General features: G+C 36.3%; 4 non-coding genes and 5 gene segments (V, D, J or C); 1 reads left to right on the forward strand and 8 right to left on the reverse strand.

Annotated features, from left to right (window-relative positions):
• Positions 1–5708: 5708 nt before the first annotated feature.
• trnac-gca (transfer RNA cysteine (anticodon GCA)) lies at positions 5709–5780 on the reverse strand. Its single transcript has one exon. It is a non-coding gene; the product is annotated as a tRNA-Cys (tRNA).
• A 4043-nt stretch (positions 5781–9823) lies between these two features.
• LOC131350195 (T cell receptor alpha variable 26-2-like) lies at positions 9824–10575 on the reverse strand. The segment is given in 2 exon segments: positions 9824–10394; positions 10538–10575. Coding segments are annotated over 2 exon segments (369 nt in total).
• Positions 10576–23360: 12785 nt separating this feature from the next.
• On the reverse strand, positions 23361–23432 carry trnap-agg (transfer RNA proline (anticodon AGG)). Its single transcript has one exon. It is a non-coding gene; the product is annotated as a tRNA-Pro (tRNA).
• Positions 23433–38963: 15531 nt separating this feature from the next.
• On the reverse strand, positions 38964–39441 carry LOC131350201 (T cell receptor alpha variable 5-like; the record flags this gene model as incomplete). The annotated part of the segment is given in 2 exon segments: positions 38964–39265; positions 39402–39441. Coding segments are annotated over 2 exon segments (342 nt in total), but the record flags the coding sequence as incomplete, so codon positions are not given.
• A 3612-nt stretch (positions 39442–43053) lies between these two features.
• LOC131350197 (T cell receptor alpha variable 12-3-like) lies at positions 43054–43598 on the reverse strand. The segment is given in 2 exon segments: positions 43054–43415; positions 43551–43598. Coding segments are annotated over 2 exon segments (402 nt in total).
• A 9872-nt stretch (positions 43599–53470) lies between these two features.
• On the forward strand, positions 53471–53552 carry trnal-aag (transfer RNA leucine (anticodon AAG)). The gene has a single exon. It is a non-coding gene; the product is annotated as a tRNA-Leu (tRNA).
• Positions 53553–55618: 2066 nt separating this feature from the next.
• Positions 55619–57460, reverse strand: LOC131350198 (T cell receptor alpha variable 26-2-like). The segment is given in 3 exon segments: positions 55619–55729; positions 56973–57262; positions 57421–57460. Coding segments are annotated over 3 exon segments (441 nt in total).
• A 7109-nt stretch (positions 57461–64569) lies between these two features.
• LOC131350199 (T cell receptor alpha variable 12-2-like) lies at positions 64570–65113 on the reverse strand. The segment is given in 2 exon segments: positions 64570–64931; positions 65074–65113. Coding segments are annotated over 2 exon segments (402 nt in total).
• Positions 65114–68800: 3687 nt separating this feature from the next.
• On the reverse strand, positions 68801–68872 carry trnap-agg (transfer RNA proline (anticodon AGG)). The gene has a single exon. It is a non-coding gene; the product is annotated as a tRNA-Pro (tRNA).
• Between the last annotated feature and the right edge of the window lie 3217 nt (positions 68873–72089).

Here is a 72089-nt window from a genome sequence, read left to right on the forward strand (position 1 = left end):
ACATTTAAACTGTATTGGATTTAAAAAATCTATCAATTCACATGATGTACTTTCTGTCATATCAGGGGATTAAATAAAGAAAACTGAATTGAATTGAACTTTCTCCCACTGAACACTGTGCACAAGAGCAGAAAACAAATGATGCACTGATAAATAAGGCAGTTCTAGTGACTGGACTGTTGTGGTTATACCATCTGTAGAGATAATGTTATGTGGAGAGCAGGTTTCCTGTGTAAAGCTTTAATACAAACAAATGAAAGTGTACATGGCATATAAAATGAAGCGACAAAACAATGCAGTGTTAAATTACACAGATATACTCCATCACAACAGAAGTGACAAAGCATGTGAGTCTAATTCTTATATACTGCAAAGCCTAAAAGTCAATCCTTAGTTCTGGAGATTTCCTCATTGTTACTGAGCCCTCAGTAGTCTTTTTATTGCAATATACACTGAAGATGGCATGTACCAACATGACATTAAAATCCAGCCTGGTTCGCCTGTGAAACAGCAACCGCATTGAATGGCATTTGAAAAACAGCAAAGTGAAGATGAGCAGATCCAACAGAGTCTAGATGCTGGTTTAGCCTCCCAAAGTAATAGCCGCTGGGCTTCACCCATTGTAATGGTACGAAAGAAAGATCAAACATACCGACTATGTGTAGACTACAGGGCACTAAACGAGCGCACTCTAAAAGACGTCTATCCGCTCCCAAGAATCCAAGACACACTAGACACACTGTCCACGGCAAAATGGTTTAGCACATTGGACCTTGCTTCCGGGTACTGGCAAGTGGAGTTGACCCCACAGGTGAGACAGGCAGCTGCGTTCTACAGCAGGAAGGAGCTGTTTGAGTGGAACATCACGCCGTTTGGCCTTTGCAATGCTCCTGCGACGTTCCAGCGATTAATGGACCGTGTCTTGGCTGGAATGCAGTGGGAAATCTGCCTGGTATACGTAGACGACATCATCGTCCTGGGCAGGAATGTAAAGGAAATGCTCCAGCGGCTGGCACAGGTCTTCAAAAGGCTGTGCCAAGCGAACCTGAAGCTGAAACCCGCCAAATTTTGTCTCTTCTGCCGCCAGGTAGTCTACCTTGGCCACGTCGTCTCAGAGCATGGTATAGCCGCCGACCCAGAGAAGGTGCAGAAAATTCAAGAATGGCCACAGTTTGTGGGTCTCGCATCCTACTACAGGCGGTTTGTCAAAGATTTTGCTGCACTTGCAAAGCCCCTTCACAACCTGTTGAGGAAACATGCCCGATTTCACTGGACCCCTGAGAGCCAACAGGCATTTGATGAGTTAAAGAAGCTGCTCACTACCACCCCCATCCTTGGCTACCCTATGGACAGTGGTGATCTTGTTCTGGACACAGATGCTAGCAATTTCGGAATCAGAACTGTGCTTTCTCAATTACAGCAAGGGGAAGAACATGTACTAGCATATGGGAGTCGGAGTCTGACGCCAACTGAGCAGAATTAGTGCACCACGCATAGAGAACTTTTAGCTGTGGTGGCGTTCACAGCACATTTTCATCAGTACCTGCTGGGCAGATCCTTCACTGTACACACAGACCATAGTAGCTTACACTGGCTCCTGAGGATGAGAGAACCAGAGGGACATTTGGCCAGATGGCTCGAGAAGCTTGGGTAGTATGACTTCAAAGTTGTTCATCGCCCGGGGCACTGTCACGAAAATGCTGATGTGCTTTCTCTGAGGCCATGCTGTTCAACTTGCCCATGTAACCTTAAGAATCCCAGCTTGAGTAGCCCTCAGCTCTGTCACCAAGCGGTCCAGTGTGACCTTGATGGCAAACCTATACATGATGAACCTGCAGCCATTACCCCGGAGTCTTGTCCAGTGGGGGTAGTACAACCTGCCATTACTGCCAGTACCCTTCCATTCTCTGGGTGGACTACCGACGAACTGCGTTCTGCTCAGACAGCCAATCCAGAAATTACTCCCATCAAGAGGTGGATGGAGGAAGCCAATGAATGACCTTCCTGGGAGAATGTGTCCCCCTATGGCCCAGCAAGAAAAGCCTACTGAAGCCAATGGCAAAGACTGTACCTGAATGAGGGCCCTGAGTTTTATCCCCAGATAATCCTGCCGCGAGTTTTCTGGGAAGATGTAATGCGCCAGATGCACGAGGAGCCAGTGGGTGGACATTTCGGTGTGGAGCGAACACTGTCTCAGTTGCGGACCAGATATTGTTGGTACCAAATGCAAGAAGATGTTTCACTTTGGTGTCGCACATGCACATGGGTCTGCCATTATGGGGCACCACTTACACTCCATAGTGACCAAGGCACCAATTTTGAATCAGAGGTCTTCCAGAGCATGTTTGAGTTGCTAGACATTGACAAAACACCTTTCTGACCTCAGTCAGACGGACAGGTCGAGCGATTTAACCCTCTGGGGTCGACGGCATTGAAGACGATGCCAATCACTTTTTTTCTCTTTGAAAGTGTTTTTGTAAATGAAATTATATTGTAGCAACCCAGAAAAAATATGCACACAAACGGTAGACGGTTGTCTTTCCAAAAAGGTTATTGCCAAATAAATGTTTGTTATTAAATTAATGTTAAAAATAAAAAGCAAAGGTATGTCAAATTCTCGTCTCCACACTCACCGGAGCCCGCCCCCGCACTTAGCGCTCCAATCACATGCAGGATTTATGTAAACGATTCTATTCAGATGGAAGTAAATGCTAATTGCTGTGTTGTTTGGGGGGAGTGATGTGCTAATGCATGCCCATGTCTAACAGAAAAAAAGGGCTTGAATGAAGAAACAAACCAAAAAAAAATCTTCCATATCGTTGTTTGTGTCCAGCATCGAATAATTATTTGACCGTGAATATCTGGAATGTGGTTGTGAATTTATGACTGAAATAAAGCTGCTCACATTTGTGCGTGTTTTCACTTTGCAAAAGGCAGAGTTTATTTAGCGAGTATGTATTTGTGCTATGTTGTTTTTCTAGAGTAGGGGAAAGCGGGGACGATTGAAACACTTTTTGTATTTTCTTCAGTTTCTCAGTGACCGTTTTTAGTAGAAAGCCAAAATTTTAATATATTACACTTAAATCTGTCAGATACTCACCCACATTGTTGTAACATCCGTACGTGTAATAATATATGAACAATATAAACTTTAACAGACAAAGTGAAATTTTGCAACTGACCCCCTAACAGGGGACGGTTGCAACAGTCCACAGGGACAGTTGCAACATTCATTAAAATGTAATTAAAAATACATTATATAACATCATACTGCAATTTCTTTATTTTATTTGTGAACAGACAGGGTTAAATTGGTTAAACTGATAAAGACAAAGAGTAATAAAATAACAGAGGTCATAGGTTGAGGTCATAGGGTCTCAGGTGAGAAATCGATACGGGAAGGTGTCTCTTGCTCAGTTCCAGCAGGTGGCAGTGGTTGAGCAACAGCAGCTGGAGACAGGATCTGCAGGAGGTGTAGGCAGGGCAGATGGAACTGGTGTAGCTGCAGTGGGTGGAGGAGGATGGTCTGTCACCAAAGATGGTGAAAAGTCAACATCTTGGAAGACCTCCCGATTAAATGGCCAAATGCCAGTGCACCTAAAACCTGACTGCACATTTGCTGGTGTTGCTGCCAAAGGGAGGGCCAACCTAACAATCCCATTAATGTCATAAATTGACATTGTCAGCCCTGGGTGGCTCTTCATCCATGAGTCACAGAAGGAGTTCACAGCTCATTTTAGAGGACCATAAGCAGTACGATCCAGTGGCTGTAGTTTGTGAGAGCAGTGAGGTGGAAAGGAAAGCAAGAAAATTCCATTGTCTCTACATTAATTTATTCCTGTCAGAGACAAATGGGATGAGTGGTTGTCCAGTATAAGCAGGACTTCAGCATCCACTGAGGACTTAGTGTGGTGTTGGAAATGCTTCAGAAACATGAAAAAGTCTTCTTCCAGCATCCACCCAGGTGGGCCATCACGGATAAAATGTTCTTTGAAATGGACACGAGGGAATACAAAGTGAGGTGGGATCATATTCCCCAGTGCAAGCAAGGGTCACAAGTGTCCCTCTTTCTGCTGATGTGGATGACCCAAACTGTCTACCGCCACGCCTGGCAACAATATTTTCTGGGTTTTGTACAGTTGTTACCCCTGTTTCATCCATGTTCCACACATCTTTTGCATGAAATTGGTTGCAACAGCAAGCTGGGACGGTTGCAACACCTTGTTGCAACTGTCCCTACTCTGACAGTCATGATAAAACTTGCTATGCTAGCTAGACACAACAACTTTGACACTTCCTAGCTATGCCTATTAGAAGCTAAGAAAACACTGATTTAAATTATATGAATGAATAATGCTTCACAAAAACAGTTTAGACAGTATGAGAAAAATTCTGAGCATTAAAAAAAAATACTTTTTTACCTTGAATTTTGCTTTTTCTAGAAGGAATGGTCACACATGGCTGATTTCTTGCAGATGGGGGGAGGGGCTCACTGAGCATGTGCAGTATGAGTATTGTCACTCTAGCTCATTCCTGATTGGAGAAATAAGCCTTGTTGCAACTGCCCCATGTTGCAACCGTCCCCGCTCTCCCCTACCATGATTTTATTATGATGTTACATTTCGTCTGCTTTGCAAAAGTTTCCACTCTTTGTGATCTGAGTATATAATGACTGAAATAAAGCTGTCAGAAAGTCAGAAAGCGTGCACCGATGTGAACAGCTTTATTTCAGTCAACTTTTGCTAAGCAGACGAAATGTAAAATCAATAATAGTACCACAGAAAAACAACATAGCACAAATATATACTTGCTAAATAAATGCTAAATAAAAGTGAAAGCATGCGCCGATGTGAGCAGCTGTATTCCAGTCATCATATACTCAGATCACCCAAAAAAATAGCACGATATAAACAGCTTTATTTCAGTCATAAACAGTGGCAACTTTTGCTAAGCAGACAAAATGTAAAACAAATAATATAATAGTATCCCAGAAAAACCAACATAGTTGTCTGTGAATGGCTTCAATGTGGTTGTGAATATGCCTTTTAGCAAACGTTCTAAAAGAATTGCATTTCAATGAAAATTTCAGAAACCATGCTTTATTTTTTGTTTCTCTCAACAAAACCTGGCCTCAGTGTACCCTGTTTTTGTAGGAGGAATCTGAATGTATAGGTGCAAACATCAATAGGAGTCCTGGGGAAACCTGGTGTCACCTGAGCCAGGTATCAATAGGTGTTACATATTCATAAATAGTCATTGATTATTCAGTGAAACAGAGGCTCTGTTGAAAAAAGTTAGGCACATCAGTCACTTTACTCCAAATAAAAGGTCTTTCTGAGTGTTATAATTTAGCTGTTTTTCTATGGGCCCACACCCAAGACTTTCATGAACTCAGTCCTGTGTTCAAAACAATCTGCAAGGTTTGTTTATTCTCCATTTTGACTGTTTTTTCTGCTAGAGTTCAAAATTCTATTTTCGTGTATATGTAATTTGACATAAGCTTAAAAGTCACATATGAATCTAACATACTTACATCCGCCATATTATGAAAGCCCAGTTTGTGCTCTATGTAAAGTTGAAATGTATTAGATACTACATTGGTAAAGATTTGAAATTTACACAAATTTAAGAAGAGCCCAGATTCACTGCAGGTCTTCAAAAAGGCCTCAAACCCCAGAGGGTTAAAGGTACTGCAAAGCAAGCCCAACAGGGGGCACCCGGATTTGAACCAGGGACCTCTTGATCTGCAGTCAAATGCTCTACCACTGAGCTATACCCCCACAAGTAAGTGCTAGCAACTGACAACAGGTGTGTTCTAAATGGATGTCATTTTAATATTGGACCAAGGATTCATAGATTAAAAGTTTCCCATGGCAGTTTCCTACAGCCATGGGATTATCTACACATGATATCATTTGTAGACTTGGTCATTTCCAGACGACTTTTAATGTTGTAAACTGTTAACCAGTTAAGGATACCTGAATCAGCGGAGTCAGGCAGGGGTACACGGATTCATCCAGGGGGCCTTCTGATCCACAATAAAATTCTATAACATGCACTCTGCTTGGTCCCAATGAAAAGAGTGTCAACTGGTCGTGGCATAATGATCAGGGCAATATATTGCGAAGACAGTCCTTGTTGGTGCAGGGTGTGTGGAATTTGTTCATAGCAGACTCTAGGCACCTTAACACAAATCAATTGCCCCTTGAAATCCAAAGCCTATTTGAGCATCTTTGCTATCCAAGAGCATCCCTTCAAGGACACAATTTACCCATCTTTGTAAATTCACCATGTTGAGGTGAGGGGCTGAGTGTTGTCAGAAGGAGCTCTTTCTCCCCGCAGGGCACGGTAACCATAGTAACCAGTGATTTCCGGATTGGACCTAAGATTTCCAGCCCAGCTACAGCTTAAAACCCGTCCAATTAAAAATGAAATAAAATAAAATAGCAGCCCCAAATGCATACTGTGATAACTAATACATTAACAAACAGAAAACCCAAAACAAATGGGTTAGTGCAAAGGGCACTATTTAGACACACACACACACACACACACACACACTGACAGACCCGCAGCACAAGTCCTGCAGAAATCCGCGGAACCGAATCGGAGCAACGTAGGCCAGCTGTACGCCAACTGCATCTTGTTAAAACGTAAAGAAAACAAAAAAAATCTCTCACTTATGGTGTTCTAGATGGCTACTTAATTTACACCTTAACACGAAGCAGGATGTAAGCCTAAACATGTCCTGTTCTCCAAAAAAGATGATGTACTGTACATTTCCTCCCGCCGCCCCATCATAAGTGCTTCTTCTCATCACAGTTTCATAATAACACATCTAACATTCTGTCACGTTCCTTACAGTAAAAACAGCTTGAGTAAAATAAAGGAAAGGTTTGTTTACTGGTTAAAAGGTTTGCATTACTCATTACGATATTTATCTTAAACGTCAGAGAGACCCTGATGTTTCTAGTGTTTTTTTTGTTCTGCTGTAGGTACTTGTGCTCTGAGACTCTGGGACTCAGAGACTGAGGGAGATGTCTGTTGTTCTGTCTCTGCAGGAAATTGAATCGCTTTTGGGATTTTCTGGCCCAGAAAAGATCCTAGGTGATTTGCCCCATACCTCAGACCAGCAGAGGAGTAATTTCTCAAAATGCCATGGTAATGCAAAATTATTAGTAGATCTACTTTCAATATAACAAAACTGTGTCAGTGTTTTTGTACAGTTCAGCTGGATTTCCTGTCACTGTGGCCCTCAGAGCACAGTAGTATAGAGCAGAGTCTGATACAGCAGCAGAGGAGACGATCAGATCCACTTGTTTATCATCAACTTTAACAGACATTCTTGATGGATTGTTGGGACTGATTGGTGTTCCTCTTTGGTGAATTTACAGAAGGAACTCAGGTTTAGATTTTGAATATTGCCTGTTCCAGTGGAGGTAGTTGTTTGCTGAACTTGTGCTGGGTTTGTGTGTGCAGGACAGAGTAACATCATCACCTTCATCTACAGCTTTGTGAGTGAAACGTGGTTCTATTGAATCTGCCATGGAGTCACCTGTCATAGAGAAGAGAACATAAAGCATTTAACCTTTAAATAATCAACAGGAAATACTTAAGTCAGACACACACTCTGCATTTTCACACTGCATCACCACACAGACTAATATTTAATATAATATAGTTAATATTTCTGTAATAACAAAAAGTCAATGTTAACTCACCTAGTGAAAGCCACAGATACATGAATATAACAGTGAACATGATGACTGGTCTTAGCTCAGTGAAAATAGTGGAGATCTTTCTGTAATCTAATATGTTAACACCATAAAGCTTCAAAATTGCTCCACCCCACAGCATCACATGACAGTGTCACCAATGTTGTTGTCAGATTGTTGATTCTTACTGAAACATCCTGGCTTTACATTCAGCCATAATCCCACAGTCATGTTTTAGTATATATACAGTAAAAGACACATTAAGCTTTATTAATCAAATGTACATGCAGTTAATGTGACAATGAACTTTCTACTGAACTTTCTATTCTCTATAGGAGTTTCTTTATTTATCCATTTCATTTGTACAACTGTATCTGTACAATGAATCTCATTGTTCTACAATCAAACTCACATCTGTTCTGAGGGGTTTGTAAAAGGTCATTGCTCTAGCTCACATCCAACAAAGTAACAGTGATCTGTACAAACATAAAACACACAAGACTGAAGGAATAAATTAATCTACCATTTTATTTATTTATTTGTTTGTTTGTTTGTTTCAGATGACTATTAATTACAGTGAATCATGGACAAAACTGGCAAGAAAAGATCAATAAACTTAATTTCATGTCATATGCACCCAAACATCCAAAACAATGGATCTGTGTCTATAAAATACTGTTTGTTCATAACAATGTAGATTTGTGACTTTAATGTGATGAATGTGCAGCTTATGTGGTTTTTAAACACATTTTATTTTTATTTATTAGTTTGCTTGCTTGCTTATTTTTTTATTTATTCAGTTATTCCACAGAATTACCACAAACATTGTTTGTGTCTGTGGTTATCTGATAACAGGTTGGTAAAGGAAGGATCTTTGATGTGGTTTTAGAATCTTCATTTATACTGGTTTATACGTTTTTGTAAAGCCTTTCAGTGACTCTGTATCACTGTGCTCCAACTCTTAGAGCACAATGATAGAGTGCAGAATCTGAGAGCTTTAGTCCTCTGATAGTAAGTTCAGTAGAGTCTCTGCTTGTTTTTGACTCTAATCGATGGTCATCAGGAGTGCTCCCATCAGCACTATCTGACCTTGCACCTTTATACAGTAAAAACTGTGGTGCTCTGTTAGGATATTGTTTGTACCAGTAAAGCCAAATACGCTCACTGCTTGACTCATATGAACATTTCATAGTAACAGTCTCTGTTTCCTTCCTAATGATGGTATCTTCATTTGTTGGCTCAATTTTATCAGCAAAAATGCCTGTTGAAAAGAACATTAAGAAATAAAACTGTAAAGCATTTTTTTAAAACCAAATATTGACCTGAAAATGAGAAAATTACTATATACTCGAAAAACGTAATTATTACTTAATACAGTGAATTAACTAATGAAAATGAATGACCTGTAACTAGAGTGAGAATCAGTGGTATGTATCTCACTATGTACAGTAAGTTGTATAGTTGATCCATTTCTGAACACAGCTCTGTGAGGATTCTGTATAATAGTGCTGTATGTGCTGAACTTTACACGTCTCTAGAAGGACACACCCAGGAAGTGATGCTGTTGTAGTGTAATTTTGTACAGATCATTACATCACAGTATCAATGACAGAAAACTAAAGCCATTAATTTGGCTGGTGTTGTATTTCAAAATTTATAATCTGTACAATACTATAAGTCTTTACCTGTTTGTCTGGTGTTTAAATTATTTGTACATTTATAAATTATTATGATATTTTGCTGTGGAACTGCATATGTGATGAATAAGCTCACTGGCTGCTACATCAAGCTTTTATATGAAAAATGAATGCAAAATTTCCATAGTGATCATCATAGGAAACTAGATCCAGATTTAAACAAACTCCCTCATGAGTAAATTTGCTGTGTCTATTTCCAAAAGGAATTAAATTCAGTTCACTCCATTTTTGTTTGTACATCACTTTTAACAATAGACATTGTCTCAAAGCAGCTTTACAGAAATACAGAAATTCAGAATAGAAATTACAAAGTTGATAATTAACTTTAACCCTAATGAGTAAGTCTGAGGCAACAGGGGCAAGAAAAAACTCCCTGAGACGATTTGAGGAAGACTCAAAAGGAAACCCATCCTCCTCTGGGTGACACCACAGAGTGTGATTATAAATACATTAACTTCTACAAGTGTAAATAGTCAAACATTAAACATGCAAATCACATGCATATATCAATTCATTGATGTGGATATGTAAGATACACAGAGAGAGTCCAGCATCTAGGATCAGTATGGAACCAACCCAGCCACTGGAATCAGCTAAAAGAGGAAAAAACAGTAGTATATTTGCCTTCAGTGTAGTTAAACAGTGTGAAAGTTTTTGTACAGTGCAGCTGGATTTCCTGTCACTGTGGGCTGCAGAGCACAGTAGTATAGTGCAGAGTCTGATACAGCAGCAGAGGAGATGATCAGATCCACTTGTTTATCATCGATTTTAGCAGACATTCTAGGGTCAGTGTTGGAAATTACATCTCCACTTTGAAGAATATTAAGAAGGAACTCAGGTTCAGATGTTGGATATTGCCTGTACCAGTGCAGGTAGTTTGTTGTACCAATTTTTTTGTATCTGCAGGACAGAGTAACATTGTCACCTTCATCTACAAACTTTTGGGTGAAAAATGCCTCTATTGAATCTTCCATGGAGTCACCTGTCACAAAGAAAAGAACATTAATTCATAAAACTTTATTTGATAAAGTCAGAATTACATAAATCAGGCTTTAACTCTACACAGACTAATTAATCACATATTCAAAATATTTCTGAAATAACAAAATGTCAGTGTTAACTCACCTACTGAAAACCACAGACACATGAATATAGCAGTGAACATGATGACTGGTTTTAACTGAATGAAAATATTCTTTATTTACTCTATGTCAACATCATGACGGTTCATGAAGCTCCACCCCACAGCATGACAGTGTCACTAAAAGAACAAAATGTTCACTTGCTGCCTAATATATCCCACCCACTAACAGGTGCCATGATGAGGAGATCATCAGTGTTATGTCACTGGTCATAATGTTATGCCTGGTCGGTGTATACACTCAATAAATGTAGAGCTGTGAGGCTATTTTGTTTAACATCAGTTCATTAGAACAGTATGTAGTTTTTCTTGGTCATGTACTATACAAAATGCACAGCACTAACACATTAATGAGTAAGAAAATGGAAAGGAGAATCTTTTTCTCTGTTAGCTTTGCTATCACTCTGTCCCTCTTCTCTCTCAGCTCTTTTTCCTGCTTTCACCAAAAGAGCCTGAGCTGCATCTACCAACATAATATAAAGAAAGCATTTCCACAGAATGAATGAATCATGTGTAGTACATTGTCTACAGTCTAGTTGGGTTTCCTGTCACTGTGTGCACCAGAGTAGTACAGTTTAGAGTCTGTCACTGCTGCAGAGGAGATGAACAGATCCACTTTTGTCAAACTTAATGAACAATCATGGATGATGTTGTATGGCTGGTGTTACATGTTCACTAGCTTCATTAATTAGCATCAGAGGCTTTGGTCATAATGCAGGTTTTTGTTAATAGGTTTGCTAGGATTTACTAGGTTTTTGTTTGCTATGAGACACATTGCATGATCACACCAACTATATCTTATAAATAATATAAACAGCTGCTTACTGTCCTAATAAATGATCAGTAACTCAGAAATTGGAATAGAAAAGCTATACTTGTATTCAGGCTGTATATGTAACAAGAGGTTTTGTGTTTTTGTTAGCTGATAATTCTGAACTACTGTATGAGTGCAGCATTTGGCTCTGCAAGCTATCCTGAAATAAATGAATACATAACATTTACCGTTACAAATGTGATATTAAATAGCAGTTGCAATATATGCCTTGAGGAATACAAGCTATCTACAGTAGCAAAAATAACTGGAAAATGCTAACTGGAAGCCTTACATAGAAACATTTTGGTTGTTTGTAAAAAGCACAATTTTTTAATGGCTTTAAAGGCCTCAAAGTTTTAAGAACATTTGAAAACAAGAATATAAGATAATGTTACATTTACGAAATTTCTAAGTTTTAACGTTTTTGTAGACCAACATTAACCTGCTCTGGCTAGTCAGCATTATCATCTCAGCTAGTATAATTGTCTCCTCATGGTAACTAGCTAACATTAGCTAAACAATGGTTTCAGTTATACTTAGCATGAAAAGCTAACAGAACATTACTCTTGAAAACAGCAATAGCAAGAAAATATGATATGCTAATATTCATAATGTTAGCAGAAAGAACTGAATAAACATCATCTAATTAACGTGGTGAGCTAACATTAGAGATAATCTTAAAGGTTAAGTTTAGTCTTCTTTCCATTTTAATTAACTTTAGAAGAGTCCCCCATTATAGACTGTAATAATGTCATAGATAATTACAGTGGAAATGTGTTCCTGTAGTCAAACTGGTAGATGAAGGTGCTAGCAGTGCCAGTAGTCATGGGTGTGAAAGTTCAGATTGAGCCAGCCTCTGAACTTTCAAACCCATGACCACCTAATGAAATGGACCTAATGAAAATTCAATTGTTTATGATTATTGATCACTTCATTTATTAAATATGTTCATGATTTCTTAACTATAAACAGCCTGACAGTAGTTACAGGGTCATTTACATGTTTCAGTGTCTGAAAATCCAGCCTTGTCCAGTCCAGTGGAGTGTACCTCTGAGCAGGGAAATGTTCACATCCAGTGAGTATTCATCACATTAAACCAGCCACCTTTTCATTTATCAATCAAACATTAAATCTAAGTACATTCTTTGTGTGTTTTTGAGACTCTCTACATGCAAAACCTAAGAAAGCTAGAGGTCTAAAATCCAGTGACAGATCCAGGCTCAGTGTCAGGTCAGGGTATAGTGATGGTTCCAGACACAGTGACATGGTCAGGGCACACAGTCAGGCACAGTGTTAGGTCATGATAATATGACACTTTATTAATCTCCTAAAGGGAACTTGTTACAGCAGCAGCATGTAAAATAGACAAAAGTAGACATGAGACATAATAATGCCATAATAAAGATGAACAGAATACGACAATAAGACTAATAGTAGACATAATATAACAGTAAACATGCAGCAAACAAACACATACACTTAACATGAGGTATTTAAGAGTATAGTTTAAAGCAAAGGAAAATGTACATTTTTTAATTGCCCATACTATGCCCCAGTAACATCTGATAAAACAATTCTGTTATTGTCATTAAAATAGCATGATGTTTGTGAATATACTATGATTCTTGTGTAGGTGTTATTTTAATCTCTTTTCATTTTTTCCCCACCAGCTGCATGTGTTACCACAAATGTTGTTTGTCTGTGGTTAACTGATATGTTGGTAAAGGGGCTTCTGTGGCTTTATAAATTTAGATATTCCATTGTTATGTTTTTGTAAAGCGTTTCAGTGACTCTGTATCACTGTGCTGCTACTCTAAGAGCACAAAGATAGAGTGCAGAATCTGAGAGCTTTAGACCTCTGATAGTAAGTTCAGTAGAGTCTCTGCTGGTTTTCGACTCTAATCGACGATCATCAGGAGTGCTCTGGTCAGATCTTGACCTTGCGCCTTTATACAGTAAAAACTGTGGTGCGCTGTTAGGATATTGTTTGTACCAGTGAATATAGATGACGTCACTGCTTGACTCATATGAACATTTCAGAATAACAGTCTCTGTTTCTTTCCTGACAATGTTGGCATCTTCATCCTTTGGTCCAATTTTATCTGCAAAACTGCCTGGTGTAAAAAAATATATATATATAAAAATATATCAGTGAAATAATTTTCTTAAACCAAATATTGACTTAAGAAATCAACAAATGACTGGATGAATAATAAAAAAAACATCGTTATTAATTAATGCAACTAATTGAATATGATTGTAAGAATTAAAACTTTTGATAAACTGATGAAAATGAATTACCTGTAACTAGAGTGAGAATCAGTGGTATGTATCTCACTATGTACAGTAAGTTGTATAGTTGATCCATTTCTGAACACAGCTCTGTGAGGATTCTGTATAATAGTGCTGTATGTGCTGAACTTTACACGTCTCTAGAAGGACACACCCAGGAAGTGATGCTGTTGGAGCATAATTTTACACAGATCATCACTTCACAGTATCAGTGACAGTGAACTGAGTCACTAATACAACACAGAACTATTCCACTGTTGCTGATCAACTTTCTGTGTGATTTGGTTTGGATATTTTTGGATGTTTTATTTACCTTTTGCTCTCTTTTTGATCTTTTGTCTATTTCTGCACCTTAGTTTATTAGTTATTCCTCTTACAGTAAATAAAGTAATTAAAGTTATTTAATTACACATTAAATTAGTGGTGTCTGCATCTACATCTGGAACCAATATTCCATTTAACTCCAAACTAGTTTCTAAAGTAAGCCAACATTTAAAACTAATCCATTTGACAGTCATGCATGTATTTTTCAGATTCCATCTAAAATAAACCAAATAAATCAAATTTATCATTAATATTCTAACTTTAATGGTACAAGAATGTCCAGAACAGAGCGTTTACTGGGTTTCTGATCCACAGTGTCCACTGGGTCCATGCAATAATAACCAGTTACACAACAAACTAGCTGTATGAGGAGTTGTTAGTGAAGTGCAGTTTGGGCTTTATTCTACAAACAATACAACATTAGTTAACCTCTAATATTGTGTCCATTAAAATATTACATTTGATGGTTAAATGATGGTTAATGTGAAAGGATGATGATGATGTGAATATAAAAGTGTAAATATCTCCATCTTGTGAGAAAAGCATGGCTCTTAAGTTGGTAAAAGGAAAAGAAGAGTAAAGCTCAGTGTAATCACTGCTTGACTCGTATGAACATTTTAGAATAACAGAGTCTGTTTCTTTTCTGACAATGTTGGCATCTTCATCGGTCAGCCCAATTTAATCTGCTAAACTGCCCATTATAAAGAAGAATATAAATAAACTATTTAGTAGAATAACAAGTAAACTCTGTCACAATTGTTTACTGTGAAAAGTAGCAACATCATCTCAGAGAATGTGAGCAGGTTGTGTGGTGCTCTAGTTCTAGACCCACAATAAGATAAGTGACTGCGCCATCTTGTGTTCACTGAAGAGAAAAACATAACACATTAATAAATAGTTTTATAATTTAGCAATTTAAAATTTCTCTCTCTCTCTCTCTCTCTCTCTCTCTCTTTCACACACACACACACACACACACACACACACCTTTTCATGAAAAAGTTAAGGGTGAGACACACTTCAGCAGGTAAAAGATAGTGTAGTGTGTGAACATTATCTGTGAATGAGCATGTAGTGAACACACCCCTATTACACCAATAAACGTATCACATTTATCGCAATTACAATTTTGTAGTATGAAAGGTTCAGTGACAACAGACTATGCAAGATTATAAAGTAAATAAAAGATTTAAACATTGCTTGGTGAAATATGTTCATGGCTTGTTAAAGTTTGGCTGTCAAAATACATAATACTTAAAATAAGTAATTGTTCTTTATTATAACAATGACACAACACCACACTACAAGAAAACACTTTAAGCAGAAGGATTTTAACAGTGTGATAGCACAGTGACACAGCAGGTAGTGTTGCTGCATCACAGCTTCAGGATCCCCAGTTTGATGATGTGTTCAGGTTACTGTCAGTTTGTGTGCAATTTTGCATCACCTCCAAAATACATGACAGTAGTAAATTTACTAATAAATTCACTATGTGTAAATAAGTATGTGAAAGGGTTTGTGTATGGAGCTCTGCAAAGGACTGACATCCCATTCAGGGTGTTTCCTACCTCATGTGTGGGACAGACTCCATATCAACCATGACCCTGATCAGTAGAGAGAAAGAGAGAATCCCCCAAAAGGACATGTAACTTTCTCTAAAGCATTGGCAAAACTTCTTTCAATTTAACAAAACTGTGTGAATGTTTTTGTACAGTGCAGCTGGATTTCCTGTCACTGTGGGCGTCAGAGCACAGTAGTATAGAGCAGAGTCTGATACAGCAGTAGAGGAGATGATCAGATCCACTTTCTTACTCGTTTTATCTGGTTTTATGGACAATCGTGGATGAGGTGGTTGAGCCTCAGTGACATAACTACCACTTTCATCAGTTAGCAGCAGAAACTCAGGTCTTGATCCAGGTTTTTGTCGATACCAGTGAAGTCTGTCAACTGATCCAGTATATGTGCAGGACAGTGAGATGTTGCTGCCTTCCATTGAAAATACATTGGTTTGATCTGGTTTAATGTTATTGTCAGCAGCCTCTGCTATAAAAACATTACAACAATATTGTGATATTTTAATCATAAATGACACATTTCACATGGAAAATTGTGTCTTCTTATTTAGAAAAAATAATATTTTGTGTGCAGTGTATATGACTTACCAACATCAGCAAGAGTGAAAAACACCACGAAGAGGAACAACATTGTTTTCCTGAGTGTTTAGTTCAAACCTCTAGCTTTAGAAATGAATGTCAGTGTTACTATTTGATGTACATCTCCACCTCTAGCTCCACCTACTTGTATTTATGTATATTCATGATAACTGTACTATACTCAATATTTGGACATTATGAGTTTGGATCTCTCTCCCTCTCTCTCTCCCTCTCTCTCTCTCTCTCTCTCTCTCTTTCTCATTAATAAAATAAGAATATTTTAATGGAGATTGCCACAGATTGCCTTGTTTTTTTTTCCCACAATGATGTTGAAAGCAGTCATAAAACTCAACTCTACTGAATTGGTCATAAAGAAAGTCCTACATCATGTCCTATCAGGGGAGTAAACACACAAAATGACCTTAAATTTACTTAAATACTTGATTATTAATCACAAGATAATATTTGAAACCAAAATACTTTTATGAAATGATTCTATGACAAAACAGTAGAAAAAATCAGTGCACTAATGAATGAGTTCTAGTCAACCTTGAATGAGGAACCTGTCCTAAGCACATAGTAAACAAATACTGACAACATATCATTTTTAATAATGAAAACAATCAATCTATTCTATAAACATTAAATCATCATTAAATTACTATATATTGTGGTTGAAAAAAATAATATACACACATTGGGGCATTGTTTGTTTGCTTATTTGTTTGTTGTGATTATAAATAGGACAGTTTGGAGGGTATTTCACTGAGGTAATGAACAAACCAGCCTCTTTTCTGTCTTTGTCTATTTTACTATTTTACCCATTTGATTTTAATATAATTGATAAAGCCATCTGCTTAATAAAGCCACTGTGAAAACATTAGGCATCATCAAAAACACTTTGCAGTTTACAGATTAGTATTGATTCACCCCTAATTATTAACAGTAGTACAGATTTATTATCAAATATAATTAGGATCATCTGTGACTTGGGGCCCGAAACAAAAATCTAAACAATCTTGCTTTCTTTTACAGGTTCTGCAGATGCAGGGTCTCAGAGGGTAACAGACATATTCCCAAAACCCCCAACAATTAAGTGCTGAAATAATTCAATCAATGTCAAAAACACACTGGGAAATCAAACTAGTGGACATTCTTATTATTCAAGACTCAAGACCAAAGTAAACCTGCACAGAAACATATGTTAAACACGTCAGATCTCAAGCACAATAAACAAAGAAATAACTGTTCATCAAAGAATTAGCATTTATTATCATTATTCCTGTAATAGTATAGCATTTTGTGGTATTTCTAACATGTGAACTTTACACTGTCATTTACTAAGCTAGCTAAAGTCAGTGGGCTAAAAGCTGCCACCACTGGCTATGAGAACTGCCCTTAGTGCTGTGGAGACTGAGTGAACATGTGGCAGCACAGTGAGAGTCTGGAGTGGAGCAACCATTTCCATTTCAACCACAACTTGTGATTTTAAGTGCTATTTTATAATCTGCCAAATAATGAAGAGTGAAGTATTTAGTTCAGTGTTAAATTAAAAATCAGCATCCTAAATTATTTAAATACATATTGTTATTGAACTTTGTGTTACATTTTTATTACATCAGGGGAATAACAAATTCATTTTTTTGATTAAAGATTAACATTTATTTTTAAAGGATTTCTTCTCTGATTGTTCAACCAATAAGCATTACCAACATATGTAAGAGGATCATTGTTGAAATTCAAAGCAAATCAACATCAGAGTCTGAGAATTAAGAAAGAAAAGTGTATTTGAATGAAACAGGTAAACATCTCCCCCTGCTGAGAAAAACATGCAGCTTGACTTTTTGTACAGTCTGTTTGAGTTTTGTGTCACTGTGGGCTCCATGGTGCAGTAGTACAGTGCAGAGTCTGATACTGCAGCAGGAAAGATCTCCAGATCTACTTTCTTGTTCGTTTTACGAACTTTGGTGGATAGTCGTGGGTCATGTTCAGCTTTAGTGACACTATCTGAGGATTTAGGAATTAGCAGCAGAAACTCTGGTTCTGATTGAGGTTTTTGTCGATACCAGTGGAGATAGAGAGCTGAATCATCATATGTGCAGGTCAGTGTGATGTTGCTGCCTTCACTTGAAGATATGATGGTTTGTTCTGGTGTAATGCTGCTGTCAACAGCACCTGCTGTAAAACATTGCAACAACATAACCATTTCTACTTTCATTGTGTAAGTTAATTAATCATGTTTAGGTATCAGCTCATTTCCAGCATTCATCTAAAGTTTGTATATTATATAAATGACTTACCAATGTTTTTAACAACTATGAAAATAAAGAAGAGTAACATGACTGTTGTGTCTCTCTTGCAGTAGGTATAAATGGCAGGATCTCTGTGAAACTTTCTAAACTGTATCTTACCACAACTAGCTCCACCCACTTTTACTTAGTAATAATATTTTGTCAGTTCTGGCATTATATATGCTAAATCCATTGTTTAAACAACAAGCAGTGAATGTTCATAATATATTTTATTGCTTGTTTAAGTTTGTTAAGGCTAAATTTTGATAGATTTAGTGATAATATTAAGCAGTTCACTAGAATGAGAAACTCTTTACTAATTGTTTCCATATTGTTTCTGTAGTATAGTAACTGCATTCAATCATATATTCAGATTAATTTTAATTCACTAGTGAACCTTTGCTTACTTGCGACACGTTCTAATTTTTTTTTTTACAGTGAATCATTTTTGGCATACGTTTATGCTGGTATTTTTTATTATGTGCACATTTTAGAGGCATGCAATACGACAATTCACTGCAGACTTTGGTCAAGTAAAAGCATGTCTCTTTTGTTCAGTTTGATGAAGGTCCTGCTGTGTTGTTTAGCTGTGAGATGAAGTCATGTGAAGTCACCAGATTACGTCTACAACCCGATAGCAAGCAGTTGGCTAAGTTCTGAATCATCTATATTTTGTTATAATTTGCTTAAAATAATACACACACTAGTGAGCTACAGCAGCTAGTTAGTCAAGTAGATAGGTAGCACCTTGACATAGCTTCAGCATCCCTGCTTTGATTCTGAGCCACAGATTACTCACTATGTGGAGTTTTGGACGCTCTCTCCATGGCCACAAGACATGCCAATAGCTGATTTATCTAGATTGCCCCTAGGTGTGAATGAGTGTTTTAGCATGGTGTCCTGTAAGAGGCTTCAATCCAAGGACCCACCCTACTCCCAGCATTCCTGGGATAGGCTCAAGGTTGGAGCTTTGATTTTCAGAGGTTATTTGGTGAAATACACCATGGGATTTGCACCTCCTTGGACCTCTCGAGAAACAAGCTTCCAAATGAGAACCAAGCAGCCGGCACTCCAAGTTTCCATTAGTTTTGTCCCACTCAGTCTATTCCATGTAACATGTTAACAATATAGGAAGGGCTCATCACTTTTCAGTTGACGACTATTGTAATAATTTCACTAACTCCATTCTGTTGGAAAGGAGACATCAACAAGCAGTGTTCTTGGGGATGTGCCCAAAGAACAGAAAGGAACGAAAGGAAGCCAATATTAAGTGGCAGGAACTTAGTTCATTTCATGAAAATAGTCAACATTAACTAAATACAAATTAATTTCTTTTCATTAAGTAGCACTGGTTTCAGTAGAAATAAAAATACTTACACAAATAGTGACAATGTGCAAAGCTTCATGTACATGTACATTCTCAGTACTTTTTCCACACCTGTGATATGGTATATTCCAGTGGTGGGCTGTGAATTTCACACCTAGGCCTTCACTGGTGTCCTTCCTGAATTACTCCACCTCTATACCATCATTATGACGCCACGGCAATAGATACTAATCAACCGTTAAATAGCAAAGTATATATTCTCTGATTATCCAATCAAAGGACGGGAAATTGCTGACATAATCGTATGCCTGCTAGATGGACCCAATGACGCCAACTCGAAATCTGATTGGTTAATTTAACAGTTTCATTGCCATTTATTTTAAGCTATGGGCGCCTGCACTATTGATTCTGAAGGCCTTAAGGCAGATTTCTTTCACCCTGGCAACACATGATGTCAGCCACTGGCTGAAATATGATTGGATAAATACTCTTATCATAAATATACACTACTGGAAGCAGCGCAACCAAGAGAAAAGCTATGAAGTTTAGAGAATAGACAACTGTGAATAATTTAATACACATTCATGGAAAAATATATTAAATATATTAAAATGCAAGTCAGTGATTCAGATCACTGCTGTTTAGGCCAGCAGAGAAGGCCTTGCTGGCACTGATAACCCACCACTGGTGTATTCCCTCCTTATGCCTAGTGTGTCCATGATTCTGGAGCCTTTATTTAGGAAGATCAGTGAATGAACCCATTGTGGAATTCATGTAATGATACACATGAAAATACATATTGTAATTAGTCATATTAACATGTTTGTGTTACAGCCTGGGAATTATGTTCTGTTGGCAAAATTTCCCATCTTCTGATTAGGTCAGTAAAACATTTTAAAACTTTATCTACTGCCATCTGTACAGAGTGTGTAAGCTCTTCTCTCTGGCAATACAGGTCCATCACAGACATAATTAAACTGAACAAAGTGTGACATTTATAGAATGAGAAATGCAGCATAACCAGTTTTTAGACATCTTTAGGCAGACTGACTGCATTTACTGTCATGGACTGCTGGACAGTTCCCTGCCAGGACACCAGAGGGTGGTCTGGCAGGGTTTAATTATGTTCCCATGTGTTTTTGTTAACGTTGTATGCACCCTACCGCCCCACCGCTGCACACCTGTTCCTTACTTTTCAATGATTTTATCAGTACCTACTGCTTCTGATTCAGTATCTTCTGCTCGGCCACTGATACAGTACGCATTGATCAGTATAAGTGTGTAGTATAAATACAATATTGATATTCTTCATCTGTCATGTTGACATGGTGACCTGCAACTGCAAATCTGTAACAGTCTGCCAGTTAGAGCACCTGAACTTATTTTAATGATATTTATGGCTTTTGTCTGCATTTTGATGACATTTGGAAGTCCAAGACAATGGAGGCACCAGACAAGTGCTTTTTTTAAATAAAAATACATAAGTATCATCATCATCAAGCACATTGCATAATATTTACCTCAGGTTTGATTCCCTGACTCCCCTGTCCTCCACAAAACCTTTAAGAGAACAATGGGGGAAAATGCCATTGGGATATTTTCTGCAAGGTTGACAATGTTACTTTGGGACACCTTTGAAAATATTATTCTCCTTCCCTAGATTATACTACACCTCTTAAATTAGACACTTCTGAATGTTGTGAATCCCCAAACAAGTTGTACAATATTGTGCCTCTTAGAATACATGACAAATCCTAATTTGTGTTTGTACATATACATGAATGAAAATTCATTCGAATTAATCATGGGGAAAAACTGCAGCAAAGTACAATGAATTAAATTTTAAACAGTACACACCACCAACAAGTGACACAGTGCCTCTTTATTTTATTCTCTTTCTTCAGCTGCATATGTTACCACAAATGTCTTTTGTGTCTGTGGTTAACTGATAAGTTGCTAAAGGAAGTATCTTTGATATTAAACGTTGAACTTCAAATGAATTATTTCATAGGTTTTTGTACAGTCTCTCAGTGACTCTGTATCACTGTGCTACTACTGTAAGAGCACAGTGATAGAGTGCAGAATCTGAGATCTGCAGATGTTTGATAGTGAGTTCAGTAGAGTCTGGGGATGTTTCTGCATTGAATCGAGAGCCAGAGGGGTTGCGCTGAGCTGAACTTGCTGACTTTGCACCTTTATACAGTAAAAACTGTGGTGCGCTGTTAGGATATTGTCTGTACCAGTAAAGCAGAATGCTACCACTGCTTGATTCATATGAACATCTCAGAGTAACACTGTCTGTTTCCTTCCCCACAATGTTGACATCTTTGTCCTTCGGCCAAATTTTATCAGCAGAACTGCCTGTTGTATTGAAAAATGATTAATAAAAATATAATACAAATATCGAAAAATTCTAAAAAAAATTTTTTGTGTAACACCAAAAACACTGACATTAAAAATAAATGAATTAATTCTATGAATATTAGTTAATTCCATTAATTAATTGATGAACTGATGAAAATTACCTGTAACTAGAGTGAGAATCAGTGGTATGTATCTCACTATGTACAGTAAGTTGTATAGTTGATCCATTTCTGAACACAGCTCTGTGAGGATTCTGTATAATAGTGCTGTATGTGCTGAACTTTACACGTCTCTAGAAGGACACACCCAGGAAGTGATGCAGTTGTAGTGTAGAGTCATTAATATGGCTGTGTTGTATTTTAAGGTTCATCATCTATACCATACTATAAGCCTTTATCTGTTTGTGTGTTTTTTTAATTATTTGTACATTTATAAATAATTATGATAATTTCCTATGATAAAAATCATAGGAAACTGGATCCAATCTCTCATAAGTAAATTTGCTGTGTCTGTTCCCAAAAGGTAATTAAATTCAGTTCACTTCATTTTCATTCATATCACTTTTAACAATAGACACTGTCTCAATGCAGCTTTACCGAAATACAGAAATTCAGAATAGAAATTACAAAGTTGAAAATTAACTTTACCCCTAATGAGCAACTCTGAGGCAACAGCGGCAAGAAAAAACTCTGTGAGACGATATGAGGAAGACTCAAATGTGAACCCATCCTCATCTGGGTGATACCAGAGAGTGTGATTATGAATAAATTACCTTCTAATTGTATATTATCAAACATTAAAAGCAGCCGAGGAGATGATCAGATCCACTTGTTTAGTTTTATCATCAACTTTAGCAGACAGACGTGGTGGCATAGGGATTTACCTTTTACCCTCCTTTCTGAAAAGATCAATGATAACTTACCTAATGAAAGCCACAGACACATGAATATAACAGTGAACATGATGAATGGTGTTAGTAAAATGACAATATTCTGAGGTCTTTCTGTACTCTATTATATTAATATTTCAGAGGTTCATGTCTCCACAAAGTGTGACATTCTCCATCCCGCTCCCTGTATTCCAGAGATAGGCTCCAGGTTGGAGCTTTAATTTTCAGAGGTAATTACAGTGGGATTTGAATCTCCTTGGACCTCTGGAGAAACAAGCTTCCAAGCGAGAACCAAGCCAGCAGTGCAAGTTTCCATTAGTTTTATCCCAACCTCTCTATTCCATTTAAAACCAGGGCTCGTCCGGGATTTGAACCCGGGACCTCTCGCACCCTAAGCGAGAATCATACCCCTAGACCAACGAGCCAGGTCATCCCTGTATCTTGATGTGCGCCAATGAAGGTTCACTGTACTCTGTAACTGTATGACCTTCTTGCTCATATGGACTGGGGTCCGAGTAAAAGGAACTCGGTTACACAAAGTCAAGTTAACAATAAAGCGAGAGCTCCTGTGGGATTCAAACCTTTTTGGAATCCAGACGCTAAGTGTGAACCAAGTAAGCAGCTCTTGCCATTGGGCCAAATTATGTCATTTACAGGGTTGTTACTGTATTCTTAGATTTCTGTTCTTGGTGAACAGGAATGAAACCCGATGTGGTCTTTAGCTGTTGTAGCTCATCTACCTCAAGAATTGATTATGGAGCACTATTTCAGTAGAGCTTATTTATTTCCTGATTGTGTGATGGAAACTGTGTTTTTATTTTCCACAGTTCTTATTCTTAGTTATACATACTTTCAGGTATCCTGTAATTCTCAAAAATATATTAAAGATCCTGCAAAGACACACATGATGAACACATTAAATCTCATGCTCAGTAAAATAAACAAACAAACAAACATAAAATAAAAATAAATCAAATCAGCTGCTTGTCAAAAGAGTTTACAATATGCACATTTTTATTCCTAGAACAGAATCAAATTCCAGCATGTGATCTTTACACTGTCATTAAGTAAATAAACCATCAAACCTGCCACTATTGTTTATGAGAACTGCACTTAATACTGCAGAGGGAGTGAACATGTGGCTTCTTCAAACACACACCTAACTTTTCTATCTGTATTTGGATTCACTTAGAATGTTTTGTCTATTCAATTCAAATAAAGTATTCATATATGGTTATATACATACATTTCTATTGGATCAATAATCAGAATGCTGATGTTATGCATAGCTTCCAGTCTTTTCTTCTTATTGTGATTCTTTAACACTTTCATGTTTGAGGTCTCTGTAGGTTTTTGGACAGTGAAGTTGACTTTCCTGTCACTGTGGGCTGCAAGGCGCAGTAGTACAGTGCAGAGTCTGATACTGAAGCAGGCGAGATCTCCAAATCCACACGCTTCAGACTCTTATGAACTTTAGCAGACAAATGAGGATGAGGAGTATCACCTGTCTGATTCCCTCCCGATTCCGTCAACAGAACGAGGAATTCTGGTGCTGCATTGGAATATTGTCCATACCACTGTAGATTGTTCATAGAAACCGTGTATTTATAATCACAGGAGAGTGTAACTGCTTGCTCCTCTTTACCATAGACAGCAGAAGATGCTGGAGTAATGCTGTCCTGTGTGCTCTCACCTGAAGAGGACATTTATTTCAGAATATTATCATTTTATATTATACAGTATACATACAGTACATGCTTACAATCTAAAACACTCACACATGGAAACATTTCTTTACTAGTTATAAAACATTTAAACATGATATATGGGGATATATAAAATATAAGATTACCTATGAACATGGTAAAAACAGAAATATACAGAAAACCATCATGTTTTAATTTCCTCTGTTCTTCTGAAAGTTTCCTTTTTATGTTACAGTAAATGTCAAGTTTCCTTCTACTCTGTCTTCAGTGAAGCATCTAAGCATTTCTTGTGTACAAAGCCTCAACTGTAGATTCCCTCTGTGTTAACCAATCAGAGTGCAGGATTTGCCACATTATGTAAAATACACACACATGTTCTAAAAGAATTTAATGAGCAAAAGATTCATATATTTAGTTCCTGTATTTCCTATTTCTATGAACTTAAACCTTTTCTAATCTACAAAATATATTGTTGCAATTACAAACAATTCTTATTGTGAAATTAAATTCTTCAGCAGATTTATAGTACACCCTTAAAGTCTAAACAAAACACCAGAGGTACTGTAGTGATTGATAGGATTTTAAAAAATTCCCCATAAAATTATAACAATATAAAACCCCTAACAAGGTGGTGTTTGAGAGCATGTGCACAAATACATAAGCATCTTGTATTAAGCTCAAGATTCTGCAGTAATTCAAGTGTTTCAGTCGGACTGCACTCCACACACCATGTATCTGTGCTGAAGCTTTGTTCAGGTTTAATGTTCATGGCTACTTTAACACTCCACATGGTTCTGTTGTGTCCAGGTCCAATCAGGTTCAGTTCTAGAGTATTTTCATGTCATGTACTGCCATCTGCAGGAGCTGAATTTAAATAGACATATACATTATTTACATCAAGAACCATCAATATATTTAAAACAAAAGTATTGCTCACCACGCTGGGAATAGTTCACACTTTCAATTCACAGATTCATTTGGAATCATTACAGCATTTCAGCGTATCAGAACACAAGAATAACCCGTCTTTTTCTTTTTTATCTGTATTTCTGACATTAACCTAGACAAAAACAAGTCCTCAGATTCAGCATCCTTAAAGAGACAAATTTGCTGGTGTGCCTGTGATTACTGTCCTTTAATATGACCCAGTTTCAGCACAACATAAGCTCATGGACAGTCTTACATTTGTCTCAAGAATATTCTAATATAAAGTGGAGATCATCAATGTCCAAATGATTAAAAGTTTTCTAGAGCCTGTGGCTGCAAAACAACCGAATCCTCACCCCTCCACCAACATGACACTTGGTATGAGGTGTTTGTTGTGATAACCTCTGTTTGACCTTCACCAAACATGAAACTATGAATAATGATTAACCATCAGTCCAAAAAAATATTGTTCCCAAATTTGTTAAGATGCTCCCATGTTTTTTTGTAGAGAAAGGGCTTCTTAAGTGCTTAAGTGAAGAGTAAGTGCTGTTTCCACAGGTCAGGGTCGTAACACTTAAGACCTGGGAAATGCAACTGTGAATGGATTTTTGCTGATCCATTTAAAATTTGGCAGACATTGTACATCCATTTAACTGAAAATACAAATGTTAATACAAAATTTCCATTTTCATTTCAGTTTCACTCAATCTTGATGAATTTCATTATGATCAATAAAAGGAAAGCAAATTTGACTAACACTTTCCTTATTCATCCATTTTAACTTCTTGTAACTATACAATGGAATTATGGTCTGGAGTGCTCACATTTTGTTCTGGATCTTAGTTCACATTTGGTAAAGTAACATACATTTATACACACAGGTATAATAAACACATGAAAGAATAAATAAATGTATGAATGGAAAATAAATTACAGGATATATAATTATAGGATATTGTTTGTACCAATAAAGCAGAATGTTATCTCTGCTTCACTTATATGAACATTTCAGAATAACAGTGTACTGAATAAACAAAAAGTAACCATGTGCCTTTATCATGAATTAACTTGAATGAATCACAGTACCAGATAGGATCTTGCGCATGCGCGGTCAATACGAAATGAACGAATCTCTCCCGAGTCATATTACGGATTCATTCAAAATGAACGAATCTTTCACGGAACCCAATCGGAGCCACGGAGGCCAGCTGTACGCCAACTGCATCCTGTTAAAACGTAAAAAACAAAAAAATCTCTGTAATTCACTTATGGTGTTCTAGATGGCTACTTAATTTATACCTTAACACGAAGCAGGATGTAAGTCTAAACATGTCCTGTTCTCCAAAAAAGATGATGTACTGTACATTTCCTCCCGCCGCCCCATCATAAGTGCTTCTTCTCATCACAGTTTCATAATAACACATCTAACATTCTGTCACGTTCCTTACAGTAAAAACAGCTTGAGTAAAATAAAGGAAAGGTTTGTTTACCGGTTAAAAGGTTTGCATTACTCATTACGATATTTATCTTAATGATGCTACCAAGTTAATTATCCAGGCTTGCTAACAGTGTAGATAAACCAGTGTTTTTTTCACCCACACCCAGAAATAGAGGATTTTGATATTTAAAAAAAAGGGAGACGTAAAAATACAACAATTTCTTTTTTAACGCCGAAACGTTAATGAACATGTGAGTTTGTAAACTAGTTAAGCTGAGAATAAACAGACAAATATTAGCATTAGTTAGCATTATCTAGCATTAGCATTAGCTTGGGGTAATTCACCGTACATGGTGACTGATTAAAGTCTCAAAAACCTCCTGTCCCAGTCCATCATCCGAAATCTATCTAAATATTATACGGAATAATTATTAAAACCTTCACCCGAGTTCAGCAAGCTTTACACTCTATATGATATTGTGTAAATGAAATGATTAGCGAGGTTCGCTAGCTAGATAACATACATCTGTAACCAAGTCCTTTGGGGCGCTAACTGGATAATCACTAGTCTAATCATGATTTAGTGTGAAACCAGTACTCAGGGTTGGGAAAAGTGATCTGTTTGATGGGGTAAATATTATAATGTGGAAATAAATTCTCGTTAGCCGAGCTCATCAGCTTGGTTCAGGAGTTTAGCATTAGCACCAGTAGGCAAGTTTGCTAGCAGGCTAACTAAATATTATATTTACATCAACTGACCCAAACAATTGTGTAATAATTACAACAAACAGACAAGCTCTCTCAGTAGATAACATTAATCTATAATTTATTATTTACACTAGCTAGCAAGCTGCCCAATCACAAGACTTAGCATGTTTAAGTTTTAAACAGTAGCCAGGGTTCTTAAAGGTGTCCTACTACTGGGGTAAATATTACATTGTATTGTATATTATGTTATATTATATTGTATATTTATTGTTTATTGTATATTTATTGTAAAATCAGTGTGACATTAAAGGATAAAGATCGTCCTACCGTGAGGGGCTGAGTGTTGTCAGAAGGAGCTCTTTCTCCCCGCAGGACGCGGTAACCATAGTAACCAGTGATTTCCGGATTGGACCTAAGATTTCCAGCCCAGCTACAGCTTAAAACCCGTCCATTTAAAAATGAAATAAAATAAAATAGCAGCCCCAAATGCATACTGTGATAACTAATACATTAACAAACAGAAAACCCAAAACAAATGGGTAAGTGCAAAGGGCACTATTTAGACACACACACACACACACACACACTGACAGACCCGCAGCACAGGCGATCTCACCCAGTGTCCAGCTCTTCAAGTCCTGCAGAAATCCGCGGAAGTTTTGATAATTTTATGATCATTCCTAAATATCATACATTACATTAGTAATATTGACTGTCAGATACTGAGTCAGGAAGTGGTTATGCCCAAGGCATAAGCGAACTAAGCGGCTGCTTAGGGCCCCGTAGCCACCAGGGGGCCCCCAAGAGTACATGAAATGACATCGTCTTTTTTTGATATCTGTCAATGGACAATGGTTATTATACAAAATGACAATAATAAGTTATAATTAGTCATATTGGTGGCACAGAGGGGCCCCCGAAATAAAATGTTAGGATATTGTTTGTGCAATTAAAGCCAAACACAATGACTGCTTGACTCATAAGAAAGTGTCTGTTTCCTTACTGACAATGTTATCATCTTCATCCTACGGACCGATTTTATCAGATTAACATCATCACCTTCATCTACAAGTGTGAACAGAGTCCTAGCACCTGACCCACAATAAGATAACTAACTAAACCATCTTTTTGCTCTTCTTTTTCATTTTTAAGGTAATTGAAGGTAATTTATTTATTAATGACATTAATAAATAAACTTCTGAACTATAATTAATATTATATAATGTATATACTTAGTATTTTTTGCATTTCTTTGTATAGCCTTCCCATACAGAGTTCCATAGAGTTCCTGGACTAAATCGCTGTTCCAGTTCACTTCAAATATTTTTCCATCTGATTTTATTCAGTAGGGTTAATTAAGTGTAGTGACCAAAGAACAAAACTGGAGCTATGATTGCACTGGTGTTAATTACAATCATACAGGTCTCACAAACAGAATATTGTCTATAGAGAAAAAGAGCTGCAGAGGAACAGAAACTTTTCCTCCAACAATTTTCTTCATCTATTGATCAAGAGGAGAATAAACTGTGCACCTGAGCCTTTCCTCATTAATGTTCAAGAACACGTCTGTTATAAACAATCAGCTAAAAGAACATTCTCACTCTAACTACATTTCACTGGCAATCAGAAACTGATATGTATTTATTTTATAGTTATGTTTGGTTACTTAAAGATGATTGTGATTACATTAAACAGTGTATTCTGGGTGGATGAATTGTTGTCAACAGCCTTTAATATAAATACACCAATTTATTTGAATTTATTGACAACAATTTATTATTAAGCAACTTTTTAAAATACTTGTTCTTTTGGTTTGTAACTTGCAAACTAAAGGACTTAGCAATATCAGCAATAGTGAAGAAAACCAAGTGGGCATAATAACATTGTTATCCTGAGTGTTTAGTTAGTTTGTGTTTATCTTTTGAAATAAACATCATATTTATTCATATTCATGATAACTCTGCTTTACCTCACACAGCAACTCTTTCTCATCTACTAGACAATTAGCAAATCTTAGTATGCTAAAACTACAGTAAAACCAAGCCCCAGATCCATAAGCTGCAGCTGAAACCTAATGAATGGTCATTCAATCAGAGTTTATTTTTAGTACCTACTTTATCCTGGTCACACTTCCACAACTGTCTATATACATTATATATACACACCTTCATTCATTCATTCATGCTTTGTCCTGGGCAGGTGAATCTGGAGCTTCTCCCAGCAACACTAGGGATGATGCAGGAATACACCCTGGATGATACAGCAGTCTAATGCAGGACAAAATGCACAGACACATTCACACACTCATTCAGACTTAGGGGAAATTTAGTGTCAGCAGTCCACCTTAAGTTGGAACGTTTACATCACAGTACAAATAAGAAAACAGAGGACAAGCTCAAAAGGCAAGAGTCATCATCCGTCCATCAAATAATTATGTTTAAGATTATAGACATTACCCTTATGTGCAATCAAATCTTGTCACTAATTTTTTATTATTATTTTTTTATCTGTATGATCAAACTCACATCTGTTCAAATGAACATGCAGAATAAACATTTAATAAATGAATGTAGATGTAGATTCATGAATTAAAGTATAGTTGTGTTAATCCCTCATGTTTCTATTTAGGCTATTAGCTCCAGCTGCAAATGTTTTCACAAATGTTGTTTGTATCTGTGGTTAACTGATAAGTTGGTAAAGTGAGTCTCTTTCATCTTCTGTGGTTTTAGAAACTTAATATACCATGTTGATGTTTTTGTAAAGCCTTTCAGTGACTCTGTATCACTGTGCTCCAACTCTTAGAGCACAATGATAGAGTGCAGAATCTGAGAGCTTTAGACCTCTGATAGTAAGTTCAGTAGAGTCTCTGCTTGTTTCTGACTCTAGTCGATGATCATCAGGAGTGCTATCATAACCTTCATTTGACCTTGCGCCTTTATACAGTAAAAACTGTGGTGCGCTGTTAGGATATTGTTTGTACCAGTAAAGATAAATGTATTCACTGCTTGCCTCATATGAACATTTCAGAGTAACAGTCTCTGTTTCTTTCCTGACAATGTTTGCATCTGTTGGCCAAATTTTATCTGCAAAGCTACCTGGTGTGACAAAAATATAAAGAAACATGTCAGTGAAGTATTTTTTGTAATTCCAATATTGACTTAAGGAATCAAGAAATTACTAGATTAATACAAACATGCTTATTAATTAATGCAATTATTTAACTGATTAAATATCACTGTAATAATTAATAACTGATTGAAATTTACCTGTAACTAGAGTGAGAATCAGTGGTATGTATCTCACTATGTACAGTAAGTTGTATAGTTGATCCATTTCTGAACACAGCTCTGTGAGGATTCTGTATAATAGTGCTGTATGTGCTGAACTTTACACGTCTCTAGAAGGACACACCCAGGAAGTGATGCTGTTGTAGTATAACTTTTTACAGATTATTACTTAACATTATCAGTGACAGTGAACTGAGTAACCAGTACAACACAGAACAAAAACACTGTTACTTCACAAACCATTGCATCAGACATGCTATTTTATCATTGTAAAATATTTATTCCTAAATAAAAGGATATAAAGGTTTGACAGCGGCACACGCAGCACCGCACGCGAGTGGTCTCCTTGTTTGTAGCAGTGTCCATTGTTCAACTTAAACTGAATTGACTTTATTTTACTGTGAATACTGTGCACAAGAGCAGAAAACAAATGATGCACTAATAAATAAGGCAGTTATAGTCACTGCTAAAAAAACCCCAGAATTGTTCTGTAGTGGTTATACCATCTGTAGAGATATTGCTATGTGGAGAGCAGGTTTCCTGTGTCAAGCTTTAACACAAACGAATGAAAGTACACACATTGCAGTGTTAAATTACGCAGATATACTACATAACTAATAAGACTAATTAAATCTAATTAAAAACAATTTCTGAATCTACAAAAATCAATGTTAACTCACCGAGTGAAAGCCACAGACACATGAATATAACAGTGAACATGATGGATGAGCTTATAAATGAAAATAAAATTTCTGCAGTCTGATATATTAACATTATAAACATTCATGAAGCTCCACCCCACAGCATCACATGACATTGTCACTAATGTTACTGACAGATTGTTGATTCTTACTGAAGCTTTCTGGCTTTACATTCAGCACCACATGGATAAATTTTCCTGAGCACATGGTAAACAAACACAAACTGATAGCATGAAAAATACTTCAATAAAATAAATGAACTAATGAATGTGGAAGTGAGTGTGCATTGTGGGAAGTGGAGTCTGGTACAATGCAGGATGGGAAATGGAAATTTAGGTGTGTGTAGACCTAATGACCTGTTTATTAAATAGGATAACAAACAGTTGAGGAGTATTTTACTGTGGTGAGGAACAAACCAGCCTCTTTTCTTTCTCTAATCTATCATTTTTTATCAATATCATCTGTACTGTTGGATTTTTATATCATTATTTTTCATTTAAGCATGAAACTGTGTACAAATAAAGAGTGTAGTATTTATATTATCTCATGACAAACATCCCATTGCAAGTGAACATGTACATTTCTTGTACAGAGCCTCAGCTGCTTCACCGAAGTTCAGAAATGGACCCATTTGGACCCTCTGAGTACCTTTCTGTTTAACTTTCTGTCTAATGTAACTTCTGGTTTCCTGGCCAAAATAGAATAGTTATAGAAGAATAGAAGAAGAATGAATGGATGAATGAAGGAATGAATGAATGAATGAACTGTCTACTAATAATAAAATATTATAATAATATAAAATCTTTATGAATCTTAAGAAAGAAAGAGAGACTTCCCCAAAAGGGCATGTAGCAAAACTATGTGAAAGTTTTTGTACAGTGCAGCTGGATTTCCTGTCACTGTGGGCCTCAGAACACAGTAGTATAGAGCAGAGTCTGATACAGCAGCAGAGGAGATGTTCAGATACACTTGTTTATCATCAAATTTAGCAGACATTCTTAGTTTAGTGTTGGAAGTTGGAGTTCTGCTTTGAAACATTTGAAGAAGGAACTCAGGTTTAGATTTTGGATATTGTCTGTACCAGTACAGGTAGTCTGATGTACTACTTTTTTTGCAGGACAGAGTAACATCATCACCTTCATCTACAGCTTTATGAGGGAAATCTGGCTCTATTGAATCTGCCATGGAGTCACCTGTCATAGAGAAGAGAACATAATGTTTTTAACCTTTAAATAATCAACAGGAAATACTTAAGTCAGACCCACACTCTGCATTTTCACACTGCATCACCACACAGACTAATATTTAATATAATATAGTTATATATATATATATATATATATATATATATATATATATATATATATATATATATATATATATATATATATATAATATTTCCACAATAACAAAAAGTCAATGTTAACTCACCTAGTGAAAGCCACAGATACATGAATATAACAGTGAACATGATGACTGGTCTTAGCTCAGTGAAAATAGTGGAGATCTTTCTGTAGTCTAATATGTTAACACCATAAAGCTTCAAAATTGCTCCACCCCACAGCATCACATGACAGTGTCACCAATGTTGTTGTCAGATTGTTGATTCTTACTGAAACATCCTGGCTTTACATTCAGCCTCATATGGGAAACCTGTCCAGAGCACATTTAAGTAAACACATACTGAAAGGAGGAAATTAATGTATTTATGTAAAAATGATCAATTTAATCTAGTAAAAATCTAATCTAATAATTACATTGTCAGTATTTTAATTATATATGTTAGTGATGTCTCTAAATTAGAGAATTATTGTATAAACACCAGCAGGCAGATTAATGTTAGAAACACTAAGTGGAAGAGAATAAGGTTTAATTGAGAAAAAGGAATATTTTTTTACTTGATAATTAAGGTTTAATCTCACAATACCATCAGAAGAAGAGAAAGAAGAGTAAAGGCAGATTTACAGATAAGTTTCCAGTTTTCAGTGTTTCTGACACAGCAGGTGCTTTTGCTTGTCAGAGAAATGACATTAGATGAGTATTTATTCTTATGACAGTTTAGTGTTAAGTGGACAGTTGTGTTGTTTAATCAGAATGGTATCTCTGAAATTATCTTAGGCACTAAGAGTAACCAGGACAGGGGTTAGGATATTATATCAGCAGTATGTATGATAGAAGAACAAGTATACTCGAAAACTAAAGTATACTAGAAAACTAAAAGGAAACAGATGTTGAAAACAGTTGTAAATCTCAACAACTAAACTGAACTGGCCATTGAGAAATACTTTATGTTCACATGACATACTTCCTTTCCTATCAGGGGATTAAACACACACACACACACACACACACACGCACACACACATTATTATTTGCTGATACTTTACTTATGGTTTGCTGATAATAAGATAATCCTTAGTTTTGAAGATGATCTTCTGTTGAGGTTAAACTAACCCTAGGAAAATTTGCTAGGAGAAATTGCACTTCTGTGTGAATGAGTGTGTGAAAGGGTTTGTGGAGTGCAAAGGACTGACATCCCATTCAGGGTGTTTTCCCACCTCATGTCTGGGACAGACTCTGTATCTACTATGACCCTGACCAATAGAGAAAATGATAGAATCCCCAAAAAGGGCATGTAACTTTCTCTAAAGCATTGGAAGAGCTGCTTTCAATATAACAAAACTGTGTGAAAGTTTTTGTACAGTGCAGCTGGATTTCCTGTCACTGTGGGCACCAGAGCACAGTAGTATAGAGCAGAGTCTGATACAGCAGCAGAGGAGATGATCAGATCCACTTTCTTATTCGTTTTATCTTGCTCTTTTTTAAGGTGTATGGACAATCGTGGACGAGGTGGTTGAGCCTCAGTGACAGTTTCAGTGCTTTCATAAATAAGCAGCAGAAACTCGGGTCTTGATCCAGGTTTTTGTCGATACCAGTGGAGACTGTCAACTGATCCAGTATATGTGCAGGACAGTGAGATGTTGCTGCCTTCCATTGAAAATACATTGGTTTGATCTGGTTTAATGTTATTGTCAGCAGCCTCTGCTATAAAAACATTACAACAATATTGTGATATTTTAATCATAAATGACACATTTCACATGGAAAATTACGTCTTACAAATTAGAAAAAATAATATTTTGTGTGCAGTGTATATGACTTACCAACATCAGCAAGAGTGAAAAACACCACGAAGAGGAACAACATTGTTTTCCTGAGTGTTTAGTTCAAACCTCTAGCTTTAGAAATGAATGTCAGTGTTACTATTTGATGTACATCTCCACCTCTAGCTCCACCTACTTGTATTTATGCATATTTCTGATGACCGTGCTGTTCTGTATTCTGTTTATATAAATTCCTGTAGAAATATTTTACATTAATAATAAAATATAGTCCTAAGAAGCCATGGATTCACTCGTACCATTTATTCAATTTTTCTGTGATATTTTGACATTAAAAGTTACAACACTTGTTTTTGGGTCTCTCTTTCTGTCTCTCTCTCTCTCTCTCTCTCTCTCTGTCTCTCTCTCTCTCTCTCTCTCTCTCTCTCTCCTTTCTTTAGTAGGTGGTTTTTGGGATTGCACTGTGTGACACTGATTTTGGAATATGGAAGAAATATTTATACAAATACCTATGTCTTCATAGCCCCCATATACACTATATTGCCAAAAGTATTCGCTCAGCCATCCAAATAATCAGAATCAGGTGTTCCAATCACTTCCATGGCCACAGGTGTATAAAATCAAGCACCTAGGCATGCAGACTGTTTTTACAAACATTTGTGAAAGAATGGGTCGCTCTCAGGAGCTCAGTGAATTCCAGCGTGGAACTGTGATAGGATGCCACCTGTGCAACAAATCCAGTCGTGAAATTTCCTCGCTCCTAAATATTCCACAGTCAACTGTCAGCTGTATTATAAGAACGTGGAAGTGTTTGGGAACGACAGCAACTCAGCCACGAAGTGGTAGGCCACGTAAACTGACGGAGCGGGGTCAGCGGATGCTGAGGCGCATAGTGCGAAGAGGTCGCCAACTTTCTGCAGAGTCAATCGCTACAGACCTCCAAACTTCATGTGGCCTTCAGATTAGCTCAAGAACAGTGCGCAGAGAGCTTCATGGAATGGGTTTCCATGGCCGAGCAGCTGCATCCAAGCCATACATCACCAAGTGCAATGCAAAGCGTCGGATGCAGTGGTGTAAAGCACGCCGCCACTGGACTCTAGAGCAGTGGAGACGCGTTCTCTGGAGTGACGAATCGCGCTTCTCCATCTGGCAATCTGATGGACGAGTCTGGGTTTGGCGGTTGCCAGGAGAACGGTACTTGTCTGACTGCATTGTGCCAAGTGTAAAGTTTGGTGGAGGGGGGATTATGGTGTGGGGTTGTTTTTCAGGAGCTGGGCTTGGCCCCTTAGTTCCAGTGAAAGGAACTCTGAATGCTTCAGCATACCAAGACATTTTGGACAATTCCATGCTCCCAACTTTGTGGGAACAGTTTGGAGCTGGCCCCTTCCTCTTCCAACATGACTGTGCACCAGTGCACAAAGCAAGGTCCATAAAGACATGGATGACAGAGTCTGGTGTGGATGAACTTGACTGGCCTGCACAGAGTCCTGACCTCAACCTGATAGAACACCTTTGGGATAAATTAGAGCGGAGACTGAGAGCCAGGCCTTCTCGTCCAACATCAGTGTGTGACCTCACAAATGTGCTTCTGGAAGAATGGTCAAAAATTCCCATAAACACACTCCTAAACCTTGTGGACAGCCTTCCCAGAAGAGTTGAAGCTGTTATAGCTGCAAAGGGTGGACCGACGTTATATTGAACCCTATGGATTAGGAATTGGATGTCACTTAAGTTCATATGCGAGTCAAGGCAGGTGACATACTTTTGGCAATATAGTGTATATCTCTTTCAAATACTGCGGAATTTGTTATTTCCATGTTTTTTTAACAGATGTTGATAGTAGCTGTAAAACTTAACAACTCCACTGAATTGGCCATTAAGAAAGTCTTGTTGTACATCCTGTCCTAACAGGGAAGTAAACACACAAAATTACTTTAGATTTTCTTAAATACTTGATTATTAATCACAAGATAATATTTGAAACCTCTTCTTCTTCTTTCGGCTTTTCCCTTCAGGGGTCTCCACAGCGAATCATCTCTCTCCACCTATCCCTATCTTCTGCATCTTCAACACTTGCACCTACTAGCTTCATATCCTCATTCATTACATCCATATACCTCCTCTTTGGCCTTCCTCTTTTCCTCCTTCCTTGCAGCTCCATGTCCAACATTCTCCTACCAATATACTCACTCTCCCTCCTCTGAACATGTCCAAACCATCTTAATCTGGCCTCCCTAACTTTGTCCCCCAAACGTCCAACATGAGCTGTCCCTCTGATGTACAGCTCTTCTCTTGGCACCCTGTCATATGCTTTCTCCAATCTACAAACACACAGTGCAACTCTCTCTGACCATCCCTATACTTCTCCATCAACATTCTCAGAGCAAAAATTGCATCTGTTGTGCTCTTTCTGGGCATGAAGCCATACTGCTGCTCACATATTTCCACTACCTTCCTTAACCTAGCTTCCACTACTCTTTCCCATAGATTCATTGTATGGCTCATCAACTTTATCCCCCTATAGTTGCTGCAACTCTGCACATCACTCTTATTCTTAAAGATCTTCTCTACACCTCTTCTCCATTCCTCAGGCATCTTCTCACTCTCTAAAACCCTGTTAAACAAACTAGATAAAAATTCCACTTTCCAGGAAATTCCAGGAAGTGATGCTGTTGGAGCATAATTTTACACAGATCATCACTTCACAGTATCAGTGACAGTGAACTGAGTCACTAATACAACACAGAACTATTCCACTGTTGCTGATCAACCCACTGCATCTGACTTCACCTCTTAAACATATCTTTTGGAGTTAGAGGTCAGAGCTGTGTCTCAGGACTCTAATAGCAAAAGACACAATAACTCACAATACTTTATACTTTGATACTACCTTTTAAAACTAAGCACATTTCCAGGTTTTTTCTACTTTATTTCAAGTAGAAATTGGAATAGAAAAGCTATACTTGTATTCAGGCTGTATAGGTAACAAGAGGTTTTGTGTTTTGTTAGTTGATATTTCTGAACTACTGTATGAGTGCAGCATTTGATTCTCCAAGCTACTGTTATAACAGACATAGCAAGTGTTAGCTTACTAGCTAGTTATTCTCACAGTTATGTCAGAGAACAAACAACTCCTGAAATAACTTAATACATAACATTTACTGTCACATATGACAGGTTACAAATAGCAGTGGTAATATATGCCTTGAGAGATACAAGCTAACAAAAATGCCTAAAAGGACCATTTCTGTGTTGGAAAACAAAACAAAATTCTCACTTAGAAGTTTCCTAAACAGACTTGCTTTCTTTTACAGGTTCTGCAGATGCAGAGTCTCACAGGGTAACAGACATATTCCCAAAACCCACAGTAATTATGTGCTGAAGTCTTTTAATATCAATGTCAAAAGCACACTGGGTCATCAGACTACTGGACATTCTTATTATTCAAGACTCAAGACCAAAGAAACATATGTTAAATACATCAATTCTCAAGCACAATAAACACAGAAATAACTGTTCATCAGAATTAATATTTAATGTCATTATTCCTGAAATAGTATAGCATTTTGGGGTTTTTCTGGCATTTAAATTTTACACTGTCATTTACTAAGCTAGCTAAAGTCAGTGGGCTAAAAGCTGCCACCACTGGCTATGAGACCTGCACTTAGTGCTGTGGAGACTGAGCAGAGAAGTCTTTTCTGTTCAACAAGGCCTTGTGTTTTAGTGAACTTGCTAACTTGTGCTGTCAGCTCTTGACTGATGACAAATAACATGCAACACCAATATATATATATGTTGTATATATGTGTTGCATGTTATTTGTGATCAGTCAAGAGCTGATTAAAGATTAACATTTACTTTTAAAGGATTTGTTTTCTGATTATTCAACCAATAAATAATAACAACATATGTAAGAGGATCATTATTGGATTTCAAAGCAAATCAACATCAAGGTCTGAGAATTAAGAAATACTGTATTTAAATGAAACAGGTAAACATCTCCCCCTGCTGAGAAAAAACATGCAGCTTGACTTTTTGTACAGTCTGTTTGAGTTTTGTGTCACTGTGGGCTCCATGGTGCAGTAGTACAGTGCAGAGTCTGATACTGCAGCAGGAAAGATCTCCAGATCTACTTTCTTGTTCGTTTTGTGAAGTTTGATGGATAGTCGTGGGTCAAGATGTTCAGCTTTAGTGACATAATCTGTAGATTTCTGAATCAGCAGCAGAAACTCTGGTCCTGATTGAGGTTTTTGTCGATACCAGTGGAGATAGTAAGCTGAATCATCATATGTGCAGGTCAGTGTGATGTTGCTGCCTTCACTTGAAGATATGATGGTTTGTTCTGGTGTAATGCTGCTGTCAACAGCACCTGCTATAAAACATTGCAACAACATAAACATTATTCATTACTTAAGGGTGTTAATTTTTTTAACTGAATCATGTTTAGGTATCAGGTCAAATCTCCAGCATTCACCTAAAGTTTGTGTATAATATAAATGACTTACCAATGTTTTTAACAACTATGAACATAAAGAAGAGTAACATGACTGTTGTGTCTCTCTTGCAGTAGGTATAAATGGCAGGATCTCTGTGAAACTTTCTAAACTGTATCTTACCACATCTAGCTCCACCCACTTTTACTTACTCATAGTCATGTCAGCTCTGTCACATGTCAGTTCTGGTATCATAATGATCAAAAAAAAGCAATGAATTTTCATAATAGAATTTATTGAATGTTGTTTACATCTTTTAAGGCTGATTTTTACTAAATATAGTGACAGTGACCCTATCACCATCACCTTGATCCTGGTCAGGTGTTTACTGAAGATTAATGAATGAACCCTTTGTGGATTTTAGTTATGTGATGATACACATTTTAATGCAAATTGTAATTCATCATATTAACATATCTGTGTCACAGCCTGGGAATTATGTTCTGTAGACTAAATGTCCCATTTTCTAAATAGGTCAATAGGTCAGGTCTAATCCACATGAAGCCTCTCATCAAAATGCATATAAGATGCTCAGTCATTTGAATTGATGTGCTCCCTGTGCTAAAAAGAGAAATGAAGTAAATGAAATATGAAAACATCTTGGAACTAATATGAAGTGTTACATCCGGTGAGGTTGTGTTGTATATTCTGTCTTATATGTGTTTAGTCCTTCAGGTTGGTCCCCTCTGTACTCTAGCCCTCCTTACTGCTTCAGCTCCAGCAGTTAACACTTCTGCCAAGGCTGGGATGGAAGCCAGTAACCCCAACTTCAATGCTCACTTGGTGTGTTGTGCTTGCGTGTGTGTTGAGATTCAGTGTTGTGTTTTACTGTTCTGATTTTGACCTTTGCCTGCCTTGACTACAAGTTTGATCTGCTTCTTGTTAATCGTTGCTGCCTTGTGTATATAATCTTTCTTTGTACATGTAAATATTGAGACATTATATGTATTCACTGGCATGAGGGCTATGACTGCCATTTTTGTTGGAGATGTTCATTTCTTTCTTTTTTCTTTTTGTTTAGGTTAGATACCTAATCTCAGTTTGTTTCTGTTTTGTTATTTTTGGTCTTTTGGTCTGTGTTGTGAGACTCATTCCTGTTAACTCTGGGGCATCACATACATGTTCTGTTCTACCTCCTATATATATAACCCTGTGCTATTTCTCACACTTCATGTCCCAACTTGGTCATAAGAACTAATATTAAGTTGAACATACCTAGAAGAAGCATTAACAGTAAAAGATTAAAGATCAGCATGATAGAGATGGTAACTGTGTTTCAGTTAGTAGGTTGGATTGCTCAAACGTCAGAGACATACTTAATCTCACAGTCATGTATTAGTATATATACAGTAAAAGAAACATTGACCTTTATTAATCAAATGTGCATGCAGTTAAACTTTTTACTGAACCTTCTACTCTCTATATACTCTCTACTTGCTCTAGCTCACATCCAACAAAATAACATGCATCTGTACAAACATGCACAAGAGACACACAATTGAATCAATACATTCATGTAAATGTTTATTTATTTATTTATTTACTTACTTATAAATGTATAAATTATCATTAATTACAGTGAATCATGGACAAAACTGGTAAGAAGGGTTAATAAGCTAAATTGTCATATGCACCTACAACACCAAACACAATGAATCTGTTAGTATCTGTAAAATGCTTTTTGATTATAAAAATGTAGATTCTTTACTTTACTTTGATTAATATGTAGTTTGTCTTTTTTAAACACATTTTATTTTTATTAATATGTTTGTTTGTTTGTTTGTTTATTTGCTTAGTTACTACTTTTTTTATTTATTCATTTATACCACAGAATTACTACAAACATTGTTTGTGTCTGTGGTTATCTGATAACAGGTTGGTAAAGGAAGGATCTTTGATGTGGTTTAAGAATCTTCATTTATACTGGTTTATACGTTTTTGTAAAGCCTTTCAGTGACTCTGTATCACTGTGCTGCTACTCTAAGAGCACAATGATAGAGTGCAGAATCTGAGAGCTTTAGTCCTCTGATAGTAAGTTCAGTAGAGTCTCTGCTTGTTTTTGTCTCTAATCGAGTATCAGTGGGTTTACGCTGTCCTGAAACTGACCTTGCGCCTTTATACAGTAAAAACTGTGGTGCGCTTTTAGGATATTGTTTGTACCAGTAAAGCCGAATATTTTCACTGCTTGTCTCATATGAACATTTCAGAGTAACACTTTCTGTTTCCTTCCCAACGATGGAATCTTCATTTGTTGGCTCAATTTTATCTGCAAAAATGCCTGTTGATAAGAACATTAAGAAATAAAACTGTAAAGCATTTTTTAAAACCAAATATTGACCAGACAAATTAGGAAATTACTCTATACTCTAAAATCCAAATTATTAGTTAATACAGTGAATTAACTAATGAAAATGAATTACCTGTAACTAGAGTGAGAATCAGTGGTATGTATCTCACTATGTACAGTAAGTTGTATAGTTGATCCATTTCTGAACACAGCTCTGTGAGGATTCTGTATAATAGTGCTGTATGTGCTGAACTTTACACGTCTCTAGAAGGACACACCCAGGAAGTGATGCAGTTGGAGCATAATTTTACACAGATCATCACTTCACAGTATCAGTGACAGTGAACTGAGTCACTAATACAACACAGAACTATTCCACTGTTGCTGATCAAACCACTGCATCTGACTTCACCTCTTAAACATATCTTTTGGAGTTAGAGGTCAGGGCTGTGTCTCAGGAATCTAACAAAAAATGACACAATATCTGACAATACTATAACCTTTGATACTAACTTTTTAAACTAAATACATTTCCAAGTTTTTTCTATTTTATTTGGAGTAGAAATTGGAATAGAAAAGCTATACTTGTATTCAGGCTGTATAGGTAACAAGAGGTTTTGTGTTTTTGTTAGCTGATAATTCTGAACTACTGTATGAGTGCAGCATTTGACTCTGCAAGCTACTGTTATAAACAGACATAGCTAATGTTAGCTTACTAGCTAGCTATCCTCAGTTATATCAGAGAACAAACAACTCCTGTTCAGTCTTCTGCAAGAGTCTCCTCATGATGAGGACCAAAAGAGAAAAACAAAATAAATACATGGAAGTTTGCTGATCTTATGGCAGACTGTTGTACATACATTTATTTTTTAAATTATTTTTAATTATGACAACAATTACAACACAATACATAAACATAGCAACAAAAACATTAATTTGGGGAAACAAACACGTTTTAATTAATAAGGTTCATTTTTATTTCCCCTGTTTGAGTAAAAAAAACTATAACACAGTATAAATAATAGCAAATAGTTACTTAAATAGTTAAAATGAATTGTTTCCTAGAGTTAGGTTTACTTAATTTTCTTTTATTTAAGTTGGTAAAACTGAAACTTTTTTCAAAATACATTTTTGTATATTTTTGAAAAATGTGTAATGAATTACTGTAAAATATTTATTATGATAATGCATTTAAAAAACTAACAAAAGTCAATTTAAGCAATTATTTAATGTACATTTGATGTATAATAATATCCTGTTCATGAGTTTATTCTGCTCTGTGAGTTTATTTCACTTGAAAATTTTGAGAGTCAAAAACTAGCAGAGTTCCTGATTTGATGGAATGTAGATTATTGAGTTTAAGCAGTTTATCTACCTTCAGTATAACAAAACTGTGCCAGTGTTTTTGTACAGTGCAGCTGGATTTCCTGTCACTGTGGGCCTCAGAGCACAGTAGTATAGAGCAGAGTCTGATACAGCAGCAGAGGAGATGATCAGATCCACTTGTTTAGTTTTATCATCGACTTCAGCAGACAGACGTGGTGGCATAGGGTCAGTTTTATCTCCATTCGGTAAGATGTAAAAAAGGAACTCAGGTTTAGCTTTTGGATGTTGTTTGTACCAGAACAGATTTTGTGCTGTAGCACTGTTTTTGTAGCTGCAGGACAGAGTAACATCATCACCTTCATCTACAACTTTAAGAGGGGAACGTGGCTCTATTGGATCTGCCATGGAGTCACCTGTCATAGAGAAGAGAACATAATCGTTTTTATTTTTTAATTATATAACTCATATTATACTTTTTCTTTACATCATGAAGGCTAATTAATCATTAATGTAACACTTCCTTTCTGAGAAGGTCAATGATAACTTACCTAATGAAAGCCACAGACACATGAATATAACAGTGATCATGATGAATGGTGTTAGTAAAATGACAATATTCTGAGGTCTTTCTGTACTTTATTATATTAACATTTCAGAGGTTCATGAAGCTCCACCCCTCAGCATCATATGACACTGTCACCAGTTTTACTGACAGATTCTTTACTGCATCCTGACATTACATTCAGTCTCACATGTGGAACAAGACATTTATCATTCATCTAATAATTAAGGTTTTACATATTATACCAGGGGTCTCTAACTCTTTATTGGACTCTTAGTCAAATGTCAAGTGGTTTAGACAATCAATAAATCAATTAACCAATTAATTACTTTTTGTGTATTTATGTGACTAACAACATTACACTTAAATGTGTTCATTTATCAGCTTTTATCTGAAAGCTTTATCTTTAATGTGAAAATGATTTCATTAGGTAAAAAATAAAAATCCACATCATAGGTACAAAATCTACAATGTTGAGTTTCTTGAACATTTCCTGATAGAGACATGGTTACAGAGTGACAGCAGCACATGTTTATTAGTGGCTGGGTTTATTGTTTTATTCTGCCTCCTTGTGGAACAACAGAAACTGGCGCTGTTTTCTGAATATTTTCATTCAATTACTTTCAATAGATGATTTTAATGTAGAACAAAGTTAATTTCTAAATTTATTCAGTAGGACAGATTAGCCAGGATACCACTGGATAAATGGATAAATGGTAATTGCTAAATTTTGTATAGCTAATATTCATTTATTACATTCTGACTATTTAAAATCAACTTCAATTACTTTATAAAACCTTATAAAAGTATGCATGTAACATGTACAGTTCTTTTTGTTATTGATCTAGACATCACTCTGCTTCAGTAAAGATATTAAATTCCCTAATGTCTTGTCTTTTGTTGTGTATGGAACACGGGAGCCTGTGTTAGCTACACACTCCATTTTATTCTTTTTTAATTTTTTTTATTTTGTGTATTATATCACTTTATGGATTCGTTATCTTTTCTTTCTCTTTTTTGTGTTATTTTGTTTAGCTTTTAGGAGGTTTTGTTTTCCTTTTGCTCTCTGGATCTTCATAAAGCTTCTTGAAGCTCCACCCTGCAGTATCACATGACAGTGCTGATCATTATCACAGCCCAACAAACTCTATTATCTTTCTGTGTCTATATATATATATCAATGGCCTTCTCTACTTTAGGGGCCACAACCCCACCAAATACCATAGATAAGTATTATTATGTGACATTGTGATTGTATGTATGTCCTGTTCCCTTATTTCCCAATTATTAGGTTTTGTTTCTGCTCATGTGTCTCTAACTGTCCTCATGTAGGTGGGACAATCACCATTAACTGGGTGACACACTTGACCATTGAGAAGACAAGAACCCAAAAAAGAACCAAAAGAGGTGGAGCTACCAGTTTAAAATGCAGCACATTGTTTCAGACTCTTGGTTCAGTGTTAGCATGCTATTCTGGTGTTTGTTTGTTTGTTTGTTTGTTGCTTGCACTCCGTGTGTGCACCTACATTCCACCATGTAATTATTTTTTTTAAATGTCTAGACAAACTAGGTTAGCGGGCAGGGGTCACTCCTTGTGTTTCTTGCTAGCTTAGCCTTAGCCATTGATTGATGTTATGGCAGTTAGGCTGTTATATTAAATAAAGCCTAGTGTATTATATTTTTGCTATATTCATTCCTTTGGCAGCGTCCGTGTGTCCATGTTATCTCTCCTTGGTGAGACTACCTTTTATGGTATTCTGGTTTTATGGTTGTTGCTATAATTCAGTCAGCCCACAATCTTAAACTGTTGTTATTCTTGCACTTACCCAAGGTTTCTGCTTCTCTGGAAACCTAACAATGATTCATTTTTTTTTTTTTTGTATTTAATGAGTGCATAGGATAACAACCACTTTCTTCGGTATTTCAATGAGGTTTGGAAAAACATCTGCTGATCTTGACAATAATATCAAGGATGTTGTGTGTTGTTCATTAAAAGTTAAACAGAGACCCTGATGTTTCCAGTGTTTTTTTTTCAATCTGCTATAGGTTCTAATGCTCTGACACTCAATGCAGTTTCACATATTCACATATGCTAGCAATATTTATCTGAATGTAGTGATGATGATGGAATGGAGGTGTGTGTTCTTCTGTCTCTGCAGGAAATTAAAAACACTTCTGGGATTTTTGGGATCTCTGAGGATCGCTAGTGAAATATTTGTGTCTAAATGAATGAGCTTTCTCCTAATAATCCAACATGTGTCAAAAATAAACTCTTTATAAATCACAAGAGAAACAGAATTCCCCAAATTTATGCATGTAAATTCAAAACTATCATCAGAACTGATTTCAATATAACAAAACAGTACAGCTGGATTCCCTGTCACTGTGGACACCAGAGCACAGTAGTATAGAGCAGAGTCTGATACAGCAGCAGAGGAGATGATCAGATCCACTTCAGACTTATATTCTGCCTTTTCTAAACTTTTCTAAACTTCAGCATAATATATTTGAAATAAATATTCAAAACTCACCTAGTGAAAGCCACAGAAACATGAATATTACAATAAACATGATGAATGGTTTTAGCTGAATTAAATATTCTGAGGTTTTTCTGCACAATAATATGTTAACATCATAAAGGTTCATGAAGCTCCACCCCACAGCATCACATGTCAGTGTCAAGAGTGTGTGGCTTTACATTCAGGAGTGAGGTGGACTGGAAGGCTCTAACAACACAAGATTAGAGATGTACATAAAATGTACATAAAAATGTACATATGACATGATTAGTACAACTGCACTACAGGTATAATCAGAAAGAAATCTAAAATTAGATGAGTATTTATTCTTCTGACAGTTTAGTCTAAAGTGAACAGTTGTTTTATATGAACTGGTATATCTGAAATTAGCTTAGCTACTGAGATGAACCATGGCAGGGGTTAAGATAATATTTGTGCAGTATGTATGATAGAAAAACAATTAGAGCCTATATTACATAGGGTTTATTGTGAAAAATATGTGAAAAGAATGTGAGAAGGTTTATATGGTGCTCTAGTATTTGGCTCTCTATAAGATAACTGAGTTCACCATCTTCTTTTCATTAAGGAGAAAAACCTGATGATGCAAATAAATGGTCACAGACAAAAAGATATGAAACTTTGCATTTCATATATTTGTAAAGGATTTTTATTTGTAATACTGTAATACATTATATGACTGTTTTTGCCTCTTCAAGTCAGGGTGGTGGGCTTGCTGTTTTTCACTGCAACAAACTTAAAATATTTAGTGCTGCCTTCCACAATATAACCTCATTTGAGTATCTGACACTGAAGGTGGTTGGTCCAACACCTCTCCTTATAATTCTAATTCATTGACCAACTAAGTGAACTACTTACTCTTGCTTGCACAAGATCTTTACCAGTAATACAACTTGATGACTTCAGTATCCATGTAGACACTGATTCTGCTAAAACTGAGAAACTTATGTCAATACTGGAAAACTTTAACCTTATGCAACATGTAAACTTACCCACCCACTCTCATGATCACACACTTGACCTGATCTGTTCCCCTGGGCTGAACTGGGTATCTCTGACCACAAGCTCATGGTCAAGTGATTGACCCAATATCTTTCTTTTTATCTATTTATGCTTTTTCTATTCTTGGCTCTGCTAGATTTTCCCACACCTCTGAGATTCTGTCCATCTATAACCTTGCCATTTCTCAAGCTTTAGAAGAACATGTTTCTACCAAGATAAGCCTGGTTCCCTCTTCCTGCACCTCTCACTGGTTCACTCTTGAGCTTCAGAAAATGTAAGTGATTGGATGAACTCTTGAGATTCTATATAGGAAAACTGGCCTAGCTGTACACTCCATAGCTTACACTGAGCACCTGCTTAGATACAGAACTGCTCTAAACAGCACCTGGACAGCTTATTTCTCCACTAATATCAATAATGCCGGCTGTAAACCCTAAGCACCTTTTGCCCCGTTGCACAAACTCACCCAGCCATCATCACATAATATCGCTGATATCAATGCTCTCTGTCATCACATAACATGTCTGCTTAATGCAAATAATGCATTTATGTTAAGTTGCATACCTGGCAACCAGACAAGCAAAACATGATTTACTGTGCTTAAATGTGATTGGTAGGAATCCCATCCATGGTGGATTCTTGTCTCATGGCCAGTATTCCTGGGATAGACTCCGGATCTACAGCAAACTTGATCTTAACAAAGAGGTTACTGAATGAGTGTACTTATAATTTATATTTACCTGAAATGTTCTTGAAATGGTGCCATTTTATCAAATCAAAGTACATTCAAAAGACTGTACACTTAACCTACATACTACTTATAATACTTTTCCCAGTATTTTTTTTCCAGTAGTTAATCTGAACCAAATCAGTGATGGTCATATTTGTGTGTATTATCACTTGTTATGCAGAAATTAATTACAGCTATAACAAACAATAGTTAAATAGGTTAAACATATACACGTTACTGAACCTGACTGTCTGAGTAAAGTGTCTGGTAGAAGGGTGGGAGGCAACATCCACAAGATTGTTGGCTTTATACTTGTATATTTAATATACAAGTATATTATTATATAGTATATATATATATATATATATATATATATATATATAAATATATATATATATATATATATATATATATATATATATATATATATATATAGTATATTTAATGGTGGATAGATAGACTCTGATGATCTTTCTAGTGTTTTTTATTATCTTCCTTAGAGTCTTCTGCTCTGACACTGAGTGGAATTTCATATTAAACAGCAGTTTAGTTGCACATGATGCTCTCAATATTTCCCTGAATGTAGTGGTGAGGATGGGAGAGAGGTATTTGCTCTCCTGTCTGTACAGGAAATTGAAACACATCTGGGATGATCTGGCCCAGATAAGATCTTATGTGATGCAACACAAAACTATAATTTCATATCGTTTCATTTCATTTCATTTCATTTCATTTCATTTCATCACTTTGGATCTTCCTGAAATGAACAATCATGTATTTTTAATCCATAGTTTGTTGCTTTCACATGTCTATAAGCCTCTTTCTTCTTCTCTCTAGATATAGACTCATCATTTGGCTGATGATATCCAACACTATATTATCATCAACAAGCCTGAAGATGTTACTTAACCTAAGATGTAAGTCATCACAGTGATCACAGTATCTGAAGAAATACCCAAGAAGATTGAATACCAAAACAAGTTAAAGCTACTCTTAAAAGTTATATAAATAATCCCTCTCTAAAGCAAATATTATACCATTAATGGATGCCAAAGATTCACCTAATTTCTACTTTTCAGGGACTGTGGAGCTGTCAGACCAGACATCATGACTATTCAATGGCTCGCTGTATCCCCATGGGCTTCCTCAGGCTTTTCTGTTTTTCTTACATTTCTTCCTCATTCCCAGTTTTCCCAAGAAAGATTATAGATATAGCAAAACAATGAATTTCCTGTCTCCTAATAATCCAACATTTGTCAAATTGTAATATATTTATGAACTCTTTACAAAGAATTCGCCCAAAATGGCATGTAAATAGCAGCTCAAAATCATCAGTAGAACTGCTTTCAATATAACAAAACTGTGTGAAAGTTTTTGTACAGTGCAGCTGGATTTCCTGTCACTGTGGGCTGCAGAGCACAGTAGTATAGAGCAGAGTCTGATACAGCAGCAGAGGAGATGATCAGATACACTTGTTTATCATCAACGTTAACAGACATTCTTTGGGGAGGATCAGAATTATAAGTTCCACTTTGATCAATATAAAGAAGGAACTCAGGTTTAGATTTTGGATATTGCCTGTACCAGTGCAGGTTGTTTCCTGAAACACCACTGAATTTGTATTTGCAGGACAGAGTAACATCATCACCTTCATCTACAGCTTTATGAGGGAGAAGTGGCTCTATTGAATCTGCCATGGAGTCACCTGTCATAGAGAAGAGATCATAATGTTCTTAACCTTTAAATAATCAACAGGAAATACTTAAGTCAGACTCACACTCTGCATTTTCACACTGCATCACCACACAGACTAATATTTAATATAATATAGTTAATATTTCTGCAATAACAAAAAGTCAATGTTAACTCACCTAGTGAAAGCCACAGATACATGAATATAACAGTGAACATGATGTCTGGTCTTAGCTCAGTGAAAATAGTGGAGATCTTTCTGTAATCTAATATGTTAACACCATAAAGCTTCAAAATTGCTCCACCCCACAGCATCACATGACAGTGTCACCAATGTTGTTGTCAGATTGTTGATTCTTACTGAAACATCCTGGCTTTACATTCAGCCTCATATGGGAAACCTGTCCAGAGGACATTTAAGTAAACACATACTGAAAGTAGGAAATTAATGTATTTATGTTATTTTACATATGTTAGTGATATCTGTAATTTAGAGAAAGTTTATGTAAACACCAGCAGGCAGATAAATGTTAGAAACACTAAGTGGAAGAGAATATGATTTATTTAAGAATGAGGAAGGAATGAATATTTTCCCTTGGTAATTAAGGTTGAATTAATCCCTTATTTCTCAGCTCTAACAGTTAAATCTGAAAAATAAAACTTTCCTGTACTCACAGTAGCATCAGAAGAAGAGAAAGAAGAATAAAGGCACATTCACATATAAGTTTCTAGTTTTTAATGTTTCTGACACAGCAGGTGCCAAAGAAATGACATTAGATGAGTATTTGTTCTTATGACAGTTTAGTGTTAAGTGGACAGTTGTGTTGTTTAATCAGAATGGTATCTCTGAAAATAGCTTAGGCACTAAGAGTAACCAGGGCAGGGGTTAGGATATTATATCAGCAGTATGTATGATAGAAGAACAAGTATACTCTATGTCTCAGAGAATGTGAGCAGGTTGTGTGATGCTCTAGTTCTAGGCCAACATTAAGATAAGTGACTGCGCCATCTTGTGTTCACTGAAGAGAAAAACCTTAACACCAAAAAAATTGTTTTTTAACTTAACAAATTTACATATGTGCAGAAATATAATTGAAAAAAATAATTGTTTCTCTCTCGCTCTCTCTCTCTCTCTCTCTCTCTCTCTCTCTCTTTCACACACACACACACACACACACACAGCCATTTGCTCACCCATTCACACCTAGGGGCAATTTAACATTATCAATCAATCTACTTAGACTAGCTTTATTTAGATATTACTTCAAACTTGTTGCAAAATATACAGTAATAATATTAAAAATTAGATGATTGTTCAGTAAGTGGCAATATACAGTATCTCACAAAAGTGAGTACACCCCTCACATTTTTGTAAATATATGGCAACCTGTAGCTCTGGTGAACTCCATGCCCAAGAGGGTTAAGGCAATGCTGGAAAATAATGGTGGCCACACAAAATATTGACACTTTGGGCCCAATTTGGACATTTCCACTTAGGGGTGTATTCACTTTTGTTGCTAATGGTTTAGACATTAATGGATGTGTGTTGAGTTATTTTGAGGGGACAGCAAATTTACACTGTTATACAGGCTGTACACTCACTACTTTACATTGGAGCAGAGTGTCGTTTCTTCAGTGTTGTCACATGAAAAGATAAATAATATAATAAAATATTTACAAAGCCGTGAGGGGTGTACTTACTTTTGTGAGATACTGTATGTCCATGTGTCCATACAGCCCTAAAACATCAGGCATGTGTGGCTTGGGGTGCAGTCAGAATTCTAATTCATCCCAAAAGTGTTGAGTGGGTTTGAGTTCAGGGCTGTGTGCAGGTAACTCATTTTATTCCACACCAAACTTGTAATAAACATCTTCATTGAGCTGGAACATTTTTTTGTAAGAATATAAAGACATCCTACAATTGTGCAGCAGTTTGGAGAATGCCCACATACTGGTGTGATGGTTAGGTGTCCACAAATATAGCCATATTGTACATATTCAGGACTTTGTTAGAATTAGTATTGTTGTAATAATGTTGTAATAACTGGTTGTGCATGTCAATAAAGAAACATATGTAAAAATATGTTAATATAAATACTGAACCCTTCTCAATATCTCAGTACCTCAGGTTATGGACTCTCCTTTCATACATATGCATACTTGTACCCTTTTTTAAAGGGCTACTGCAATATAAGCAGAACATTCATAAAGCTGCAACAAAATGTTCCCAATTATATATTTGCTTGAAATCTAATTTGTGCAAAGCCAATATTAAGTTATAACTTGTACTCAATTCACAGACAGATTAAAGTGCACAGTATAATTGCACATTTTATTAGGTAGAATGTGTGTGTGTGTGTTCAGTAATTGTTTGCAGTCTGAATGGCCCAGGGGAAGAAGCTGTTTGTAAGTCTGTTGGTGTGAGACTTTGTTGACCTGAAGTGCCCCCCAGATGGCAACAGGTCAAACAAGTGATGAGCAGGATGTGAGGAGTCTCCTGTGATGGCCTTGATTTTGCTGAGGCAGCGGGACCTGGACATGTCATCCAGGGAGGGCAGAGGGCAGCTGATGATTTTTTGAGCTGTTTTTCACCCTCTGCACAGTTTGTCTGTCCTCATCTGTGCAGCCTGTGTACCACACACCCAGACAGTATGTCAGTGTGCTCTCCACAGAGGTCTATAAAGTTTAAGCCCTCGGGTAGCGTGGCCATGTGGTCTAAGGCGCTGGATTTAGGCTCCAGTCTCTTTGGAGGCAGGGGGTTCAAATCCTACTGCTGCCAGCTGATTCTTTATAAGGCAGTGGTTGTGAGCTCTGGCACCACAAAGGCTTTACAGGGGTTGTGGCTCCTGTGCCTTCTGCAAATGTGCTTAAGAGTTGCCGTTAGCTGAATGCCTAGATGCAAAAAAAAACAGCACGCTCGCACTGTACCGGAGCCCCCAGACCCGGGTGCTGAAATAGCTCCCAGGTTTCAGCAACTGGTGTCAACACCTGGCTTTGAACGCTGCTCCGTTTCACACCTTGCTTTTTCAAACAGCAAGTCCAAACAACCACAGAACGGTACGCAAAACATGGTTTCCGCGTGTGTGAGCCGCATCGGTTGTGCCCTTACCATGGTTACGAGCTACCAACAAAACAACAATTCAACCAAGAATAAAAAATCGACATAAGAAGTGGTGGCCAAGAGGTTTGGGCAATGGAGTGCAAGTGCCAGGTGCACTGAGGTGTAAGGTCATGTGGGTGACCTAGGACGCCAAGAGGTTAAGGAGACAGACTGCTAATCCACGTGGGATGGGCTCCAGTTGCTTTGGGAACAGGCTTGTTTAAACGCGTTGGGTTATGGCGCTCCACTACGGAATTGTCGCCATCTCTGTGGACATTCAGCCTTGGGTGCCTTACCTATACCTGACGAGGTGGCCGAGAGGTTAAGGCGATGGGCTGCTAATCCATTGGGCTTTGCACGCGTGTGTTCGAATCCCATCCTCGTTGCTTGTGTGCCCTTCAACCTCCTCTTTGCATACAGAATGCTTTGTACCTGGTCTGCCAGACCGTGCTAGAGGTGAGCGAGAAAAGCTAGTCCTGGGTCTAGGTGTTTTGCAGCCGTGGGCTGTATTTCCATGTTGGTTGGACACAGATGCTGTAAGGCTGACAGGTCGCCAGTGGAGATCCATGCAGATCAATGCAGTGCTCAGTCCCGAAGACAGCGGCCCGGATCGTGCACCTTTCTTGCAACAGACTGGGATGCAAGTTCATTTCAGCAAACCTTGTCAACAAGAGCCTAAGGCTGTCAATCCACTTTGCAAAACCTTTCCTGGGTTTGGATCTTGAATCACGTCTGGTAATGGAAGCGTGCGTGGTACAACCATTGCTACCGCCTGCCAGAGTGCCTCGCTTTCCCGACCTGGCAGGCCTCCCTTGACCAAAGCCCCCCAACTCTCCAAAGGCATGGGTAGCGTGGCCGAGCGGTCCAAGTCGCTGGATTAAGGCTCCAGTCTCTTCGGGGGCGTGGGTTTGAATCCCACCGCTGCCAGGTGAACTTTTTGGTCGACAACAGCAGAAGGTTGTTCCTTCACCCACACTTTCAGGAGTGTGCGGTTGAGCGCGAGGCCTTAATGCTGAGTTCACACTGCAAGATTTTCAAAGTTGTTGGGTCACCATTGTTTTCACACTGCACGACTATCTATCGGCTTGATTTCTGTTTATTTCTGATAAAAACCTATAACCTCTAATTAACTATAACATCGTGCTCCAACACTCCGTCCAGCGTGTATCCAGCCTTGATGCCCAATGACGCCTGAGATAAACACAGGCTCCCCGTGACCCGAGTATAGATCGGATAAGCGGTACAGACAATGAAATGAAATTGTGCTCCAACCAAAGCCGTGCTTGCTGATATTGAATAGAATAGAATAGAATAGAATAGAATAGAATAGAATAGAATAGAATAGAATAAATGTTATTGTCTTTGCACATAAGGAGTACAACAAAACTGTGGGTGCTCTTCTCAACAACAGTGCACTGAAATATAATACAATGAAGAGCATAGCAAGTAGTATAAAAAAATAAGAAATAAATAGGAAAATAATAAAATATTTAAAGAAATACAAAAAACATTAAACTGTCCAAGGATTTCCTATGAAAATGATACAAATCTAACCCAAAAATAATCTGTTTGCTGTTTAACCCTTAGGAGTCGGCAAACCCGCCGGCGGGAACACTTGCATTTTTTCTGGTAACCGTGAAAAGAACTTAAAATGCTCCGTCATTTTTGATCATACACATAAGTGTAGTACATCATTTGAATCTGTAAGGGTCTACTTTTATTTATGTACACTCACAATATCCACAAAACATTGTGCTTTTGTAAAATAAAGAAAATAAACAGGGTGCACTTTCAGCCGTCTCAGTCTCCGCGAAAATATTTTTGAAACGTGTCACTAAAATGGACTGAAACTGCGTGAATACTGCACACACAGACATGAGAAATATATCTATAGAAAGCTTAAAGGGTCTACTTTTAAATGATGCAAGTCATATCGAAAATCACGGATTATGTAATCCGTGTGAAACCAAGGAGAGGCACAGAATTTCTGTCGCACTTCATTATCTGATCTATATGGTAGTTGAGTCAAATAAAGTCACAAAGTGGATTTGTTTAAATACCAGGCTAATTACTTTTCTTATTGTTTATTCAGTTATGATTACCTTTAAAACTACATTTATTTATATAGTTGATACTTCTCAGTTCCTGCTGATTTATTTAGAATTATGAACAGAAAGTGGGCAACAATTTGTAGAGTCTGTCTATGGGATCATAGATCACAGGGTATGATAAATCACAGAGGTAAAATGTTTGAAGATGCACTGCCACATTTCAGTTAAAAGGAAGCCATTTGATTGCTTGTTTATCTTTTATTGATTAACTCTTCCTATAACTCTTTCGACAAACTTTGCAACCTGAATTTGAACATTTTATTTTCTTGGTCTTTAACAAAACAGTTTTAATCCTTTCTCAACAGCCCTGCATTATGTGAAGGGAGTGCATCCCCAAACCAGGGTATATAACCAGGGTATCTTTAGAAAGCTGATACTTGTAAGCTTACTGTTCAAGACTGAGAATTACTCAAGTGCTTATTAACAGCTATAATCAAGATCCAAAGACATCCAAAGAAGTACCAAGTTTGTTTTCCTTTTGCTCTCTGGATCTTCATAAAGCTTCTTGAAGCTCCACCCTGCAGTATCACATGACAGGGCTGATTGTTGATTCTTACCTTTGAATCCAGGATTTATTGAATTTATTGTTTGAATGAAAACAATTTTTTTGTAAAATGTCTTGCTAATGTTAACATCATAAAGGTTCATGAAGCTCCACCCCACAACAACAGAAGGTTAAAGGTAGTTACATATGAAAAATACAGCATTAGTACAAGTGCACTAGAGATTTTAAACACAGTTTAGTCTAAAGTGGACAGTTGTTTTATGTGAGCTGGTATATCTGAAATTATCTACTACTGAGATGAACCATGGCAGGGGTTAAGATAATATTTGTGCAGTATGTATGATAGAAGTAGAGGTAGAGCCTATATCACAGAGGGTTTATTGTGAAAAGTATGTGAAAAGAATGTGCAGGTTTATATGCTGCTCTAGTATTCGGCCCATCATAAGATAACTGAGTTCACCATCTTTGTGTTCATCAAGGAGAAAAACCTTAAGACACAAAGAAATGTTCACAGACAAAAAGAGGCTTGAGTCATCAAAAAGAGTATTTAAACTTTGCACTTCATCTATTTATAAAGGATTTTTTCTCTGTAACACTGTAATACATTATGTGTTAGTTTTTGCCTCTTCAAGGCAGTGGTGGTGAACTTGCTGTTGTTCACTGCAACAAACTCAAAAGATTCAGTGCTGCCTTCCATGATATAGTGTTGGTATATTGTATATTGTAAAATTCTGCTGTGATGATTGAACCAAGCTTTTACTTTTTATTTCCAGGTTATCAAGGAATATAGAATAGAAATTGTGTGTATAGGCGTTCTGCAATTTCAGTTTTCTTTCTTAATTAAGGCAAACCAGTGACAAGGGATTCTTTTGATGGTTTTTACTGATTCTCCAAAGATTGTTTCTAGACTGCAGTAAGATCACAAATCATGCAATGCTTATATATAAAAGAACGGAAGATTATGTATAGCATATATTATTATACTTATATATATTATATATTATTGTACTTATAATCCAAGAAGTCAGCTCTGAAGGATGTGACAAGAGGCTTAAAACATGGCCAACAATAAGATTACGCCATCTTGTGGAGGAAGGAGAATAATAACAATTTGCAGAACTTTATTCAACTTCTGAACGTGTACAGAGCCTCAGCTGCTTTATTATATACGTTTTGATTGTTTGAATAACATTGTAGAAAATAATAATAATAATAATAATAATAATAATAATAATAATAATAATAATAATAATAATAATAATAATAATAATAATTTAATAAAAAATAGTGTTAGTCATTTAAAAATGAATTAACTTACTATTGTTTTATGATCCAGCAAAGTGATGCTGTGTGAGCTATAGCATGATGGCTCTATGAATAAAAGTGTATTTTATTTTAAAAGCATTGTAAATTCTTATTGATTTTAAACTCAGGTTGCTGTGTAGAGTTTTGAATGCTTTGCCAATATCCACTTTGCTCCTAGAAAAGATTAAATAAAATAGTTACAGATGAATGAATGAATGAATGAATGAATGAATGAATGAATGAATGAATGAAATGTGTCAATAATATAAACTTATTATAAATAATGAGAACAAAAGGGAAAGTTTTCCCCAAAAAGCCATGTATATTTTCCCCATGTAAATTTCTTATTGGCATAACTGCTTTCAACATAACAAAAAAGTTTTTGTACAGTGCAGCTGGATTTCCTGTCACTGTGGGCGCCAGAGCACAGTAGTATAGAGCAGAGTCTGATACAGCAGCAGAGGAGATGATCAGATCCACTTGTTTATCTTCATGAACTTTAGCAGACATTCCATCGGGGATGGGGGAACTTAGATCTCCACTTGGAGTAACATAAAGAAGATACTCAGGTTTAGAGTTCATATATTGCCTGTACCACTGCACATTATATATGTCACCACTGAAGTCTTTGTAGCTGCAGGACAGAGTAACATCATCACCTTCATCTACAACTTTATGAGTAAAAAGTGGCTCTATTGGATCTGCCATGGAGTCACCTGTTATAGAGAAGACAACATATTGTTTTTTTTTCTAAATAATTTAATAATAAGGTATTACATAAATTATACTCACAATTTACTACTTTTTAAAAACACATGTGTTCATCCTTGATTCAGAACATATTATTTTTGCAATAATAAAAATGTTTACTCACCCAGTGAAAGCCACAGACACATGAATATAACAGTGAACATGATGAATGATCTTAGCTGAAGGAAACTATTCTTTCTGTACACTGATATGTTAACATCATCAGGATTCATGAAGCTCCACCCCACAGCATCACTCACATGACAGTGTCACTAATGTTACTGAAAGATTCTTGATTCTTACTGAAGCATTCTGGCTTTACATTCAGTCTCACATGGGGAACATGTCCTAAATCTATTTTAAACAAACACAAAAAGCTAAACTAAAAGCAGGAACTGATAATGAACTGCAATAATCACTATAATAAAGTTTAATCATGTAATTATTGAAATAATTATTATACAAACATTAAATCACAATTTAAAAGGCATCTGTTGTTGCTGCTGTCATTTGGTGCCATTTGTGCCACATTCTGCAAAATTATGTAACATGATAAATCATGACTTCAGAATTGAGTGTGATTGTGTGTAGTTGTCATGTTTAATCCATTTTATTTTTATTGTAATAATTTACAGTATCAGTACATACATAATCGTGAACTAAGCTTAATGGCTTAGTGGTTAGCTTGTTCCCCTCACACCGCCAGTGTCCTGGGTTCACGTCTTGCTCCCACTCACTGAGTGTGGAGTTTGCATGTCCATCTCTCTGTGCTTGGTGGGTTTCCTCTGGTTTCCTCCCATAGTCTAAAGACATACTTCTAGGCTGATTGGAGTCTCTAAATTGGAAGTAGTGTGTGTGCCCTGTGATGGGTTGGCACTCTGTCCAGGGTGTATCCTGCCTTTATGCCTGAGATAGGCACAGGCTCCCTGTGACCTGATGATAGATCGGATTAGAGGTAAAGACAATGAGGAAAAAAAAAAAACTAAATTAACACTTGCTTAAATCTGAACTAATGCATGATTTAAGGCATGTACTAATCACAAACTAATAAAGAGCTAACTTTAACTATGCTGTGACTTTTATAAATTCATGTGGGAATAATTCACATACATTTCACATTATTTATATAATTTGCCATATGAATCTGCACATGATAGATGACACTGGATTACTTTTATCATTTAATCTGATCCTCTTTATTGAACATAGAAGAACACACTAATAATAAAGACCAGTAATTTCATCTCAACCCATTTTGTATCTTTCTCCATTCATTTCTCTTCCGATCCCACTGTAGTATTAGTATGTGCGCTGGGTGACTCGGGTCCAGGGCTCTGCTCCTTTGAACACAACATAACATTCATTATTTTTCCGTGTTTTAGTCTTAAATGTGGCTGTGTTACTTTTAACTACTGGGTCTATGTTAATCAGGTCTGCTGGCTTTCAATCCTTCAACAGTTACACTGCTCATGTTTTGGGTCACTACCCTTCAATATCAATGTGGCACATGACTCTGTACTTTCCAACTAAGTTATCAAATAACAGCACATAATGTGAAATAAAGTTCACAACCCTGTTACTTATCATCTAGTCAGAGATCATTTCTGTCATTTGTCAGTGTGTCAAACTTTTCCTAAAGGTGAAGAATCTTCTGCGTTTATATCATAATTGTCTGTTTTGCTTTGCTTGTCAAGAGCAATATGTACTGTGGTGCTTCTTTTAAAAGAGATATCAAAGATATGTAAACTGGCTGCAGGCAAAATGATGGATCAAAATTAAATTGGGTCAATTTCAAAGTACATAATTAAGAAATCATCCACTTATTAAAACATCCACTGTGTAAAAAAAATCTAAAAAAGAAAATTTTAAATAATTAGTTATCTTTTCAGGTGTCTGAATGTAGAAAAGGCTACAAGCAAACCTGCTTCTTTATTGCTTTACTACAATGGTTTAAAAAATAATAATAGCACACCAACTTAAAATACAGCCTATGAGTAGTATGATGGATATCTGGAATATTTCCTTGCTAGACCACCAGGGGGCAGCACTGAACATTAGAGTTGAACTCTATTTTGGTTCTATGTTCATTTCCCCTGTTCAGCTGGTTCACCTGTTTAGTGTTATGTGAGTAGTGACACAGGAATTAGCTTCCCGAGTTAAGCTCCTTTGCTCTACCTTGTAATTGCCTAGCTTCTGTTTGAAGCATGTTTGTTTGCCTAGCCTAACCTAGCCTAGCCTAGCCTAAACTGGCTTAGCCTAGCTTAGCATAGCCTAGCCTAGTGTAATTCTGAATCAGGTTTTGGTTTGCTTTATTTTACTGCAGTTTCTGCTTCTATGTAGTAGTTTATTTAGCAGAATAAAAGGCAAAAAAATGTTATTAAAAATGAAATGTTTTAAAATGTATGTGTATTGTTAAATCCTTTATTATAAGAAAAAGAATTGTGGGACCTTTTGATCCCGTTCACCAAAAAGATTTCTTAAATTCATTTACTGATGTTCTCAGTGACTCTTTATAAGTTACTGATGTCATTTGTGACGATCTGAACAAATGACATCAGCGAGTCTGCAAATCCTTCTTCATTCTCCTAGTCCAATCATTTAATTCACAAATGAAGCAGTTCGATCAGAATCAATAGTTCTGCCACCATCAGTCTCAAGGTAAGAGGCGTCTGACCAACGATATGATCCTTCACAGTCCACTTTCTGTTTTTTAATCCATAAGACTGTTGTAGTTAAGATTAGTGCTTCACAGTGCTGCTTGAAGAATTCTATTCAACAAGGCCTTGTGTTTTTGTGAGATTGCTAGCTTGTTAGTTGCTGTCTTGCTAAAGTCAGCTCTTGGCTCTGTAATGATCTGAAATAACATGCAGAACAAACAGAACCCTAAGGAACAACAGTTACAGAAAAAGCATACAACTGCCAGAGAAAGCTTACCAGCTTACCAGCTACTACTACTACTACTCAGGTCCTGTGATAGTCTCAGTGTTGTGTACAATAATATTTTCATCCTTGGGCTTTATTCTTTTTATCTTTTATAATAAGTATAGTCTGGAATAATTGGGGTATTTCCCATATTCACATTAGTTAAAATAAATAGTACACAAATGGTGTGATGCTTCACTACAATTTACACATCCTATCTAGTGTATATTATGTTTTTTTAACTAATACCTACATTTCATCTGGATGTAGATTCATCTTGTAAATTAAACTGTACTGATAAGAAAGACACATTTTTAAGTTTTTATGTGTTATGCATAATTTCTTTTTAAACCTATTTCTGTGTCATTTGTAGCTATTTTGAATGAAATTAAGGTTATTTTCAGAGCTGAGGTAAGAGCATATAGTGAGGAATTAATACCAGTATAGAGCACATTGATGTTTACTGTTTGTCAGTAAGCTGTATGGGACTTTCATGTGTGATAATGAAAGCCATATTGATTAATTAAGAATTAATCATTTAAATTCATTTTAAGGTTGTTGAATTTTGTGTTACATCTACATGAGAGAAATCATACAGTTTTTTTTATTGATTGTTCAATCAGTAAGCATTGCCAACATAGGTAAGAAGATGAGTGTTGATATTTGCAGCCAAATAAATATCTAGGAGAGTCTAGGAACTAAAACAGAAAATTATATGGAATTAAACTGGCTCCAACTCCTGAGAAAAACATGCAGCTTGACTTTTTGTACAGTCTGTTTGAGTTTTGTGTCACTGTGGGCTCCATGGTGCAGTAGTACAGTGCAGAGTCTGATACTGCAGCAGGAAAGATCTCCAGATCTACTTTCTTGTCCTTTTTATGAACTTTGATGGATAGTCCTGGGTCATGTTGCTTAGCGTTGGTTACATCATTTGTAGACACAATAATCAGCAGCAAAAACTCTGGTTCTGATTGAGGTTTTTGTCGATACCAGTGGAGATAATCAAGAAGCCTCTGCTATAATATTTTACTCATAAATGCCAATATGCACATGAACACTGAGCTTCATGTGTAATGAACATGACATACCATTATCAGCAGTAGTGAAGAAAAGATTGTTACTTGTGTGTTTCCTTCTCGCCTGGAACTTTAGAAATAAATATTAATGTTCTGTCTTTAATGTCTCCACATTTAGCTCCACCCACTCATATCTATTCATATTTATCACAGCTTTTGTTCCCTAAGTGAATTACTTCCTCTTAAATCTATTAGGTATGCAGATTATCTTTTGTCAGTTCAAGTTTTTGACTTTTGATAAAACTACAGCTTTAAACCAAAACCCACATCAACCTTGAGACCTACCTGTTATATAATAATGTTTAAATCCACTCTACCTTAAAATATAAGTAACTGCTTATTGTCCTGCAGACAAAAATTCATTTATTTATTATTCATCTTCATTAACGGCTTTATCCTGATCAGGGTTGTAGTGTATCTGAATTATATTCTAACCCTAGGCCATAAAGCTCATGAGTAATTTATCCAAGGATCTACAGGCAGCTTTGAAAGTTTATATCATGAATAAGAAAAAGAAACATCCAGCTCAAAAGGCTAGAGCTATCCCTGATCACGTAATTATGTTTAAGATTCTATATGTATATTCATCAGAGTTGTGTACAAGCCATAAACATAAATCATAAAACAAGAAAAAGGTGATTTTACTAACAGTTTCCTTATTTTAATCAAACTGACATCTGTTCATAGCCACTGCCAAATCTAACTAAATGACATTTGTATATATATGCATAATAAACATAACAATGAATCAATCAATCAATCAATGACTTATTTAATTAATGTAGTGTATCATTGGGGAAGCTGAGCAAAAAAGAATTAATGAATTAACTTAATTACACAATGTATGCTTCAGTGGCACCTAGCTTTAACATTTCTGGTAGTGTCATTAATTTATTTTATTTTTTTACCCTTAAAATTGTAGAATTTACTGTGAATAATGTGTAGTTGCTCATCTCTCTTTTATTTTCTTTCATTTTCTTTTATTTTAGTCACATCTGTTATTAGAATTTGTTATTTGTGTCTGTGGTTAACTGATAAGTAGGTAAAGGAAGTGTCTTTCATTTTCTGTGGTTTTTATAAACAATAAGTTTTTGTAAAGCCTTTCAGTGACTCTGTATCACTGTGTTCCTTCTTGTAGAGCACAATGATAGAGTGCAGAATCTGAGATCTGTAGATCTTTAATTGTAAGTTCAGTAGAGTCTGGGGTTGTTTTTGACTCTAATCGAGAGCCAGTGGGATTATACTCTGCAGAACTTGCTGACTTTGCACCTTTAAACAGTAAAAACTGTGGTGCGCTGTTAGGATATTGTTTGTACCAATGAAGATAAACATAACTGCTGCTTGACGTATATGAACATGTCAGAGTAACAGTGTCTCTTTCTTTCCCCTCAGTTTTGGCGTTGTTATCTTTCGGCCAAATTTTATCTGCAACAATGCTTGCTGTAAACAAGAATATATAAATAAATACAAACAAAAATAAATATTCAAATCATTTCTGTAAACATACCTAAAACATCAGCTAAAATCAATGCAGAAAATTATTTTTGTTAATAAAATTAATTAACTGATGAAAATGAATGACCTGTAACTAGAGTGAGAATCAGTGGTATGTATCTCACTATGTACAGTAAGTTGTATAGTTGATCCATTTCTGAACACAGCTCTGTGAGGATTCTGTATAATAGTGCTGTATGTGCTGAACTTTACACGTCGCTAGAAGGCCACACCCAGGAAGTGATGCTGTTCAGGATGAAATCTTGGCTCACTAATAACAATAAATAAATCTTGATTTCAATTTGACTTTCTGACCTATTTGAGTACTAAAATAAATGAAACCTAGTTACAAATAGAGCTCAAAACTTTAGGTCTGAAATTGATTCAGTGTCGACATTATTTTAAACTTATATAGCTGTCTATATACTGAATACTTACAAAACAACATTGTCCAGAATAAAAAACCTGCAGGTATATACATGAGAATAATTGTTTAGTGTTTACAAACTCCAAAATTAATTTATAAACAAGTTAATATAGATGGGTTAGAAGTTTCCCATGTCTTCAGTGGACTGTTTTTGACATTATTATTATTAGTTGAATAGTTTAAGAATAATTAGGTGAATGTTTATTTAGTTATTTTTATTATTATATTCCAGTATGGACACAAATAAAAGGTTTTGGGATCATTTTGTCCTAAATGGTTCCTTAGCCAGTGATGTTCAATTAAAAACAGCTGGTAATTAATGTTTATTAACCAGTTAATTGAGTAACAAAGATCAGCTGTACAATTTCTCCTAACAGATAATATCTGAATATGATCTAGAATTACTACAACACTTGATTTATTTATCAGTATTAACACATAAAACTGTTGGGTATTGGTATAGAGTATTTTAGTTTCTGTGGTCTGACTAAACCTATACAGAATCCTGCACTTGTGTCAAGCTGATTAGATATTGTTTTATTGATATTAGTTCAGTTACTGAGCCTGATTGTCTGGGAGAAGAAGCTGTTAAAGAGTTTGGCAGATGTTCTGTCCAGATGTTCTCATTCCTTCTGAAGATGGCAGGTGAGGAAAGAATCTGGTAGAAGGGGGAAGTGATGTTCAGAAAACTGACGGCTTAATTAATGTACACTTTCTGGTAATGATCCTTGACTAAAGTAAGAGAGACCCTGATGATGTTTCCAGTGGTTTTCTCTATCTGTTGTAGTGTCTTGTGCTCTGAGACAGAATACTCTTTTCATATTAAACACTGGTACAGCTGCACAGGATGCCATTTATTCCTTTTTTTATCTTTTCTCTCGTACATGTCTGCAGGAAATTAAGAGTTCACCCTATGGATTTATCCTTCTACACTTGTCCTCGCACTTCTCCACCTTCTCTCTGTATGTAAACTCAATATTTTGCTGATGAGACTCAACACTGTATTGTCATCAGCATACTTGAAGATATATTTTCGCTGTGCTTTAAGGCAGATTTGTGCTTCAGAAAAGGTGTTTATAATATTCAGACAGATTGATCAGTTTACAATTCATGCCTACGAACCATGTAAACCAAAAACTAGTAAAGATTATCAACTTGAAAGTGATCATATAGTATAGTAATACAAAATAAAAAAAATTTAAATCCATGACCAGCAACAGAGCACAGACTGATTACTGAGGATCGCTAGTAATAATCCAACATGTGTCAAAATATAAACTCTTTATAAATCACAATAGAGAGAGATTTCCCCCAAATATGGCATGTGAAGTCGAAATTATCAGTAGAACTGCTTTCAATATAACAAAACTGTGTGAAAGTTTTTGTACAGTGCAGCTGGATTTCCTGTCACTGTGGCCCTCAGAGCACAGTAGTATAGAGCAGAGTCTGATACAGCAGCAGAGGAGACGATCAGATCCACTTTCTTATCATCATGAACTTTAGCAGACATTCTTGGGGGAGTGTTGGGACTTAGATCTCCATTTTGATAAATATAAAGAAGGAACTCAGGTTTAGATTTTGGATATTGCCTGTACCACTGCAGAGTCTGTACAATACCTCTGAAGTCTTTGTAGCTGCAGGACAGAGTAACATCATCACCTTCATCTACAACTTTATGAGGGAAAAGTGGCTTTATTGAATCTGCCATGGAGTCACCTGTCATGGAGAAGAAAATGTAATGTATTTAACCTTTACACAATCAAGCCAGAATTACATACAGAAATCATGATTTCTAACAGCACACAATTAATAAACAACACATAATATATAAACTAACAAAAGGTCAATGTTAACTCACCTAGTGAAAGCCACAGACACATGAATATAACAGTGAACATGATGAATGATTTTATCTGAATGAAAGCTAAAAGCTTCTGAACTCTTTTTGTACTCTGAAATATTAACATGATAAATGTTCACGAAGCTCCACCCCCCAGCATCACATGACAGTGTCTCCAGTGTTACTGACAGATTGTTGATCTTTACTGAAACATTCTGCCTTGTTTGGGAAACTCTACTGAAACTGTTTACATAGTAAACAAAGAAATTATTCTATTATTGTATTTATTCAATTTTATAAAAATTTACTGACAATTAAAATGAGTAAATATTTTAGTTTTTATATTTTATAAGTAGTGTCTTGACTTGTGGCATTTATTTGTTTGTTGTGATAAAGCATGTTTATTAGAGTTCATATTATTCTGCAAAGAAGTATTTATAACAGAGTCTACATCTTTGGAGGATGTGAGCAGAGTCCTAGCACCTGACCCACAATAAGATAACTCACTACACCATCTTGTGGAGAAATAAGAAAGACTTCAAGAGACAAGGTTTTTAAGGTAATTGAAGGTAATTTATTTATTAATGACATTAATAAATAAACTTCTGAACTATAATTAATATTATATAATGTATATATTTAGTATTTTTTGCATTTCTTTGTATAGCCTTCCCATACAGAGTTCCATAGAGTTCCTGGACTAAATCGCTGTTCCAGTTCACTTCAAATATTTTTCCATCTGATTTTATTCAGTAGGGTTAATTAAGTGTAGTGACCAAAGAACAAAACTGGAGCTATGATTGCACTGGTGTTAATTACAATCATACAGGTCTCACAAACAGAATATTGTCTATAGAGAAAAAGAGCTGCAGAGGAACAGAAACTTTTCCTGCAACAATTTTCTTCATCTATTGATCAAGAGGAGAATAAACTGTGCACCTGAGCCTTTCCTCATTAATGTTCAAGAACACGTCTGTTATTAACAATCAGCTAAAAGAACATTCTCACTCTAACTAGATTTCACTGGCAATCAGAAACTGATATGTATTTATTTTATAGTTATGTTTGGTTACTTAAAGATGATTGTGATTACATTAAACAGTGTATTCTGGGTGGATGAATTGTTGTCAACAGCCTTTAATATAAATACACCAATTTATTTGAATTTATTGACAACAATTTATTATTAAGCAACTTTTTAAAATACTTGTTCTTTTGGTTTGTAACTTGCAAACTAAAGGACTTAGCAATATCAGCAATAGTGAAGAAAACCAAGTGGGCATAATAACATTGTTATCCTGAGTGTTTAGTTAGTTTGTGTTTATCTTTTGATATAAACATCATATTTATTCATATTCATGACAACTCTGCTTTACCTCACACAGCAACTCTTTCTACTAGACAATTAGCAAATCTTAGTATGCTAAAACTACAGTAAAACCAAGCCCCAGATCCATAAGCTGCAGCTGAAACCTAATGAATGGTCATTCAATCAGAGTTTATTTTAAGTACCTACTTTATCCTGGTCACACTTCCACAACTGTCTATATACATTATATATACACACCTTCATTCATTCATTCATGCTTTGTCCTGGGCAGGTGAATCTGGAGCTTCTCCCAGCAACACTAGGGATGATGCAGGAATACACCCTGGATGATACAGCAGTCTAATGCAGGACAAAATGCACAGACACATTCACACACTCATTCAGACTTAGGGGAAATTTAGTGTCAGCAGTCCACCTTAAGTTGGAACATTTAAATCACAGTACAAATAAGAAAACAGAGGACAAGCTCAAATGGCTAGAGTCATCATCCCTCCATCAAATAATTATGTTTAAGATTATAGACATTACCCTTATGTGCAATCAAATCTTGTCACTAATGTTTTATTATTTTTTTATATCTGTATGATCAAACTCACATCTGTTCAAATGAACATGCAGAATAAACATTTAATAAATGAATGTAGATGTAGATTTATGAATTAAAGTATAGTTGTGTTAATCCCTCATTTTCTTTTCAGGCTATTAGCTCCAGCTGCAAATGTTTTCACAAATGTTGTTTGTGTCTGTGGTTAACTGATAAGTTGGTAAAGTGAGTCTCTTTCATCTTCTGTGGTTTTAGAAACTTAATATACCATGTTGATGTTTTTGTAAAGCCTTTCAGTGACTCTGTATCACTGTGCTGTTACTCTTAGAGCACAATGATAGAGTGCAGAATCTGAGAGCTTTAGACCTCTGATAGTAAGTTCAGTAGAGTCTCTGCTTGTTTTCGACTCTAGTCGACGATCATCAGGAGTGCTCCCATAACTTGCTCTTGACCTTGCGCCTTTAAACCATAAATACTGTAGTGCGCTGTTAGGATATTGTTTGTACCAGTAAAGATAAATACGATCACTGCTTGACTCATATGAACATTTCAGAATAACAGTCTCTGCTTCTTTCCTGACAATGTTTGCATCTGTTGGCTCAATTTTATCTGCAAAGCTACCTGGTGTGACAAAAATATAAAGAAATATGTCAGTGAAGTATTTTTTGTAATTCCAATATTGACTTAAGGAATCAAGAAATTACTAGATTAATACAAACATGCTTATTAATTAATGCAATTATTTAACTGATTAAATATCATTGTAATAATTAATAACTGATTGAAAATTACCTGTAACTAGAGTGAGAATCAGTGGTATGTATCTCACTATGTACAGTAAGTTGTATAGTTGATCCATTTCTGAACACAGCTCTGTGAGGATTCTGTATAATAATGCTGAATGTGCTGAACTTTACACGTCTCTAGAAGGACACACCCAGGAAGTGATGCTGCTGTAGTGTAGAGTCATTAATATGTCTGTGTTGTATTTTAAGATTCATCATCTATACCATACTATAAGCCTTTATCTGTTTGTGTGTTTTTTTAATTATTTGTACATTTATAAATAATTATGATAATTTGCTGTGGAAAATCATAGGAAACTGGATCCAGTCTCTCATAAGTAAATTTGCTGTGTCTGTTCCCAAAAGGTAATTAAATTCAGTTCACTTCATTTTCATTCATATCACTTTTAACAATAGACACTGTCTCAATGCAGCTTTACAGAAATACAGAAATTCAGAATAGAAATTACAAAGTTGAAAATTAACTTTACCCCTAATGAGCAACTCTGAGGCAACAGCGGCAAGAAAAAACTCCCTGAGACGATATGAGGAAGACTCAAATGTGAACCCATCCTCATCTGGGTGATACCAGTGAGTGTAATTATGAATAAATTACCTTCTAATTGTATATTATCAAACATTAAAAGCAGCAGAGGAGATGATCAGATCCACTTGTTTAGTTTTATCATCAACTTTAGCAGACAGACGTGGTGGCATAGGGATTTACCTTTTACCCTCCTTTCTGAAAAGGTCAATGTTAACTTACCTAATGAAAGCCACAGACACATGAATATAACAGTGATCATGATGAATGGTGTTAGTAAAATGACAATATTCTGAGGTCTTTCTGTACTCTATTATATTAATATTTCAGAGGATCATGTCTCCACAAAGTGTGACATTCTCCATCCCACTCCCTGTATTCCAGAGATAGGCTCCAGGTTGGAGCTTTAATTTTCAGAGGTAATTACAGTGGGATTTGAACCTCCTTGGACCTCTGGAGAAACAAACTTCCAAGCGAGAACCAAGCCAGCAGTGCAAGTTTCCATTAGTTTTATCCCAACCACTCTATTCCATGAAAAACCAGGGCTCGTCCGGGATTTGAACCCGGGACCTCTCACACCCTAAGCGAGAATCATACCCCTAGACCAACGAGCCAGGTCAGCCCCATTATCTTGATGTGCCCCAATGAAGGTTCACTGTACTCTATAACTGTATGACCTTCTTGTTCATATGGACTGGGGTCCGAGTAAAAGGAACTTGGTTACACAAAGTCAAGTTAACAATAAAGCGAGGCTCCTGTGGGATTCAAACCTTTTTGGAATCCAGACGCTAAGTGTGAACCAAGTAAGCAGCTCTTGCCATTGGGCCAAATTATGTCATTTACAGGGTTGTTACTGTAGTCTTAGATTTCTGTTCTTGGTGAACAGGAATGAAACCCGATGTGGTCTTTAGCTGTTGTAGCTCATCTACCTCAAGAATTGATTATGGAGCACTATTTCAGTGGAGCTTATTTATTTCCTGATTGTGTGATGGAAACTGTGTTTTTATTTTCCACAATTCTTATTCTTAGTTATACATACTTTCAGGTATCCTGTAATTCTCAAAAATATATTAAAGATCCTGCAAAGACACACATGATGAACACATTAAATAGCATGCTCAGTAAAATAAACAAACAAACAAACATAAAATAAAAATAAATCAGATCAGCTGCTTGTCAAAAGAGTTGTATAATATCCACATTTTTATTCCTAGAACATAATCAAATTCCAGCATGTGATCTTTACACTGTCATTAAGTAAATAAACCATCAAACCTGCCACTATTGTTTATGAGAACTGCACTTAATACTGCAGAGGGAGTGAACATGTGGCTTCTTCAAACACACACCTAACTTTTCTATCTGTATTTGGATTCACTTAGAATGTTTTGTCTATTCAATTCAAATAAAGTATTCATATATGGTTATATACATATATTTCTATTGGATCAATAATCAGAATGCTGATGTTATGCATAGCTTCCAGTCTTTTCTTCTTATTGTGATTCTTTAACACTTTCATGTTTGAGGTCTCTGTAGATTTTTGGACAGTGAAGTTGACTTTCCTGTCACTGTGGGCTGCAAGGCGCAGTAGTACAGTGCAGAGTCTGATACTGAAGCAGGCGAGATCTCCAAATCCACACGCTTCAGACTCTTATGAACTTTAGCAGACAAATGAGGATGAGGAGTATCACCTGTCTGATTCCCTCCCGATTCCGTCAACAGAACGAGGAATTCTGGTGCTGCATTGGAATATTGTCGATACCACTGTAGATTGTTCATAGAAACAGTGTATTTATAATCACAGGAGAGTGTAACTGCTTGCTCCTCTTTACCATAGACAGCAGAAGATGTTGGAGTAATGCTGTCCTGTGTGCTCTCACCTGAAGAGGACATTTATTTCAGAATATTATCATTTTATATTATACAGTATACATACAGTACATGCTTACAATCTAAAACACTCACACATGGAAACATTTCTTTACTAGTTATAAAACATTTAAACATAATATATGGGGATAAATAAAATATAAGCTTACCTATGAACATGGTAAAAACAGAAACATACATAAAACCATCATGTTTTAATTTCCTCTGTTTTTCTGAAAGTTTCCTTTTTATGTTATTGTAAATGTCAAGTTTCCTTCTACTCTGTCTTCAGTGAAGCATCTAAGCATTTCTTGTGTACAAAGCCTCAACTGTTGATTCCCTCTGTTTTAACCAATCAGAGTGCAGGATTTGCCACTTTATGTAAAATACACACACATGTTCTAAAAGAATATAATGAGCAAAAGATTCATATATTTAGTTCCTGTATTTCCTATTTCTATGAACTTAAACCTTTTCTAATCTACAAAATATATTGTTGCAATTACAAACAATTCTTATTGTGGAATTAAATTCTTCAGCAGATTTATAGTACACCCTTAAAGTCTAAACAAAACACCAAATTATAACAATATAAAACCCCTAACAAGGTGGTGTTTGAGAGCATGTGCACAAATACATAAGCATCTTGTATTAAGCTCAAGATTCTGCAGTAATTCAAGTGTTTCAGTCGGACTGCACTCCACACACCATGTATCTGTGCTGAAGCTTTGTTCAGGTTTAATGTTCATGGCTACTTTAACACTCCACATGGTTCTGTTGTGTCCAGGTCCAATCAGGTTCAGTTCTAGAGTATTTTCATGTCATGTACTGCCATCTGCAGGAGCTGAATTTAAATAGACATATACATTATTTACATCAAGAACCATCAATATATTTAAAACAAAAGTATTGCTCACCACGCTGGGAATAGTTCACAGTTTCAATTCACAGATTCATTTGGAATCATTACAGCATTTCAGCATATCAGAACACAAGAATAACCCGTCTTTTTCTTTTTTATCTGTATTTCTGACATTAACCTAGACAAAAACAAGTCCTCAGATTCAGCATCCTTAAAGAGACAAATTTGCTGGTGTGCTTGTGATTATTGTCCTTTAATATGACCCAGTTTCAGCACAACATAAGCTCATGGACAGTCTTACATTTGTCTCAAGAATATTCTAATATAAAGTGGAGATCATCAATGTCCAAATGATTAAAAGTTTTCTAGAGCCTGTGGCTGCAAAACAACCGAATCCTCACCCCTCCACCAACATGACACTTGGTATGAGGTGTTTGTTGTGATAAACTCTGTTTGACCTTCACCAAACATGAAACTATGAATAATGATTAACCATCAGTCCAAAAAAATATTGTTCCCGAATTTGTTAAGATGCTGCCATGTTTTTTGGAGAGAAAGGGCTTCTTCCTCTCACCTCCTCCATGAAAGCCATATGTGGAGGCAGGACTGAGGTGGAGCACAGGTTTGTGAATGGAAGGTGGTGCAGGGAAGAGTAAGTGCTGTTTCCACAGGTCAGGGTCGTAACACTTAAGACCTGGGAAATGCAACTGTGAATGGATTTTTGTACATTGTACATCCATTTAACTGAAAATACAAATGTTAATACACAATTTCCATTTTCATTTCATTTTCACTCAATCTTGATGAATTTCATTATGATCAATAAAAGGAAAGCAAATTTGACTAACACTTTCCTTATTCATCCATTTTAACTTCTTGTAACTATACAATGGAATTATGGTCTGGAGTGCTCACATTTTGTTCTGGATCTTAGTTCACATTTGGTAAAGTAACATACATTTATACACACAGGTATAATAAACACATGAAAGAATAAATAAATGTATGAATGGAAAAAAATTACAGGATATATAATTATAGGATATTGTTTGTACCAATAAAGCAGAATGTTATCTCTGCTTCACTTATATGAACAT

The sequence above is a fragment of the Hemibagrus wyckioides genome, unplaced genomic scaffold (assembly GCF_019097595.1).
Source record: "Hemibagrus wyckioides isolate EC202008001 unplaced genomic scaffold, SWU_Hwy_1.0 Contig27, whole genome shotgun sequence".
Lineage (NCBI taxonomy): Eukaryota > Metazoa > Chordata > Actinopteri > Siluriformes > Bagridae > Hemibagrus > Hemibagrus wyckioides.